General features: G+C 45.8%; 2 protein-coding genes and 1 pseudogene across 2 annotated transcripts; 1 reads left to right on the top strand and 2 right to left on the bottom strand.

The window, feature by feature from the left end:
* Positions 1-31,366: 31,366 nt before the first annotated feature.
* On the bottom strand, positions 31,367-33,640 carry LOC127332886 (putative polyol transporter 1). The gene is given in 3 exon segments (XM_071826046.1): positions 31,367-32,123; positions 32,408-33,312; positions 33,416-33,640. Coding segments are annotated over 3 exon segments (1,566 nt in total). The 5' UTR covers positions 33,561-33,640; the 3' UTR covers positions 31,367-31,607.
* Positions 33,641-42,694: 9,054 nt separating this feature from the next.
* On the bottom strand, positions 42,695-50,225 carry LOC127332885 (uncharacterized). The gene is made up of 3 exons (XM_051359215.2): positions 49,778-50,225; positions 43,809-44,023; positions 42,695-43,418 (listed from the first exon to the last, which is right to left on the bottom strand). Exons 1-3 carry the CDS (start codon positions 50,163-50,165, stop codon positions 42,849-42,851), a joined length of 1,173 nt encoding a protein of 390 aa, XP_051215175.1. The 5' UTR covers positions 50,166-50,225; the 3' UTR covers positions 42,695-42,848.
* Positions 50,226-51,559: 1,334 nt separating this feature from the next.
* LOC127328629 (proline-rich receptor-like protein kinase PERK8) lies at positions 51,560-53,677 on the top strand (annotated as a pseudogene).
* The last annotated feature ends 18,412 nt before the right edge of the window (positions 53,678-72,089 follow it).

Genomic DNA, 72,089 nt, shown 5'->3' with positions numbered 1-72,089 from the left:
CTGAAGTTTTTCAGAGTATTGGGGACAATGATCCCATTGCTTTAGATCATAATGGTTTAGATTTTGATAATTGTCATATCGCTGAAGTTATTAAGTTCTTGCAAAAACTTGCTAGAAGTCCTAATGCTAGTGCTATAAACTTGGCCTTTACAAAACCTATTACAAATGCTCTTATTAAAGCTAGAGAAGAGAAATTAAAACTTGAAACTTCTATTCCTAGGAAGTTGGAAGATGGTTGGGAGCCCATCATTAAAATGAAGGTAAATGATTTTGATTGTAATGCTTTATGTGATCTTGGAGCAAGTATTTCTGTTATGCCTAAGAAACTCTATGATATGCTTGACTTGCCACCATTGAAATATTGTTATTTGGATGTTAATCTTGCTGATAATTCTAAAAAGAAACCCTTGGGGAGGATTTATAATGTTCACATTACGGTTAACAATAACCTTGTCCCCGTTGATTTTGTTGTCTTGGATATTGAATGCAATGCATCTTGTCCTATTATTTTGGGAAGACCTTTCTTCGAACTGTTGGTGCTATTATTGATATGAAGGAAGGGAATATTAAGTATCAATTTCCTCTTAAGAAAGGTATGGAACACTTCCCTAGAAATAGAATGAAGTTACCTTTTGATTCTATTATTAGAAAAAATTATGATGTTGATGCTTCATCTCTTGATAATACTTGATTTACACTTTCTGCGCCTAGCTGAAAGGCGTTAAAGAAAAGCGCTTATGGGAGACAACCCATTATTTTATTTCTGCAATTTTTGTTTTATATTTGTGTCTTGGAAGTTGTTACTACTGTAGAAACATCTCCTTATCTTTACTTTATTGCATTGTTGTGCCAAGTAAAGTCTTTGATAGTAAGGCTGATACTAGATTTGGATTTCTGCGCAGAAATAGATTTCTAGCTGTCATGAATTTGAGTAGATCTCTCTGTACGAAACTCAGACAAATCTGCGAAAAATCATGAGTGATCCACAGATATGTACGCAACTTTCATTTAATTTGAGCTTCTTCATCTGAGCATGTTAAGTGCCTCGTTAAAATTCGTCTTTACAGACTGTTCTGTTTTGACAGATTCTGCCTTTTATTTCACATTGCCTCCTTTACTGTGTTTGAATGGATTTCTTTGCTCCATTAACTTTCAGTAGCCTTGGGTAATGTCCAGAGGTGTTAGGAATGATTGTGTCCTCTCTGAACATGTGAATTTTTGATTATGCACTAACCCTCTAATAAGATTGTTTTGAGTTTGGTGTGGAGGAAGTTTTCAAGGGTCAAGAGAGGAGGATGATATAATATGATCAAGAAGAGTGAAAAGTCTAAGCTTGGGGATGCCCCCGTGGTTCACCCCCGCATATTTCAAGAGGACTCAAGCATCTAAGCTTGGGGATGCCCAAGGCATCCCCTTCTTCATCGACAACTTATCAGGTCACCTCTAGTGAAACTATATTTTTATTCCGTCACATCTTATGTGCTTTACTTGGAGCATCTGTATGTTTTTTATTTTTGTTTTTGTTTGAATAAATTCGGATCCTAGCAATCATTGTGTGGGAGAAAGACACGCTCCGCTTGTTCATATGAACACTGGTGTTCTTAGCTTTACTTTAATGTTCATGGCGAAGGTTGAAAACCGCTTCGTTCATTGCTATTTGGTTGGGAAACAGAAAATGCTTCATGTGGTAATTAGTATATTATCTTGAATAATTTGATAATTGGCAATGATGTCTACGCACGCTTCTATTCCTGTAGACTGTGTTGGGCCTCCAAGAGCAGAGGTTTGTAGAACAGCAGCAAGTTTCCCTTAAGTGAATCACCCAAGGTTTATCGAACTCAGGGAGGTAGAGGTCAAAGATATCCCTCTCAAGCAACCCTGCAATTACGATACAAGAAGTCTCTTGTATCCCCAACACACCTAATACACTTGTCAGATGTATAGGTGCACTAGTTCGGCGAAGAGATAGTGAAATACAAGTAATATGGATGATTATGAGTAGTAATAGCAATCTGAAATAAAGATGGCAGCAAGTAAACATGTAGCAGAACAGTAAGTAAACGGTGATTCAATACTTAGAAACAAGGCCTAGGGATCATACTTTCACTAGTGGACACTCTCAACATTGCAATCATAATTAAATATAAGCACTTCATCATACTACTCTCTTATTGGATAGAGAACTCAAATTCATTGGGCAAGTGTGCAAAAGCACACCTCAAAGGCGTATTCCCAAGTACTATAAACACCCCACACCGTCACCGTGAGCAATTCATAGGAGGTACTAACACACCACAATTCATAAGGGAGTTACACACGGCGCACACACTATCACCATTACACCGAGGTCACAGTAACTCCAAAGTTCACATAATTAAGCACTTGAATAGCATATGACATCTAGATTACAAAGCTCATCATATGGATCTCAATCATGTAAGGCAGCTCATGAGATCATTGTATTGAAGTACATGGGAGAGAGATTAACCACATAGCTACCGGTAGAGCCCTCAGCCTCGGGGGAGAACTACTCCCTCCTCATCATGGGAGACAGCGATGGCGATGAAGATGGCGGTGATGTCGATGGAGATGACTCCGGGGGCAATTCCCCGTCCCGGCAGGGTGCCGGAACAGAGACTTCTGTCCCCCGAATTGGAGTTTCGCGATGGCGGCGGCTCTGGAAGGTTTTCTGGAGTTTCGTCAATCCGTGTCGAAGATTTAGGTCACGAGGAGTCTTATAGGCGAAGAGGCGGATTCGGAGGGGCCACGGGGGACCCACACACTAGGGGGGCGCGCCCCCCCTTGGCCGCGCCGCCCTGTGGGGTGGGACCCCCTGGCTCCCCTCTGGCCCCTCTTCGGTGCTCTGGAAGCTTCCGGGGAAAATAAGATATTGGGCGTTGATTTCGTCCGATTCTGAGAATATTTCCTTTGTAGGATTTCTGAAACCAAAAACAGCAGAAAACAGCAACTGGCTCTTCGGCATCTCGTCAATAGGTTATTTCCGGAAAACGCATAAAAACATTACAAAGTGCGAGCAAAACATGTAGGTATTGTCATAAAACAAGCATGGAACATCAGAAATTATAGATACGTTGTAGACGTATCAGCATCCCCAAGCTTAGTTCCTACTCGCCCTCGAGTAGGTAAACGATAAAAAGAATAATTTCTGTAGCGACATGCTACTTACATAATCTTGATCATACTATTGTAAAGCATATGAGATGAATGAAGTGACTCAAGGCAATGATCTATAGTTGCTAACAAATAGATAACATATAGCAAAACTTTTCATGAATATTACTTTCAAGACAAGCATCAAAAGTCTTGCATAAGAGTTAACTCATAAAGCAATAAATTCAAAGTAAAGGCATTGAAGCACACAAAGGAAGATACAAGTTTCAGCAATTGCTTTCAACTTTCAACATGTATATCTCATGGATAATTGTCAACGCAAAGTAATATGATGAATGCAAATAAGCAAGTATGTAAGAATCAATGCATAGTTGACACAAGTGTTTGCTTCTAAGATGGAAGGAAGTAGGTAAACTGACTCAACATAAAGTAGAAGAAAGGCCCTTCGCAGAGGGAAGCAGGGATTAAATCATGTGCTAGAGCTTTTCAAGTTTTGAAATCATAAAGAGAGCATAAAAGTAAAGTTTTGAGAGGTGTTTGTTGTTGTCAATGAATGGTAGTGGGCACTCTAACCTCCTTGCCAAATAGACTTTCAAAGAGCGGCTCCCATGAAATTTTTATTTTTGGGTGACACTCCTTCCAACCTTTTCTTTCACAAGCCATGGCTAACCGAATCCTCGGGTGCCTTCCAACAATCACATACCATGAAGGAGTGTCTATTTATTTTATTTTTATTTAGAGATGACACTCCTCCCCACCTTTGCTTTCTCAAGCCATGGCTAACCGAATCCTCGGGTGCCTTCCAACATTTCACATACCATGGAGGAGTGTCTATTTGCAAAATTATGAAGGTTAATTAATTTGGGGATGGGAACCCCATTGCCAGCTCTTTTTGCAAAATTATTGGATAAGCGGATGAAGCCACTAGTCCATTGGTGAAAGTTGCCCAACAAGATTGAAAGATAAAACACCACATACTTCCTCATGAGCTATAAAACATTGACTCAAATAAGAGGTAATAACTTTTGAATTGTTTAAAGGTAGCACACGAAGTATTTACTTGGAATGGCAGAAAATACCACATAGTAGGTAGGTATGGTGGACACACATGGCATAGGTTTTGGCTCAAGGTTTTGGATGCACGAGAAGCATTCCCTCTCAGTACAAGGCTTTGGCTAGAAAGGTTGTTTGAAGCAAACACAAGTATGAACCGGTACAGCAAAACTTACATAAGAACATATTGCAAGCATTATAAGACTCTACACTGTCTTCCTTGTTGCTCAAACACTTTTACCAGAAAATATCTAGACCTTAGATATACCAATCATGCAAACCAATTTCAACAAGCTCTACGGTAGTTCTCCACTAATAGGTTTAAACTACATGGTGCATGAGCTTAATCATGATCTACTTGAGAGCTCAAAACAATTGCCAAGTATCAAATTATTCAAGACAATATGAGGCATTTTCTGTTTCCAACCAAATAACAATAAACGAAGCAGTTTCAACCTTCGCCATGAACATTAAAGTAAAGCTAAGAACACCAGTGTTCATATGAACGAGCGGAGCGTGTCTCTCTCCCACACAAGCATGAATTTATTCAAAGAATAACAAAACGAAAATAAAAGCACACAGACGCTCCAAGTAAAGTACATAAGATGTGACAGAATAAAAATATAGTTTCACTAGAGGTGACCTGATAAGTTGTCGATGAAGAAGGGGATGCCTTGGGCATCCCCAAGCTTAGATGCTTGAGTCTTCTTGAAATATGCAGGGATGAACCACGGGGGCATCCCCAAGCTTAGACTTTTCACTCTTCTTGATCATATTGTATCATCCTCCTCTCTTGATCCTTGAAAAACTTCCTCCACACCAAACTCAAAACAATCTCATTAGAGGGTTAGTGCATAATCAAAAATTCACATGTTCAGAGGTGACACAATCATCCAAAGCTACTGAAAGTTAATGGAACAAAGAAATCCATCCAACATAGCAAAAGAGGCAATGCGAAATAAAAGGCAGAATCTGTCAAAACAGAACAGTCCGTAAAGACGAATTTTTCTGGGGCACTAAACTTACTCAGATGAGAAAACTCAAAACTAATGAAAGTTGCGTACATATCTGAGGATCACGCACGTAAATTGGCAGATTTTTCTGAGTTACCTACAGAGAACCCTGCCCAAATTCGTCACAGCAAGAAATCTATTTTTGCACAGTAATCCAAATCTAGTATCAACCTTCTATTAGAGACTTCACTTGGCACAACAACGCAATAAAATAAAGATAAGGAGAGGTTGCTACAGTAGTAACAACTTCCAAGACACAACAAAACAGTAGTAAAATAAAAACATGGGTTATCTCCCAAGAAGTGCTTTCTTTATAGCCATTAAGATGGGCTTAGTAAATTTAATGATGCACTCGCAAGAAATAAGAGTTGAAGCAAAAGAGAGCATCAAAAATCAAATTCAAAACAAATTTAAGCCTAACCCACTTCCTATGAAAAGGAATCTTGTGAATAAACAAATTCATGAAGAACAAAGTGACAAGCATAGGAAGGCAACACAAGCTCAACTTCAAGATTCTCAACATAAAGAGGGGAAACTTAATACTATTAAGATGCATATAACCATGTTTCCCTCTCTCATAATAACTTTCAGTAGCATCATTGATGAAATCAACAATATAACCATCACTTAAAACATTCTTATCATGGTTCATATGCATAAGAGTATCATTAATTTTGGCATAAGAATAGTTCTTCTCATTAATAGTAATTGGAGCAAGATTATTATCAAGAATTTGAACATGGTAAACAAGTTGCATACTAAGGGAATTGTTTTTGGCAATCCAATCATAACTATGAAAAGTTTCATAAGGATAGTTATAACCTATATCATAGCATTCTTTATAATAATCATCAAAGATTGGAGGCATAGTGTCATCATAAGAAATAGAATAGTTATCTTTCACAGTATGTTCATCTGTGACCATACCATCATTGTTACTAGAAGGATATGTATCAAACATATAATGATCAGTAGCAAAAGGATTTTAAAACACCTCATCCCCAAGCTTAGAGCTTTCTATATCATTATGGGAGGAAGCATGGATAGTACTGATACTATGGCAATTATTAACATCATCATTTTCAGAATTAGTTTCCCAGAGATTTTCAATATCAAAAGTAGTGTGCTCTTTCAAATCATGATCACTAATGTAGGTAAAGGGCATAGGAAGATCATTGTACTCAGATTCATTATCATAATAATCATTAGGAGCAACATACTTACGGTTACCTATCGTTATCTCATACACGCGGGGATATGCCGTTACCTCTTTCTCTTTATTCCCCTTCTTCTTCTTTGTTCCCTTCTTCTTCTTCTTCTTCTTCTTCTTCTTCTTCTTCTTCTTCTCTTCCTTCTCCTCGTTCCCTTCTTTAGGAGGAAGAGGCTTGAAGGGAGGCTTATCCGCATAACCTGATTTAATTCTAGAAACAATAGAAGAAACTTGGGAGGATTCCTCCTTTTCATTAATAAGTTCAAAACACACAGCGGTCCTATCATATTTTGGCAAAGTGTCATCTTCTAAAATATTTTGTATGTAAGTATTTGTATGGCAATTATCAATGCAATAAGAAAAACACCCATGCAGGACATCACCAATATCAAGATCACTCATATGTAGCAAAGAGATTTTTCTTGATAACTCTTCACACCACAAAAATAAAGTAAGTTCATGATGCTGATTAGGATTAATTTCATCATCACAATACAAATTTGCAGCACTCATGGGGTTCGAATTATCATTCGAGGAGCATTGAAAATTAAAATGACCCGCTCTATGGCAAAGTTCACAAATAAAAGGATAGAGGGCACAAACTTTTTTACCAAGATCATCTAGAGCCCTAGACCACTTTCTAGTTTTTTCATTCATATGATGGATACAATATTCATCTTCGATTTGATTAATTCCACAGGGTCTATGCAATCCACAAAAATTAACATGCTTATAAGAAATAGCATTTTCAGAAGTTTGGGCATGTTTATTGCAATCATTAATAACAATTTCATTTTTCATGCAAGCATCTTTAAAGGGTTCATGATATTTATCAAAATTCTTCCTAGGCAATTCAAAATGAGAGGCAAAAGCTTTATAAAGATTTGCAACAACTTGAGAGTCAAGACCATAAGTAGCACTCATATTTCGAATTTTATCAGTATCCATAAAAGTTTCAATGCATTCATAATCATAATTTATACCTGACTCTCTACCTTTGTCGGTCTCCCAATCTTCAGTATTCTCCTGAATCTGATAAAGAAGATCCCATCTAGCTTCAACCTCCTTGCTTGTGAAAGATCCCTCCAAACAGGCATCTAGATAGTCCTTGTGATGTCCTGAAAGCCTTGCATAAAATTTATTAATAATAACATTACGGGGGAGCTCATGAATGGGACATTTGAGCATTAGTGACTTCAATCTCCCCCATGCTTGGGGAATACTCTCTCCATCACGAGGATAAAAGTTATAAATGCAATTCCTATCAATATGCACTTCATGAGGAGGATAAAATTTAGAATAAAAGAGAGATACAATTTCCTCCCAACCAAGAGAATGACTATTCTTCAGCAATTTATACCAATGCGCCGCTTTACCAGACAGCGAAATAGAGAATAGTTTCTTCCTCACTTCATCCATAGAGATACCTGCACACTTAAATAACCCGCATAATTCATGCAAAAACAGTAAATGATCTCCAGGATGAACAGTTCCATCTCCTTCATAGCGGTTATCCATAACACGTTCAATAATTTTCATGGGTATCTTGAAAGGAATACTTTCAGTAGGTGGATTTAAAATATCACAAGCATCATTAGAGTTATCGCATATGGGAGATAAAGCATTATCAGAGCAAATTTTCTCCCCTAAAGATGGGAAGCTAAAAAGATCATAAAAACTAGCTTCCCCAAGCTTAGACTTCTCCATAGCATTAGCAGTAATTGCGTTCATACTAATAACATTGCTACTAGCATGCAAATAAGGTTCCATAGGTTTTTTAATTTTCCCATCAAATAATTCATGTCTTAACTCAGGAAATAGATTAAAAAGCTCACTAAATTTTTTGTTGTTTTCCATTATGCCTAACTAGTGAAAATAAAAACAAGAAACAAAAAGATGCAATTGCAGGATCTAAAGGAAATAGCTTCGAGCACTCACACACATGCAACAATGCTAGGAAATACCTTAGTAGTCAGAGGATGTGAATACCTTTTACCTTACCTCCCCGGCAACGGCTCCAGAAAATATGCTTGATGTCTACGCACGCTTCTATTCCTGTAGACAGTGTTGGGCCTCCAAGAGCAGAGGTTTGTAGAACAGCAGCAAGTTTCCCTTAAGTGAATCACCCAAGTTTTATCGAACTCAGGGAGGTAGAGGTCAAAGATATCCCTCTCAAGCAACCCTGCAATTACGATACAAGAAGTCTCTTGTGTCCCCAACACACCTAATACACTTGTCAGATGTATAGGTGCACTAGTTCGGCGAAGATATAGTGAAATACAAGTAATATGGATGATTATGAGTAGTAATAGCAGTCTGAAATAAAGATGGCAGCAAGTAAACATGTAGCAGAACAGTAAGTAAACGGCGATTCAATGCTTAGAAACAAGGCCTAGGGATCATACTTTCACTAGTGGACACTCTCAACATTGCAATCATAATTAAATATAAGCACTTCATCATACTACTCTCTTATTGGATAGAGAACTCAAATTCATTGGGCAAGTGTGCAAAAGCACACCTCAAAGGCGTATTCCCAAGTACTATAAACACCCCACACCGTCACCGTGAGCAATTCATAGGAGGTACTAACACACCACAATTCATAAGGGAGTTACACACGACGCACACACTATCACCATTACACCGAGGTCACAGTAACTCCAAAGTTCACATAATTAAGCACTTGAATAGCATATGACATCTAGATTACGAAGCTCATCATATGGATCTCAATCATGTAAGGCAGCTCATGAGATCATTGTATTGAAGTACATGGGAGAGAGATTAACCACATAGCTACCGGTAGAGCCCTCAGCCTCGGGGGAGAACTACTCCCTCCTCATCATGGGAGACAGCGATGGCGATGAAGATGGCGGTGATGTCGATGGAGATGACTCCGGGGGCAATTCCCCGTCCCGGCAGGGTGCCGGAACAGAGACTTCTGTCCCCCGAATTGGAGTTTCGCGATGGCGGCGGCTCTGGAAGGTTTTCTGGAGTTTCGTCAATTCGTGTCGAAGATTTAGGTCATGAGGAGTCTTATAGGTGAAGAGGCGGAGTCGGAGGGGCCACGGGGGACCCACACACTAGGGGGCGCCCCCTAGCCACGCCGCCCTGTGGGGTGGGGCCCCTGGCTCCCCTCTGGCCCCTCTTCGGTGCTCTGGAAGCTTCGGGGAAAATAAGATATTGGGCGTTGATTTCGTCCGATTCCGAGAATATTTCCTTTGTAGGATTTCTGAAACCAAAAACAGCAGAAAACAACAACTGGCTCTTCAGCATCTCGTCAATAGGTTAGTTCCGGAAAACGCATAAAAACATTACAAAGTGCGAGCAAAACATGTAGGTATTGTCATAAAACAAACATGGAACATCAGAAATTATAGATACGTTGGAGACGTATCAGGCAATTGTTTTGAGCTCTCAAATAGATCATGTTTAAGCTCTTGCATCATGTAGTTTAAACCTATTAGTGGAGAACTACCGTAGAGCTTGTTGAAATTTGGTTTGCATGATTGGTCTCTCTAAAGTCTAGATATTTTCTGGTAAAAGTGTTTGAACAACAAGGAACACAGTGTAGAGTCTTATAATGCTTGCAATATGTTCTTATGTAAGTTTTGTTGTACCGGTTCATACTTGTGTTTGCTTCAAACAACCTTGCTAGCCAAAGCCTTGTACTGAGAGGGAATGCTTCTCGTGCATCCAAAACCTTGAGCCAAAACCTATGCCATTTGTGTCCACCATAACTACCTACTATGTGGTATTTCTCTGCCATTCCAAAGTAAATTGCTTGCGTGCTACCTTTAAAAATTTCATTCCTTGTCTTTGCAATATATAGCTCATGGGAAAGTAGCTTAAAAACTATTGTGGTAAAGAATATGTCGCTTATGTATCTTATTTCTTATAAGTTGCTTGTTGAGCGGTAACCATGTTTCTGGGGACGCCATCAACTGTTACACTTTTGTTGAATATCATGTGAGTTGCTATGCATGTTCGTCTTGTCTGGAGTAAGGGTGATTTGTCATGATTAAATGGTTTGAGTATGCATATTGTTAGAGAAGAACATTGGGCCGCCAACCAAAGCCATGTATCATGGAGGAAGTTTCAGCTTGGACATTAATCCTCAAATCTCTTATGAGAATATTATCTGTTGTAGAATGCTTAAGCATTAAAGAGGAGTCCATCATCTGTTTTCTATGTTGTCCCGGTATGGATGTCCTCAAGTTGAGATTTATCAAAAACGAGAAATCAAATGCGATCTATCTCCTTGGACCTTTGTACAGGTGGCATAGAGGTACCCCTTTGTGACACTTGGTTGAAACATATGTAATGCAATGATAATCCATGGAAATCCGAGCTAATTAGGACAAGGTGCGAGCACTATTGGTATTCGATGCATGAGGCTTGCAACTTATAGGATGTTTTATGCATAACACATATGAATTATTACTACCGTTGACAAAATTGTTTCCATGTTTTCAAAATAAAAAGCTCTAGCACATAAGTAATCCCTGCTTCCCTCTACGAAGGGCCTTTCTTTTACTTTATGTTGAGTCAGTTTACCTACTTCTTTCTATCTTAGAAGCAAACACTTGTGTCAACTGTGTGCATTGATTCCTACAAACATGCTTATTTGCACTCATCATATTACTTTGTGTTGACAATTATCCATGAGATATACATGTTGAAGTTGAAAGCAACTGCTGAAACTTATATCTTCCTTTGTGTTGCTTCAAAACCTTCTATTAAGAATTTATTGCTTTATGAGTTAACTCTTATGCAAGACTTATTGATGCTTGTCTTGAAAGTACTATTCATGAAAAGTCTTTGCTATATGATTCAGTAGTTTAGTCATTATCTTTACCATTGCTTTGAATCACTTCATTCATCTCATATGCTTTACAATAGTATTGATCAAGATTATGATAGTAGCATGTCACTTCAGAAATTATCCTTGTTATCGTTTACCTACTCGAGGGCGAGTAGGAACTAAGCTTGGGGATGCTTGATACGTCTCAAACGTATCTATAATTTCTTATGTTCCATGCTAGTTTTATGACAATACTCACATGTTTTATATACACTTTATATCATTTTAATGCAATTTCCGGCCCTAACCTATTAACAAGATACCGGAGCATCAGTTCCTGTTTTCTGCTATTTTTGGTTTCAAAAATCCTACACAGGAAATATTCTCGGAATTGGACGAAACAAAAGCCCACGGTCTTATTTTCCATGGAGCCTTCCAGAAGTACGAAGAGGAGACCAAGAGGGGCGTCGAGGCGGCCACACCCTAGGGGGGCGCGGCCCCACCCTTGGCCGCGCCGCCCTATGGGGTGGGCCCCTCGAGCGTCCCCCGACTCTGCCCCTTCGCCTATATATTATCTCCGTCGCGAAAACCCTATTACCGAGAGCCACGATACGAGAAAATTTCCAGAGACGCCGCCGCCAATCCCATCTCGGGGGATTCAGGAGATCGCCTCCGGCACCCTGCCGGAGAGGGGAATCATCACCAGAGGACTCTACATTATCACCATGCCCGCCTGCGGACTGATGCGTGAGTAGTTCATCCTTGGACTATGGGTCCATAGCAGTAGCTAGATGGTTGTCTTCTCCTCTTGTGCTATCATGTTTAGATCTTGTGAGCTGCCTATCATGATCAAGATCATCTATTTGTAATGCTACATGTTGTGTTTGTTGGGATCCGATGAACATGGAATACTATGTCAAGTTGATTATTGATCTATCATATATGTGTTGTTTATGATCTTGCATGCTCTCCGTTGCTAGCAGAGGCTCTGGCCAAGTTGATACTTGTAACTCCAAGAGGGAGTATTTATGCTCGATAGTGGGTTCATGCCTCCATTGAATCTGGGACAGTGACAGAAAGTTCTAAGGTTATGGATGTGCTGTTGCCACTAGGGATAAAACAACAATGCTTTGTCTAAGGATATTTGTATTGTTTACATTACGCACAGTACTTAATGCAATTGTCTGTTGTTTGCAACTTAATACTGGAAGGGGTGCGGATGCTAACCCGAAGGTGGACTTTTTAGGCATAGATGCATGCTGGATAGCGGTCTATGTTCTTTGTCGTAATGCCCTAAGTAAATCTCATATTAGTCATCATGATATGTATGTGCATTGCTATGCTCCCTCTATTTGTCAATTGCCCAACTGTAATTTGTTCACCAAACATGCTATTTATCTTATTGGAGAGACACCACTAGTGAACTGTGGACCCCGGTCCATTCTTTTACATCTGAAATACAATCTACTGCAACCATTGTTCTCTGCTGTTCTTTGCAAACAAACATCATTCTCCACACCATATGTTTAATCCTTTGTTTACAGCAAGCCGGTGAGATTGACAACCTCACTGTTAAGTTGGGGCAAAGTATTTTGATTGTTTTGTGCAGGTTCCACGTTGGAGCCGGAATCCCTAGTGTTGCACCGCACTACACTCCTTCACCAACAACCTTCACGTGGCCTTCATCTCCTACTGGTTCGATACCCTTGGTTTCTTACTTAGGGAAAACTTGCTGCTGTACGCATCACACCTTCCTCTTGTGGTTCCCAACGGACGTGTGCTTCATGCGTTATCAGGCGCGTTCGACGCGTCTTGCGACGGCACGTCGACTCATCCGCGTCGATCTGACGGGCTCGCCTCCTTCTGCTCGCCATAGACGCTCTCTTGGCGCCTAGGGTTACGGCCGCTGTAGTTGCTGCACACCGGCGGTACTCCAGGTGACGTGGGCATTACCCTTCGGGTAACCGACATTGCCCTATCCTGTATTGATTAGTTGAAGACCCATGAAGACACCTGGAGGCAAGATGGGCCACCTGGGCGGTGCACCAGAGGAATCCTTGGCGGGCAAGACAAGGAAGCGGCCGAACAAGGAAAGATTAGATCTAAAGCTGTTGTAAACCTAGTCGTACTTGGTTAGACCTCTTGAGACCTGGCCTCCTATATAAAGGCCAGGAGAGGGGCTGCCGAGGGACACAACCAATCATAGCAACCGTAGCCACCAGGAAATCTAGAGCTAGGTCACCATAGCACTTAGCCTTTCGACGAGATCTCAGTCGAACTATTCGGCACCCCATTGTAACCCATTATCATCATAATCAAGAACAGACAGGCAGGACGTAAGGGTTTTACCTCATCGAGGGCCCCGAACCTGGGTAAATCGCTCTCCCCGCTTGTCTGTGAACCGATGTCTCGTGTCAGCTTGCAGGATTCCGCTAACCCTAAGCCCCAAACGGAGGGCATTGCCGAGGAGTACCCTCGACAATTGGTGCCGTCTGTGGGAACCCTGTCAGCACCAGGCAATTCATCGGCAGTACCAGTCATGTCCGCAGCATTCGTACTCGAGTCGCCAACGCCAGCGGAACCAAGGGATCCAATCCGCTGCGGATCTTTCGAATTTGTGCCGCACCGCGAAGCGCCTCACTTGATCCCTGCAGGATCGACTTGCGATATGGATGCTACTTTCGGTGGTTTTCACTTCATCATCGACTCTGGAGGTTTCCTTCGCCTCCCCGGGGCCAGCGTATCCGGTCTAAAGGCCGCAGTCCCAGAAAGCATCCCTCCAGTGGCAACCCTAAGGATTCCATCTAGAAGCATACAAGAGAACCACCAAGGGGGTTTCGACGTCACAGCAGGGCGAAGGAAAAGACGAAGGGACTCGAACCATGGGGAGGAAGGACAGACAGTACCTCACCTTCGGCAGGTCAAGCCAGGATACCACGATACATTATCAATCAAGGGACGCACCCGCTCGCCGTATCTATCGGCTACAGAGCAGCTCGAGGCACCATGTTACCTCCACTCTTATATCGATCCGATGGACGGTCGAGAGAAGTCTAGCCACCTGCTAAGGAACTGTCGACATTTTCTGGAGATTCGGCAGTTCTGCGATGATCTCAGAACCGAGGCCATATCAAGAGTTCATGCAATGGAGAGAAGGGCAAGATCTTACAGTTATGCACCGGAGCCGTACGTACCAGAGCCATACGTACCAGCAGGAGAAGATGAGCTTCGGGACGAGCGTACAGCAGAGGTGTTCCCGGAACCATGCGGGCAAGTCAATATGATCCACAAAACCAGCTTTTCGAAGAGAGAGATCAAGAAATTCTCCCGAGAAGTAAAGTACGCGGAGGTTGCCATGGTCGACACACCCGACTTCATCGACTGGTCAGATCAGAGTATTTCCTTCAGCAGGGCAGATCACCCGAAAGCCGTTCCGAGGCCTGGCCACGCAGCCCTTGTTCTCGAAGCGCAGATCGGAGGATACAATATGAGCAAAGTATTCATGGATGGAGGAAGCGGCCTGAACTTAATGTTCGCCAGCACCATGAGAGCAATGGGTTTAACAGTCGATATGTTAAGAGAATCCGATACAGGATTTCACGGCATTATACCGACTCGACCCGCTTATTCCCTTGGAAGAACGTCATTGGACGTGGTCTTCGGCACGCCTAGCAATTTCAGGAAAGAGAAGATCGAGTTCGAAGTAGTCGACTGGGAGTCTCAGTATCACGCCATCCTCGGCAGGCCCGCGTTTGCCAAATTTATGGCCGTACCCCACTATGCATACTTGAAGCTGAAGATGCCAGGCAACAACGGGACCCCAATAACTGTCCATGGAAGCTTTGCTCGATCGGACAACTGTGACCGGGAGTTCCAGAAGATAGCCTCGAAGTTCGGAGTCAGGGAAGAGCTCAAAGCAATTGACACCGTTACAGATCACACGCAACCACCAGCCGACAATCGAAACGAGAGATCCGATGAGTTTGACGCTGCAAAGGAAATTAAGAAGCTACAGGTGCACCCTACGGACCCGAAGAAAACGGTCAACACGTCGGCTGACCTTACTGGCGCATAGGAAGGCGCGCTCATCGAGTTCCTCCGTGAGCGCTGGGAGATATTTGCATGGGAACCATCCGACATGCCAGGTATCCCCAGGGAACTCGCTGAGCACGCCCTTAATGTTGATCCGACAGCCAAACCAGTGCAGCAGTCAATGCGCCGGTTTTCCGAACCAAAGAGAAGAGCAATTGGCGAAGAAATCAGTCGGCTCCGTAAAGCAGGATTCATTCGGGAGCTCAAGGACGCCAAGTGGGTAGCTAACCCCGTCATGGTACCGAAGAAGGACACCACCGCTCTACGCATGTGCATCGACTACACCAGTCTTAATAAGCACTGCCCAAAAGACCACTTCCCACTACCTCGCATTGATCAGATAGTCGACTCTACAGCTGGATGCGATCGCCTCTCCTTCCTTGACGCATACTCCGGGTATAATCAGATCAAACTGAAGAAAGAAGACCAGGAGCTAACCACGTTCATCACCCCGCACGGCGTTTTCTGTTACAACGTCATGACCTTCGGGTTGAAAAACGCGGGAGCAACGTATCAACGTTGCATGCAGGCTTGCCTTGGGGAGCAGATTGGGAAGAACATCGAGGTTTACATCGACGACATTGTGGTGAAAACGAAGCATGCCGCCACCCTCATCGATGATTTACGGGAAACCTTCGACAACTTGGACAAGTATAAAATTAAGCTGAATCCCAAAAAATGTTTCTTCGGAGTGCCAGGGGGACAAGTGCTTGGGTACTTCATTTCGGCCAGGGGGATTAAAGCTAACCCTTTGAAGATCAAAGCTATTCTCGACATGGAGCCGCCAAAGAATCTGCACCAAGTGCAGCAGTTGGCAGGACGACTGGCAGCGCTTAGCAGGTTCATCGCCAAGCTGGGAGAAAAAGCTTTGCCTTTCTATAACCTGATGAAAAAGTCAGAAAAGTTCGAGTGGACCAAAGAAGCGCAAGAGTCCTTCGACAACCTGAAGAAAATCCTGTCGACGTCCCCAGTCCTCGTCACCCCGCGCGAAAGGGAAAAGCTGCTTATGTACATAGCCGCAACAGCACAAGTCTTTAGCAGTGTTTTGGTTGTGGAACGGGAAGAGGTAGGACATGTCCACGGTGTTCAAAGGCCCGTCTACTACCTCAGTGAAGTACTCACACCCGCAAAACAGAGATATCCTCATCACCAGAAGCTGGCGTATGCAGTTTGGAAGTCGGCTCGTAAGCTGCGTCATTATTTCACGGAGCACCCGATCGTCGTCGTAAGTGAAGCGCCGTTGAAGAACATAATGACTAACCCAGAAGCCACAGGTCGGGTGTCCCAATGGGCCATCGAGATAGCGCCGCACGACTAACTTACGTTAACCGAACGGCGATAAAGTCCCAAATCCTCCCAGATTTTGTGGCAGATTGGATCCAGTCGCAGACGCCAGCAGCACCCGAAATGTCGGGATCATGGACAATGTACTTTGACGGGTCAAAGCGGAGCACAGGCGCGGGAGCAGGAGTGATATTGATATCACCGTAGGGAGATAAGATGAAATACATACTACGTATGGACTTCCCCCTGCCGACGAACAATGAAGCAGAGTATGAAGCGTTGCTGCACGGAATGAGGATGACGAAAGCATGCGGGGCAACCCGCCTAGAAATCTATGGAGATTCAAACTTAGTGGTGCAGCAGTCAATGAACTTATGCGACGCGGTCAGCGACAACATGATCGCTTATCGACAGTTGTACCAAAATATGGAAGCCAAGTTTGAAGGATGCGAGCTCAAACATATCGGCAGAGCCAGCAACGAAGAAGCCGATATTCTGGCAAATATAGGGTCCACGTGCTCCCTCATTCCAGACGGAGTTTTTTACGAAGTCATTACCCAGCGATCGATAAAGGAGAAAGCTTCGGCACCTCCAAAACCATCGACTGCCGAACCAGCGGCGGGCCAGCAGCAAACTGTCGAAGAACCTTCACCTTCACCATCATCAGCAGAGCAAGTCCTCCTCCTTGAGCCACTATGGACCAAACCTTTACTAGCATACCTAACGAAGCAAGAGCTGCCAGAGGATTCGGTGGAAGCAAGGCGGATCGTCAGGCGGTCAAAGGCCTTCACCGTGATAAATGGCGAGCTTTACAAGCGCAGCATCTCGGGTGTCCTCCAAAGGTGTATCGCCATTGACGATGGAAAAGCACTACTGCGCGAGATACATGAAGGAACCTGCGGACACCATGCAGGAAGCAGGGCCCTCGTAGCAAAAGCCTTCAGGGCAGGATTTTACTGGCCAACAGCAGCGTCAGATGCTCGAGACCTAGTCATGAAATGTGACCCCTGCCAGCGCTTTTCCACAAAACCGCACTCCCCCGCAACAGATCTAATGACAATACCTCTAGCCTGGCCCTTTGCTCAGTGGGGACTCGACCAAGTTGGACCACTGCCGAGGTCGTCGCCTGGGGGGCACACGTATTTACTGGTCGCAGTCGACAAGTTCACCAAGTGGATCGAGGCAGTGCCCGTTCGAAACCAAAAGGCCGAAACAGCCGTTCAGTTTTTCAGAGGAATAACTTGTCGGCTCGGTATGCCCCATAGTATCGTCACGGACAACGGATCTAACTTCGATTCCAAAGATTTTCGGAAGTTCTGCGACGACGGAGGAATCAAACTGAGGTTTGCATCAGTTAGCCACCCTCAGACCAATGGGCAGGTAGAAAGGATCAACGGTCTAATAGGGGATGGCCTCAAGAAACGCCTTATAGGCGCGGCTGGAGCCTGGGAAGAGGAGCTACCATCTGTGCTATGGAGCTTGCGCACTACGCCTAACAGGTCAACTTAGTACACCCCGTTTTTCTTGGTGCACGGAGCCGAAGCAGTCCTACCAGCCGACGTTCGGTTCGAAGCTCCTCGGGTGACATCATACACAGAATCCTCTTCAAACATCGCGCTGCAGGACGCTGTGGACCTTCTCGACGAAGCACGAGACATTGCCTTAGCGAGAACGACGGTGTACCAACAGGCGTTGAGGAACTATCACAGCCGACGAATACGCAGCCGAAGCTTCAATGTTGGAGATATGGTGCTTCGGCTGAAGCAAGAAAGACCCCTGAAACTTGAATCACCGTGGGAAGGACCATACATCGTCACTGAAGTGATACCAGGAGGAGCATACCGGCTCAAAAATCCAGCTTCAGGAAAAGACGTTGGGAATCCGTGGAACATCGCACAGTTGCGACGTTTCTACACATAGGAAACAATTGTTTTTACTTATTCGATAGCCTTTAAGGTTACTTTCGCATTATGAATAAAGTTCTAATCAGGTTTTCTACCTTTCTTCTTAATTCAGGCCCTATCACCCGACCATATCGTTTTGGGGCCCTAAAACATCGGCTCTTACTCCCATCGGGAGAGTTGGCCTGAAGAATACGCTTACACAGCGTCATTGATTAAATACTCTCAACGAGAGCTAAGATTAATGACGCACCAAAACAACCAATCCAGGCCTCGAAAAAGCTTCAAGTGCTGCAGTCGATGGTTACATTATCCCAAAATAAGGCTCAAACCGGTGCACCGCGTGACGAAGCCAAGCGTCTAATTCCCTCGACTAAGTCGATGGGTCTCGCTCTTACAAAAATTTACATATCGGCTTCGCAATAACATTGCAAAATTCAACGAAGTCGTCGAGAGAGCAGGTTGAACTGATCACTCAGCCGCCCTCGACAATAAATTAACAATCAAACCAATATAGCGTGTAGCGCACGCAGTAAACTTGTACAAAACAATCTTACGCAGATACAAGGAGGCTATGTTCCTGACTAGGTTCCCTGGTTCCCTTGACCCCTCGTTTCTTTCTCAAGACAAGACTCCATCCGAGAGACAATGGTATATGCGGGGCCTCTAGCAATGTCATAATATTGCCCTAAACTCCTATCAGTGTTTGCTACGGCCCTTAAATCTAAGGATGGGTGACACGCCAATACCGAAGCAAAGGCAAGTTCAGCACTGGCTAGAAGCTCCTTCCGCACCAACTGCCGAATCCTTTTCGGCACTTGAATCGTGTGAACAGAGCAGATAAGGTTTCGGGAGCCTCATCCAGAGGAAACAAAGTACTCCAGACCATCTTGAGATGAGCATGGAACTTATCAAAGTAGTAATGTGCTTTCTCCACACGGTACTCGAACTTCGCCATGACAACGGCCTTCGGACGATGCAGCCACAGATCGTGCTTCGGGTGAGCAGCGTCAGTCATCGCCTCGACCTTCTCACGAATCCTGCTATCTTCCTCGGATTTATCTGAAGATACAACTGGAAAGGAACAAATATCAGTTAAAAAGAGCATCCGAGCTACGCCAGGAGTCAGGAGATAGGGAAAACACTCACAGCCCAAACTTTCGGTGGCAACTTGAAGACCATCGAGAGCATACTGCTCGATAGCAGTTGCTATTTCTCCTTTTTTCTTCACCAACGCTGCCATGGCCCAAATAGAAGCAATGTCTTTATTTAAACGAGACACTTGGTCACATAAGCGGCGAACAAGGTCCGATTCATCGTTAGCCGAAGGATTCGAGAAAATTTCGGCACGAGAAGAAGATGAAGGAATCTGCAGCACAATCTTCGATTCAGAAAGACGTTAACATAAAACTCCCATTGGGAGCGCTGGCATTTATATTACATCCAAAAGGCTGTTTGAAGTTGGCAACAGAGCCGAAATAAATAGGACTAAGTCAAGTAATGATTGGCCTTGTTTACAACTATCGAAGCAACAAAATCAAGGAGGCGCTGACGACGAGCCAGGGGCAGCTTCAGGGGTGGGCTTGGCTTGTGCTTCGTCCACCAACTTCAGCAGTTGATTGGCACAAGTCACTGCCGATCTTTTAAAAGGTTCAAGGTCGACTAAGTGGTTGTCATCATCCACGGGCAATGCCTTAGACAACTTCTCCAAGTCAGACCCCAGCCCATGACCCATTAGCAGCTGGAAAGTAAGAACCGCCCCGAATAATCGAGAACGGCGTTTCAATACCTCCACTGGCTCTGAGGAGTCGACAAGAAAAGCATCCGCCATCTCGCCAAGGGTCTTGTCCTGCTTCACCTTCGGGAAGATCATCGAGTACAACCTCGACAGTGCTCCTTTGGTCTTTTGCAGAAGGCCAAGGACTTGGACGTTTGACTCAGCGGCAAGCGATAAGGCATCGGATGTGGAGTCCTCCCGGAGCTGATAGCGTCGAGTAACGGTTATATTGGCGGCCTCTGAAAGAAAGACAGGTCAGCAGCCTGTAAAGAAATACCAAAAAAAGAGATTATGTGTCGAGAATCTTACCCAATAAGTCTTTGATGGACTCGCGGAGGATGCCTTCCTTCTTGTCGACTGCAATCGCTGCTGCACGCTTGGCCTCTTGTTCATCCTTCATCTGTTGCTTCAGCTTCGACAGCTCCCTCTTCAGCGAGACGTTTTCATTCTTGGCATCGTTGACAAGCCTATTGGCCTCCAGCACCTGATCAGCCGGAGACTTGACGGTCTTCCGAAGCTGGGCGTTCTCAGCCTCCAGTCGGGTAAACTGTTCGGCGAAATCTACCACAACATCGACTGTGGCATAAATCGGCTGCAGCAAGGAAGTCAGGGAGAATCAGTCGATAAGAAGAGAATTCAGCAAAACAAGGCAAAATAAATACTTACGTGATCACGAGAAGCCGATGAAGTAGGAGCATCGCCAGGAGGAATAACCTTCGACACTGGAATCTTCTCCACGGCCGTCCTGGCAGGAGGTGTCGGCTTGGCAGAAGAAGGGTTAGGCTCTTTAGCCGATGATGTTCTCTCGGCAGATAACTTAGCCCTCTTTGCGAGAGGTACGAGGTCATCGTCAGAGCTACTTCAGAAAATAAAATGATTAGTATACAAAAAAGAAACGAAGGCCAAATCACAAAGGAGTAAAGGTGCTCACAGTTCCAAGTCATCCTAAGCAGCGAAGAAGCCTGATGGCCCCTTGTCAACAGGAGAAGGCGGAGGAGTTCCAACGGCATCATTATCTTGGTTGCTGGGACTAGATTCAGCCGTTGTAATGAAATCATCGTCTATCTGCAAGCGACGCTTGCTCCTGGTGAAAGCGGCATCCTCGGTAGTGTCGCCCTCTTGAACATCGCTATCCTCAAGGATCTGCTGGGCGTCCTCAGTCCCTTCAGAATCGTCATCATCATCCTCCGGCTCCACGCCGCTTTCCGGTGTAGGAGGGTAGCATCGAACGACGAAGGGGACCTATCAAAAAGAGTAAGGAAGTTTGTAAAACGCGACAGAGCAAAAGGAAGTGAAAGCAAACGAGGAGCAGTAAAGATTACCTCGGATGGGAGGTGGTCGAGATCGTAAGGAGAACGGGCCAATGTCAAGACGATGGTGTCCTTCATACTGAGACATGTCAGGCGACGAACCTCATCTCGAAGCTCATCTGCCGACAGGTCGGCAGAGTTGATCTCTGACTTGTCGCCTTTGCCAGTATAAAGCCATAGCTGGTGAGGTCGAGACATTAGCGGCTGCACTCGACGTTGCAAGAACACTGAAACTACTTCAGTGCCGCACATCGTCAAGCCTCCCATATTCTTCAAAGCGACAATCTGCTCAAAAAGTTTGTCGGCTGTCGCCCTCTCTTCGGGAGAAAGGGCGTTTCGCCAAGACTTCTTCTTGTGAGCCACCAAGATGTCATCAAAGGAAGGTAGATTCGAACGCCGCCCAGGAACGACGGGATCTCGCAGGTAGAACCACTTGTTGCGCCAACCCTGGACGGATTCCTTCATTGGGTAGTCGAAGTAGTCGACCTCCTTCCTGATGACGAAGCCAACGCCACCGACGACGGGGGGGGGGGGGGGCATTGCTGTCGTTGTGACGCTTCACGTAGAAGATCTTCCTCCAAAGACCCCAGTGAGGTTCAATGGCAAGGAAGGCCTCGCAAACGGTAATGAAAATGTAGAGATGGAGAATAGAATTTGGGGTCAGCTGCCAGAGCTGGATCCCATAGAAGAAAAGGAGGGAGCGAAGGAACTCGTGGGCCGGGAGAGAGAGGCCACGGAACAAGAAGGCAGCAAACATGACAGTGAAGCCCTTCGGGGGCTTTGGGCGAGAGACCGAACCTGGAAGACGAATGTCCTCCTCGGATGCGGAGATGAAGCCAAGAGCACGAAGCTTGTTGATGTCGCGGTTGGAAATGGCAGAGGCACTCCAATCACGGCTATCTTTGGCCGCCTCCGAGGTACTGCCGCTCTTCTTCTTGCCCATGGTGAACGGAACTTCTTATGAAGAGGCAGAGGAGCAGGAAGGCTTGAGAGAGAGGATGAGCAGTAAACGGGGTGAAAGGTAAAAAAGAGAGGAGGCCCCCTATTTATGCCGTAAAGATTTGTGCGAAATCGTGGCCATAACTCCACAGGCGTTGTGGGAGGTGGAGCAGATCTGACTGTACACGTGGCGCTTGAAGAAGGAGTGGAACCAGCGGCCCATTATTCCCACGTTGTGCGAAAATCGAGGAGACGCCTTGATTGCCGTGCGTGCACTGGTCAAGCCCTAAAAACTGCCCGCGCAGAGCTATGGTGGGCCCGTCAGGTCAAGTCCTGTCAATCAACCCACAGCAGTTGCACGTCAACAGTGACGTCATAAAAAAAAGCTTGAGGCACTCAAAGGAATAAAAAACTATCGGATGGTGAACTTTAATCTAAGCACAGATGTGACGCCCCGGAACCGGTACCATGAGGATCCCAACGAACCCGCCGAAATCCGCACGATATCGATCTAGAGACGCCCTCCGACACGACGTGCGAGACGAATCACACACGTGATGCCAGAGGAATTAACACGAGCGGTAACATTACAACAGGATTACAATAGAGCCCACAAGATACATATATTACAACAACGACTCCAGCGAGTCAAGATACAAATATACAATACAAAGATCCAAATCATACAGAAGATCGAATACGTCCGAGTACGGACAAGATACAAATTGGACTAAGAGTCCTGAAGATAACCAGCGGCGTCCATAACCCTGCCCAGGCCAAGACGGAAGGGTAACCTTGCTAACGTCGTCTTCATCGAACATATCTTCATACCTGCCCGGTTATATCCCGTAGAAGCAGCAATAAGTACGGGTTCGTACTTAACAAGACTTCAAGACGTATAAGCATTCGTCAACCAGTCGTCCTTTGTACTTGAGGCACGCAGGGGACTTAGAGGACGCAAGAGGAACGTCATAGGCAATATGGTGGGTTAAGCGGTAGCGCGCAAGCACTAAAAACCTATATAGACACTCTACAACAGTCGTCTAACAGAGAAGGTAAGAGAACGCATAAACTAACAGTTCTATACTCTGCAAACATAACATAGCCGATGTTTTCCCCCTTCGCAAAGAAGTACTGGCGAAGGCACTCACACGGTTGTCAAGTTTTACTCATTTATTATTGAAGTTGTGCTAACTTACTACGCAAGTTATTATGATTGAAACAACAGGTGTAAGTTGTCTATGGTCGAGTCATACAGCTCCAAGTCGTCCATAACCGCGGACACGGCTTATCGATAAGATTGTACCCTGCAGGGGTGCCCAAATGTGCCCACACGCACGATCAACCCACTTACGACAGGTGGATATCACGACACGCACTCTCCTTCACTACAACAATGTCCAGGAAGCCACCTAACTAAGTTAAACCCGAATTAGAGTCCGGCCGACTCTCCGAGACGGACCTAGCTGTTGCGAGAACGGCTAAGAGGATCAGAGCCCACTAGAGGATGACCACTTAACAATGCGGACCGCACCTACGAGCGAGCAAGAGACAACGGGGTTACAAGGCACTCACGGCTTCCCCAAAAGTAACATCATATCATCTGACCACAAAGAAACATGCTTGCACGCCCGAGAAAAACAAAGCATTCAAACTAATTGTGGCCACTGGACAAAGCTGTAGATTCCAGCAGTGGTCGAGGGGAGACCCGGTAAGCATACCCACGTGTGGTTAGAGCGCTCAGTCTCGGAACAGATAACAAGAACTCGGGGTCCTAAGATATTTAGGAAACACAAGTGAGCCGTCACAAAACGAGCAGCTGACCCACCAATGCCTCCGCTAAACAATTATCAACAACCAAAGTAACCATGATTCTTCCCAACATATAACCCGATAAGATAGCAGTAACGGTAACGAGATAAAACAACACTAGCATGCACTACGACTCGCAAGGCAGACCCGATAACCAAACAATAGCTGTAGGAGGTGGTGGTGGCAATATGGGCTGCTTGAGGTAACAAGTGGAAAGGACACGTGACAAGAACGCAACTTAAGGATAGCATGAGAGAGAAGGAAAAATAAAATAGGTGAGCGACTCCTGCAGGGGCAGGAGTATAGGGGAAATGCTTGCCTGTTAAAGCTTGCCGATGAACATCCGGAGAACTTGTCGTATCTCACTGCACCACTTCGTGATCCTATCCGGGAAGAAGCAAAAGCTGGACAAACAACGTATGCAAATTTTACTACTACGGATAAAGAAGATCCAGCATGAGCAAGATGCGGGCATGCATGTCATGGCAGATATGATGCGATGCAACTATCCAATTTAATCGGAGTCGGAACCCCGGACAAATAAATTAGGTTGGAGTTGCATTTCTACCGACAAATTTAAGTGTTGATTAGCATGGCATAACATGGCAGGAGTGCGCTACTTCAATATTAAACGGAGCGGGGAAAACCATAGTCGGTATCTGAAATACTCCGCATATATGTTAGGTGAACATGCACGAACTATCAATGAGCGACATGATGCGAGATGCAAACAGATGAATGGATGGCATAATCATGTTCAGCACATTTTTCTGGTCAAAATTCATATATAACACTTTTAATTTGGAGTTACCAATTAAAAGTTATTAACAAATTAAGTTTTAGTTATTTAAAGTAGATAAACATGTTTTATTTAATTGGGAAAGGACCCGAAAACAATTTATAGAAAGGGGGAAGGACCCCGGGTTTATTTACAAACATACAGGGGGGTTTTCAAGAGTGCCACACGGGCAGGGACTGCGGGTTCAGGGACCTAAAGAAGCAGGGGCCAAAACACAAAAGACGCAGATCTGGATCTGGGGATGATTTTCTCACCGAGCCGGGTCCTAGCCGGTGTCGCTGACGAGAGGGCCCCACGGCCAAGTCGGTCGCTGACGTGGCGAACCTTGTGCGCTGCTGCTGCTGCCCGCTCTGTTCTCTGATGAAACTGAAGCGAAGGAGGAGACCACCTGCGGGCGCGCGACGGAGTGAAAACGACGCCGGCGACCAAAATCTGGCGAGGGTTCAAGGGAAAAGAGGGGAGGCGGTAAAGGGGCTCACCGTGGAGCGCGACGGCGGAGCAGGAGGGCTTGGGAACCCTCGGGTCGACGAGAAGGAGGAAGGAACGGCGAGGTCCGTGGCGGAGGAGTACCGCATCGGGGATGAATTCGACGCTGTGGTGCAGAACGGAACGGTGGAGCGGTGCAGGACGATGCTCGGCGACGCGCTGAGCCATCTGGCGGCAGCTACAGGTCGAGAAGGCACCGGAGACACGCCGGTGACGAGCATCTGCAAGAACGCGGAGGTGGTCACGGACGGGTGGGTTGGAACCAGGGGAAGAGGGTGGCCATCAGGAGGTCCAGGAGGTAGAGGACATCACCTAGAACGTAGAGATGGCCTCAGAAGAGCCGGACGGGGTCCGACGGTGCCGGAGACGACGGATATCGCTGGCGGCCGGATTTGGGTATTGGCGATTTTGCGGACGATTTGAAGGCCTCCTGCTCGATTCCTTGCACCAGTAGCTGCGCGACGGAGAGGCGCGTTGAATGGTGGCGGCGGCGTGGCTTGGGGTGGCCGGAGATGATGGGGCTGCGGCAAGGAGGGCGCGGCGTTGTGGGGTAGAACCCTCTCCGTTCGGTTTCTTGCAGAGAAAGAAGAAAGAGGAGAGGTTGGAGGAGACTTGGGCAAGGAGGAACGAGAGATGCGGTCCAGGAATAAAGCAAGGGAGGAGGGAGAGGACCACGCGGTGGTTGGCGTCGGGAGGACCATGATGGAGCTCACGTTGTCTCTGTGCCAGAAGATGACGAGGAAAAAAAGAGAGAGGGGAGAAAAGAAGAGCGAACGGGTACGGCCAGAGAGGAAAAGAGAGGTGGGCTGGGAGGAGGAGAGGTTGGCCGCGGGCTAGGAGAAGGATATTGGGCCAGAAAGAGAAAGGGGCCCAGAGAGGAGGGAAGAGGTTAGGATTTTATTTTAAAACTTGTTTTCCTTTTAATTTTGAATCTGTTTTGAAAACCAACTTGAATCAAAACCAGAACCAAACAATTTTTATATTAAAATTTAAAACATTTAAAATAATTTTATTTGTTAGATAGTTTTGGTGATAGGGCTTTGTTAAAGGAGAAGACATAGAGGAGGTTTATTAATTAAACCATACGAAGAGGAAGAAACAATATAGTTTTATTTAAAATAATTTTTATTTGATAAAATCTTGTGGATTATATGATTCATGATGCATGATGATGCACAAAAGAAAACAACAAACAATTCTAATAGGGGTGCTACCCGGGGCCGTTACAATAGATTACGAAGCATCTGCGCTTAGACTCGGGGGCTACTCCCATCGGGAGCGCTGATGCGCACCCGATATGTTGAAGAAAAAAGTGATGAAGAAAAAGAGGGTTGTTTAGCTCGAGTCTGCACCCAGTTGCAAGCACATGTGCCCAGACTCGGGGGCTACTCCCATCGGGAGCGCCGGAAGCGCACCCGATAAATTTTTTTGCACTCCAGGATCATGCCCGGGGACTTGATTCTGTGTAGAGTAACGTTGTTTTGCCATCGGTAGTTAACCAACAAAAGTTGGGCACATTACTCATTATCCCTTGCAAGTGGAAAATATATTGGATGACCTATGAAGACCTGCAGAAAACTTCGGCAGAGAAGAATGCTCGAGTAGTACAACTTGAGTCTACGCACGGATTGCAAGCATCCGTACCTAGACTCGGGGGCTACTCCCATCGGGAGCGCTGACGCGCACCGATAAAAAAGACAATGCTGATTCAAGGCGAACAAGGACAATCAAGGAGAAGAACATCAACAGAAAACATGCTTCAGTCTCTACCCGAACAATGTTTGGCTAGACACTCGGGGGCTACTGACGTGGGCATTATCCTTCGGGTAACCGACATTGCCCTATCCTGTATTGATTAGTTGAAGGCCCATGAAGACACCTGGAGGCAAGATGGGCCACCTGGGCGGCGCACCAGAGGAATCCTTGGCGGGAAAGACAAGGAAGCGGCTGAACAAGGAAAGATTAGATCTAAAGCTGTTGTAAACCTAGTCGTACTTGGTTAGACCTCTTGAGACCTGGCCTCCTATATAAAGGCCAGTAGAGGGGCTGCCGAGGGACACAACCAATCATAGCAACCGTAGCTACCAGGAAATCTAGAGCTAGGTCACCATAGCACTTAGCCTTTCGACGAGATCTCAACCGAACTATTCGGCACCCCATTGTAACCCATTATCATCATAATCAAGAACATACAGGCAGGACGTAAGGGTTTTACCTCATCAAGGGCCCCGAACCTGGGTAAATCGCTCTCCCCGCTTGTCTGTGAACCGATGTCTCGTGTCAGCTTGCAGGATTCCGCTAACCCTAAGCCCCAAACGGAGGGCATTGCCGAGGAGTACCCTCGACACCAGGATAACCCTAGTGTGGTCCAGGGGCATCCCATGTCGTGTTGGGCGCTACAGCCATCGACGTGGCATGGCCTGGCCTGGCTTGGCGCCGCCGTGGTCTGGCGCGTGCCTCCGTGGCCGCCATGGCCGCGTCTGCCGTCTGGTTCTCCTGGTTTGTGCTCCTCCGCTTTCTCTCTCTCTTTCTCTACTCCGTCTTCCTCCCCTGGATGCGCTGCATCCATTGCCCTAGTGCACTGGTCTTGCCAGTACACCGGCAGTGGTGTTCCTCCTGTTGTGTTTGTGCTCCTGCTGCTATGCTTGTGCTCCTGGCCACCTATGCCATGTCTAGAGCTGCTGCTAGCCATGCTCTATTGCTGCTGCTCTATCTATGTTGTTTATGTGCTTATGTGTGTGTTGTTCTACCCTAATTGATGTCCTTGCTGTGCTCAAGCTCATGTGTGTGCTCTTACTGCTACTGTGATACTCATGGCCTTGTCATGCTATTACTGCTCCTGTGATGCTCATGCTCTTGTTGTGATGCTCATGGCCTTGCCATGCTGCTCCAGCTGCTGTTGTGCCACTGTATATTCTTGTTTATCTATAATTTATATCTCTGGCTAACTGCCTTGAGAAATCCTTGCATGTGCAAGTGCCAGTGATGTGTGATGTGTGCTATTGTGCCATTCTTGTGTTGCTTGATTTAGTGGTACATCAATTCCTTGATGTGCTTATGGATACAATTATAAAATTGTTTATTCAATTACTGTTAATTTAGTTATGACTTGGTTGTGATAATTTAGTAACTATTATGAGTTACTGATACTCTGGTTGGTTCTAGCAAGCTCTAATGATCAAATGATCATCAATTACTTGATATCTGCTCACTGTGATCCTATCTGTGCTTGCTAAGGGTTATTCTTGTGCTTGTGTAGCACCTCACCATGTACTGGTGATTGCTAATTCTTGATAAAGCATGTGATTATGCTTGCAGTGATCCATTGGATGCTTAGCAAGTGTTTCTGTTGCTGGTTAATTTCTTATTTCATTTATCTGTATTGCTTATCATGAATAAATGGATAAATGAGATGAACTGCTTTCCAGTAATGAATCTTATGATGTATATGCTTGAGCTAGAGGGATGCCAACTACTGTTGGGGACCCTAGCTCTATCTTGAACCCTTCTGGGTGATGATATATGTGTTTGGCTTGCTGCTTGGATGCTTTGTGTGTGGTTGAGTTGGCCTGAGCAGCATCTGGATGCTGTTTTGGTATCTCCCACCTTGTTGGCTTCCTGTGATGGGATAAGTGCTTGCTGGGTGATCCATTTAGATTGCCAGTAGCTTTTGGTGTTGAAAAATAGTGGCAGAAACATTTTTACTGACTTTTTCTAATGGTTTTAAAAGGGCTAGTGTAGTATGGTATGGGATGGTTTCCTTCCTATTTCCATTTGGAAGATGCTATCATTTGAATGGTTGGCATAACCATGGACATAAGTTTGATTCATCTCTGGATGCTTTGCCATTTTCACCAGATTCACTTGGTCTATGACCAAATGATGATCAAACAGGGTTCTCCACCCTTGTGTGTTTGTATGTAGCATGCATGTGCGATATTATGGTCAAAACCATCTGGTTTGTCCATGATTCAATGTATACCTCACTCCAACTCCTAGATGGTATTGGTGTAGAGGATTTTCTTCTGTTGGGTTGGTGCTTGCCTTGCTCCTCCTGGTTGTCCTGTGCTGGTGCTACTCCATTTCTTGCTCAACAGTTATCTGTTCTTGGTGGAATAGATATTGGATGGTTTGGATACTGTGGTGTTCTTGCTGTTCTTACCCTTCTGGTGCTTGTGTCGATGAGCATCTATGGTTTGTGGCTGAAAATCTTTTATATCCCCTGGTGCTTTGCTCCTTGGTCGACAGCCAAGCTATTTGGTTTGGTGACTAGCCAAACTGCTCTGTGCTGGTGGCCATGCAAAGCATCCTTGTGAGCTGTGTGCTTCAAAGGTTGAAACTTGTGCCCTTGGAGTGGATCAGCTCGGCTGATTGATCTTATCCTGCCTATTTCACATTGTTTCTAACCTGACAAGTGGCATTGCCACTTGGCATAATGTGCATCTATATTTCTATTTTGTCTATGCAGGGATCAAAATGAGATGATCAAGAACTACTCCATCAACTTGTTGATCAAGAAGATGGAGATATTTTAGTTTAGCTAGTTCTTTGATATATTGTAATTTTCCTTTTCTTTTTCATTTATCATTTTCTAAAATGAGTTATATAATAATTATTCCATTTGAATATTGTAAAGACAATGTATCATGTGTGTGATGATCAATAAAGCTCAATGTTTCTCTAATGAGCTTATTGTGATATATTCATATTCTTTTCTTATTTATATTATCCAATATAATATTATTATTTGAATTATTAATTGTCTTCACATTTTATGTGTTGTTTGAGTTTGAATTTCACTTCAAACTTATTTCAAATTCAATCACACAACTCAAAGTGTGAAATGCAAATGTTCCCACTCATTTCAAAACCCTAATTCAAAAGAGATCATGTCCAAGTTTGTCGCACTCTCGCAACCCTAAACCTAGCTTGTGTCGAGAGAAAAACGTGTTCCCTCTTAGGTTTTATGCAATTAAGCGCGAAATTTTCCCTAGTTTTGCGATGCAATGCACATCCCTTTTCTAATTCTACCGCGCAAACGTCTCGAATCCTGGGATATTACAATATGTGTCATGAAAGTATTATGAATGAAAATCATGAAACAAACAAAAGGATCAAAATATTAAGTTATTATTTCTCCAAGCAAAACAAAAAGGCAGGTAGATCAGGGAGGATCAGTTGAAGGGCTTGGAGATGAACGAGGGAGGCACGTAGGTGGAAGTTGAGGGGTTTGGGGCTTCGGGCTTGGGAGAAATTTTTCTCGGCAAGTCTAGCACTGAAGCGGCGATGTCTGTGGGTGTCACCATTCCATTCTTGAAGGCATCGAGGCCAGGGAAACCCTAGCACTTGAAGGTGATGTTGATGTTGATGTTGCCTCCCATCTTGAAGGTGATGGCTTGTGTGCTCAACGATACTAAGCCAAGTGGTGTGGTGGTGGGCCGATACCGCTCTCCGTCCAAGTCGTAGGGTGATGGGCGTGGTGGCCACTATCTCGTTTCGTCGGTTTGCCGTCACTCTGCTCCATCGCTCGAGAGTTGTATCATTTTTTTCTTGTTGGATATGCTAGTGCTGTTGGCCCAACAGTTTCATGTACTCCATGAACTCATTTATGGTGGACATTGCTTCATTTATAAAAGGGGTGCAAACTCCTATTTCGAAAAACTTGATTGGGCAAAACTTATTCAAGATGGAACCATCTTGGGCCCCGCCTTACTAATGTGCAGTAAGTGGTGAAGTTTTAGGTAGATTAGATTGCATAAAAAAACTACAACTCTTTATGTTGAGTTCATTTCGTCTCACTTAGATTCTCAAATATGGCGTTTTCTTTAGTAAATGGAATGTCTACTACTACGATTGATCCAAACTTGAAGCAATTCTCTTCACGAACAGTGGCACGTTCTTCAGCTATATCTATGGGCTATGGCATAGTAACAACAGTTTGGTGACCGAGACTTAATAAAATCTCTGAGACATAGCAAATCCGTTTTGCTATCTAGCTCATCTCCACTACTTTCACCTTGTCTTTCGTGGGGGTGCCTTCTGCTTCCACGGCAGTGTCATCCGTCATGCCAAAAAGCTTCCCTATGTCCTCGAGCGGCTGCCCGCGTGTCTCCGGAATGAAGGTGTAGAAGAAAATGAGCCCGAGCACGGTGATGCCGGCGTACAGGAAGAAGCTGCCGCCGATTGTGATGGCCTTGGACAAGGACAGGAAGGACATGGAGACGGTGGCGCTGGTCACGCGGTTGCACGACGCGCCGACCGCGAAGCCCAGCGCGCGCACCCGCAGCGGGAAGACCTCCGAGGTGTACACGCTTGTGATGGGTCCGAGTCCGATGGAGAAGAATGCCACGTAGGCTAAGATGCAGAGGATGCACAAGCCGATGGCCCAAGGGACCTTCGTGTCAGGGTGTTGGCCAACGACGGTGAGGCCCGTCCCGAGGCCGATGAGACAGACGAGCATGCCGGCGGTGCTGGCCAGCAGCAGCGGCCGCCGGCCGGCGCGGTCGAGCTGGAACGTGGCCGAAAATGCGTTCCCGCAGCTGATCTGGGGCGTTGTTGATATCAGCCTCCGTCCGTGCCGCTGTAAGATTCGGGTGCCGGGTCCACGTGCTGCAAGGTTTGACCGGCATTTTCCTCCAATACGCGATGGACGCAGTACGATACGGCGGGGGGCCGTGTACGATATACGGTTGGGGCCCCGCAGACGACGTGTGGTATCGTTCAGAACGTGGGCTTGGCCAGTTCGAATCGAATCCCACTCGCCTCCTCTCTGGGCTGTAGCACACACGCGACAACCGCCGTCTCCGTCTAGATGAAGAGCGTCTTGGTGACCCCGACGGCGCAGGTCATGCCGAGGAGGTGGTTGTCGCCCGTGATGCCCGCGCTCTTGAACACCCGTGGGCTGTAGAGCACGACCGAGTCGGAGCCCGTCGCCTGCTGGAAGAAATGGATGCCGAGCGCCGCGACCAAGATGCGCCGCATGGCTGGGGTCGGCGAGAAAATGAGCTCCTTCCACACCCGCTTCTCTTCGCTGCCGTCCTTCTTGGGCACGGCGACCACGTCGCCGTCAACGTCCTTGGGGATGCCGGCGGCGGCCTTGATTTGGTCAAGGCGCTCCACGGCCTCCTCTGGCGTATCGGAGGTCTTCTCGAGCACGGCCCTGGCTTCCGCGAGGCGGACTTTCATGACGAGCCAGCGGGGCGACTCCGGCATGCCGAACACCATGAGCGCGAGCAGGGCCGACGGGAGCGCGCCGATGCCGAGCATGACGCGCCAGCTGAGGTGGAGCGGCAGGCGCGCGAAGGCGTAGTTGGAGACGTAGCCGAGGAGGATGCCGAAGTTGATGAATACCTCCGTGAAAGACGTGAGCAAGCCGCGGGCCGACGCCGGGGAAACCTCGGCCGTGTACACCGGCGCGACCATGATCGCGTACCCCACGCCGATGCCGGTAACGAAGCGGCCGAACATGAGCATGGCGTAGTTGACCGCGAAGCCCATGAGCAAGGAGCCGGCGAAGAAGGTGGCGGCCGCGATCACGACGGTGTAGCGGCGGCCGATCCAGTCGGATGTCCTGGCGGCGGCGAAGGACCCGACAAGCGCGTACAAGCTGAGGATGCCGATCATGATCTGCACCTTCACGTCCGTGATTCGCAGGTCTTCCTGGATGTACAGCGACGCCCCGCTCATCACCCCAACATCTGGACAGACGGAGCATCATACGTGATCCAATCCAACCCAAAATGCGTAGCGAAATGAGGAAGTTGAGAAATTGATTCGAGAACTGAGAAACATATGTAGTACCATAGCCGAGGACGATGGTGGCCATGGAAGCGAAGGCGGCGCAGGTGCAGGCATACTTGAAATTGCTCTTCTTCCTGGGCTCGACTGCCTCCGGGAGCGCAGCAGAAGCCATCCTCGATCCCTCCATCTTTGCACTCTGCTCCATTTCTTTTTCTGGAGTATACTTTGTCCTCTGCTTTGTTCCAGTACAACACTTCGATGAACCGACAATGAAGTGCTGTGTTGCCTAGTACTCCTATTATAGATGCCGAGAAAAAAAATCTGACCGCACGTGCCATGGGTTAGAATGTCGTTTGCAAACTACTGCGCTATTTTGAAATTGCTTATATGTCTACGTCTACGAAGCAAAAGTAAAATAAGATGCCACGACATACTGATGAGTGCGATGTTTTGGAGCTTCAACTACACATAGCTCGTTTGTTTGAATTTCCAACAAAGATATTTCAGAGTTTTAAAAAACTCTATAAAAATCTCAAAATAGCTAAAGATGTAGGGCATCCATATTGCGCGAACGTGAGGAAATAAGCTCCCGCGCGTGATGAGCCATGCGATCGAGGTAGGCAACGGCGTGCGGTTTTCTGTACTTAGGAAAAAAGTTGCCAGGAAACACACACGATAATTACCCCGGCAACTTACTAAAAACGTTGCACGGAGGGACCTATTTCCTCACGTTCTGCCATTATAAATTTCAAAGATCTATCATTTCATATTGAGATTTTATATGCTTGTAGTATGCATCCTTAGTTTCCAGAAATTTTGAAACATTTTTTTATTTAATATTTTATAAAAATGAGCTACATGTAGCTCGAGCTCTGAAACGTGTTTCTGATAAGGAGTATATATTATGTGTGGTGTACACAATTTTTTTTTTTTGCAAAACTAGTCATGAATTGATTTTAGCATATCAAAAATATGGCAGGTAGCTAGGTATATCATAGAAGAGGCATTTGCATATATTTGTATGTGTTGTGTTTTTCTTGATATTTTCAGAAATATATTAAGAGCATCTCCAATATATGATGTACAACTAGAGAGGTGCCCAAAAAACTAAATTTTGTATCACATGGGGCAAAAAAAGGTCTCCAAAAGATGCCCTAATTTTTTTTTTGGTGATGTAAACTTTTTAGACCAGCCGTAAATTTTGGCCCCTGGTCACGCAAATATACATCACCAAAGCCGCTGCCCTAAAATATCCCCCACCCCTCACGCCCGAGAGGCCACCTGCCAGTTAAAATCTCCCTAGATGTTCTTCTCCCGCAACTCGCAACTGCCTGCAGCCGCCATCCCCACCACCTTCAAATAGGTGTTGTGTAGATTCAACCTGAATCATAGCCCTATCCACGCGTCACCGCTCGAAGAGCTTGACCGACTTTTTCGGCCCTCAGTTGCGGCCCTCTGGCCACTATGATGCCAAGCTGACAACCGATGGCTAGCGTTGGTGGCTCGGGACTTTTGAGGTGCAGGAATTCACGGCGTATGCGTACGATGCGATGCCGTGGAGGTTCGACCTGTAGCGTTCGGAGATGAACTTCCCTGATGTGGAGGGTCGAGCGAGGTGGAGCTCACATCGGAGTTACAGGTGGTCAGAAGCAAGCAAAAGAAGGAGGATCGCCAAGCGCGTCGGCAGCTTCCGGCCCAGGAGGCCGACAAAGAGGCCATGGTGAGGCTGCGAAGGGAGCACCGGGAGATCGTGCAGGCGAAGATGGAGTTCGACCACACGAAGAAGAACAGATCATCGGAGACGTAGGCTGGCCCCTCAATCGTCCACGCCTTGTCGGACTCCACCTCTTCATTGGACTCCGACTTTTGGAATAGCTTCACAGCGACGATGACACCACGGCAAATAAGTAGTATCGAAGTTGTTCTCAATAATCTAGGTAGTGTGATGTCTACGAATGTTTATAGCGTCGGAGTTATCGATGTTTAGGTAAATGTTGAAGTTTAAATCGATGTTCCTAGTGTTGAATCAATGTTTCAAATGTTCAATCGATATGTCAAGTGTTCAATCGATATTTGAAGTGTTCATTGTGTTAAATCAATGTCAAAGTGTTAGATTTTATGTTTGAAATGTCGAATTTGAAGTGTTCCGATGGTTCCTCGCCCTGAAATGCATCATCTTGTAATCAACGTGTACCCTAAAATACATCATCTTGTAAACCAAAAACGAAAGATGGTGCATAAACCTTTTTTGGTGATGTAAAATTTATAGAGCACCTGCTTTGGTGTGCCATGTTTTACATCATCTATCTATTGGAAGATGCTCTAAGTGCTTTAAAAAAAGTTTCAACTAAAGGAGCACGTGGTGCACAGAATCCTCAGTCGATTATGTGGGTCCTATTTTGGACTTTGTCACTCTATCATGTTTCTAGTACGTGGATCCTATTTTGGACTTTGGTCACGGATGACGTGTACCGTGGACCGATAAGCTAGCACCGGCTGATCTGCTGCTTGCTCGTCACCATCCCTCCAGTGCATGAGTGCACGATCAACCCTGTAGCTAGCTAGCATGGAGACGTGTAGTCATGCCCTACCACGCCGCAAGGGACATCCTTGGACGCGACTCGCTGCTTTTTTGTCCGCTCTGGTATGGCCAGGCTACCCCGGATGTCCACCAAAACTTGTCACTACGTTGAAACTCGGACTACAAATCGTGCACGATCGCAGCTTTCTCGGCATATCATCCGGATCACCACGATGTGACTGCCAAACCCTCACACCTTACGTTCCTGGTAGGGTGTCTAGCTCTAGTGTGCTCTACGTACTTGCACATTTTTTCAGTAACGCGCAAATATGTGTAATTTCTATAGTTGGTCCCATCCGTGTATAACTGAACTGATAGGTCTCGTGTCATTTACTCTTCACGCGTACCCGTCAAAAATGAATTCTTCACAGTACACAAAAAAATTCTTCATGCCGTTTGTGGGCCTTTTCCGTTTCTATATGTTTAGGCCCACCTCGGCGGAGGCCCACCCGTGAATCGTCAGGAGGACAAGGCTCATTGCTCAACCCGTAACTGAAAAAAGCCAACATCGGGATCCACTTTAGCTCGGAGGAGCTGATTCTTCCACTTTGAAAAAAAAACGTTTCAAAATGGCTTTTGTTAGAGTATCAACTCTGTATAGTTTGTTACGCAAGTGTAGATAGCAATCTCCTCAACCGATCATGTATATCTCTTGGTTTGGTAGGATTAGATTGTATTCTTGTGTACCAAGGCACCGTACTCGGGCCTATATATATTAACATGAGCTGAACGCCCCAATGTGTGGCGAATTCCCTCAATCTCTCTTGTTTACATGGTATCAGACGACTAGCTCCAAACCGATCTCAAGCCTAAACCCTAGCCCACCCGCCTCCCTCCCCAGCCGCCGCTCTCCGTCGCCTCCATGGGCGACACCAACGCCGCTCCCTCCATGGCCACGACGGGCGCCCTGACCTCGGGCACGGCGGGCTCCCTCGCTCTCGGCACCGCTCCCGCCCTCGCCGACCTGACGGCGCCGTCCTCCTCCAACTTGGCGATGGGCGTGGCCAGCGTCAAGACGCACGTGCCCGTCGTCCTCGACCTCGCCAAGTCCAACTATGCCAAGTGGCGCATGCTGCTCTCCGTCCTCCTCGGCAAGTACGAGCTCACCTCACATGTTGTTGTGCAGACCGCCGCCGCCGATCGCACCCCTGCATGGGCTCGTGAGGACTTCATCGTCCGCTCGTGGCTCTACGGCTCCATCAGCGAGGAGATCCTCGACATCATCATGGCGGAGAACCAGACCGCCTTCGACGCCTACGTGCTCATCCGCAACCTCTTCCTCGACAATCAGATGACCCGCGCCGTCCACCTTGAGGCCGAGTTCCGCGCGCCCGTCCAGGGCGACCTCTCCGTCACCGCCTACTGCCACCGCCTGAAGGCCCTCTCCGACGCTCTTCGCGACGTGGGCCAACCCGTCACCGACCAGACGTTGGTGCTCACCTATCTTCGCGGCCTCAACCCGCGCTTCTCCGACCTCACCACCCTCGTCACCATGCAGACGCCGCTGCCGTCTTTTCTGCAGACCCGCTCCATGCTGCTCCTCCGCGAGACGCAGCTCCACCACGCTGCGCCCGTCACCCAATAGACGGCCCTCTACGGCCAGGGCACCGGCTACGGCCAGGGCACCGGCAGCACTGGCTACGGCCAGGGAAACGGCAACGGCGGCCGCAACCGTGGCCGGCGGGGCAACCGCGGCAACGGCAACAACAACACCAGCGGGGGCCCTCGCCCCCCCGTCGGGCCCTGGGTCTACTTCAACCCTGCCACCGGCGCCATGCAGCCCGTGCAGCCCTCCTGGCGCCCCGCAGCTCCCCCTGGCGGTGGCCAGGGGCTCCTCGGCCCGCGCCCTGCCGCACCACCAGCTACGTCATCGCATCGCCCACAGACGTGGGTGCCGCCGGGCCAGCAGGCCTACACCACCATGATGGCTCCTCTGCACGGCCAGGCTTTCGGCACCAACCAGCCTCCCCCTGGCCCCGTCTACTATGGCGCCCCTGCTCACGCCACCGACGGCGCGCCGACCTGGGACTGCTCCGCCCTCATGGCGGCCCTGAACAACGCCGCCTCCTCGTCATCAGCCCCTGCTGCCGCTGGTGAATGGGTCATGGACTCGGGCGCCACCTCTCACATGGCCTCCAACCCCGGTATACTCTCCTCCCACACCCTACCCACCCAACCCTCCCATGTCACTGTCGGTAACGGTGTCTCCCTGCCTATCTCCCACACCGGCCACACCTCCCTCCCCCTCCCACCCTATTCTTTCTCCCTTAAACAAGTTCTTATTGTCCCACACATTATCAAAAACCTGTTATCTGTTCGTCAATTCACCATAGATAACCTTGTCTCTATTGAATTTGACCCGTTTGGTTTTTCTATCAAGGACCTTCGCACCAGGCGCGTGATAGCTCGATGCAATAGCACCGGCCCACTCTACACCGTCTCCGCCGCCTCACCGCCTTCCAGCCTCGGCCTCGTCGCCTCCACCAGCCATGAGCTTTGGCATCGACGTCTAGGGCATCCGGGTCGTGACACTATGTCACATTTATCTAGCAAATTTTCCCTTCAATGTAATAATGCAACACCTCCTGTGTGCCATGCGTGTCAGCTCGGCAAGCATGTTCGCCTGCCCTTTTCTAGGTCTAAAACTTTTTGCACCATGCCGTTTCAGTTAATTCATTGTGATTTGTGGACTTCTCCCATTCTTAGTGTCTCTGGCATTAAATACTACCTTGTCATTGTTGATGAATATTCTCATTTTATGTGGACGTTTCCCCTCCGCCACAAATCCGACACCGCCACCACTATTCTCAACTTCATCGCCTACGCCCAAACCCAATTCAACCTTCCCGTAGTTGCTATGCAAGCCGACAACGGAACCGAGTTCATCAACTCCACGATCACCACCTTTTTCTCCAGCCACGGCATCCACCTACGCCTCTCCTGCCCCTACACATCCCAGCAAAACGGCAAGGCCGAGCGCGCTCTACGCACACTCAACAACATCACCCAAACCCTCCTCTTCCAAGCCAATATGCCAGCCTCCTACTGGGCTGAAGCTCTCTCCGCTGCCACTCACCTAATCAACCTTCGCCCCTCCCAGTCCATCGACTTCTGTGTCCCTTATGAGCGCCTCTACCGCTCTCCAGCCGACTACAGCACCCTTCGCGTCTTCGGATGCCTCTGTTACCCCAACCTATCTGCCACCGCCCCTCACAAGCTCTCCCCGCGCTCCACAGCTTGTGTTTTCCTCGGTTACCCCTCCTCCCATTGCGGCTATCGCTGCCTCGACATGGCCACCCGTCGTGTCATCACTTCTCGTCACGTCGTGTTTGACGAGTGCACCTTTCCGTTTGCTGCCAGTCTACCTACACCACCGACGTCTCCCTCGGACTCCCTCGACTTCCTTCTCGACCTCGCAGCAACCGACTCCCGTCCACCTGTGCTCCCTCCCGCACCGCGCGCCGCGACCTCACCCGGGGCAGCCCCTCTCGCTGCCCCCAGCTCTCCTGTGACGCGCGACCCTGCCAGGGCAGACCTCCCACCCGCGGCTCCCTCCCCTGCTGCCCCACCTACCCCTGTCGCTCCTACACCAGACCCCTCGACCACAGCAGCACCTGCCGCAACACCACCTCCCCCTCCAGCCGACAATACCCACCCCATGACCACCCGTGCCAAACGTGGTATCCACGTTCCTCCCCGTGAGCGCCTAAACCTCTCCGCCATCGAGTCAGCCATCTCCCCCATTCCCAAAACCTGCCGCACCGCTCTCCATGACCCTCACTGGCGCGCAGCTATGACTGACGAGTTTTACGCCCTCATGCAGAACCGCACATGGACTCTTGTTCCATGCCCGGCTGGTGCTAATGTTGTTTCAAGAAAATGTCTGTTCAAACACAAGTTTGGCTCTGATGGTGGTCTCGCTCGATACAAGGCAAGATGGGTTGTCCGTGGATTCTCGCAGCAGCCCGGCGTCGACTTTGATGAGACTTTCAGTCCCGTCGTCAAGCCGGCCACTATCAGGATCGTCCTCAGCATCGCCACCTCTCGCGCGTGGCCCGTACACCAGCTGGACGTCAAGAATGCCTTCCTCCATGGCAATCTTGACGAGGAGGTCTACTGTGTTCAAACCCCCGGCTTCATCGACCCGGCTCATCCTCACCACGTTTGTCGGCTCCACAAGTCACTCTACGGCCTCAAGCAGGCCCCTCGCGCGTGGTACCAGCTGTTCGCTCACTACGCCCACCGACTCGTCTTCGTCGCCTCGCAGTCGGATGTGTCCCTCTTCGTTCTCCGTCAGGGCACCGAGGTGGCCTATCTCCTGCTGTACGTCGATGACATCATCCTTACTGCATCGACATCGCGGCTCCTCCAGCACATCACCGGGCTCCTCCATCGCGAGTTCTCCATGACGGACCTCGGGGCTCTCTCCTACTTCCTCGGGGTCTCCATCACGCGATCCTCCACCGGCATGCATCTCTCCCAGCGCCAGTATGCCCTCGACCTACTGCAGCGCGCCGGGATGCTCGACTGCAATCCTTCTGTCACTCCTATTGACACTCGTTGCAAGCTCTCCGCTGAAGATGGCCCCCTTCTTCCTGACCCGACGGAGTACCGCAGCTTTGCCAGGGCCCTGCAGTATCTGACGCTCACCCGCCCGGATATTGCTCATGCAGTGCAGCAAGCCTGCCTCTACATGCATGCGCCACGCGAGCCACATCTCCTCCTCGTCAAACGGATCCTTCGCTACATCCGTGGGTCTCTCGACTATGGTCTTCAGCTCCATGCGACGCCCTCCACCACTCTCACTGCCTACTCCGATGCCGATTGGGCAGGTTGCCCCGACACTCGCCGATCTACATCTGGGTACTGCATTTACCTTGGTGACAACCTCGTGTCATGGTCATCTAAGCGGCAAGCCACTGTTTCTCGCTCCAGTGCTGAGGCGGAATACAGGGCTGTCGCTCACGCCGTCGCCGAGTGTTGCTGGACGCGTCAGCTTCTCCAGGAGCTTCATCAACCCCTCCGCGCCGCTACTATTGTCTTCTGTGACAATGTCAGTGCGGTCTACATGGCCTCGAACCCTGTTGAGCACAGCCGTACGAAGCATATCGAGATTGACATCCACTTCGTCCGGGAGAAGGTGTCTCTCGGCCAGATACGGGTTCTTCATGTGCCCTCCTCGCAGCAGTTTGCGGACATTATGACCAAAGGGCTTCCCTCGCAGCTCTTCTTGGACTTTCGGTACAGTTTGTGTGTTCGTTCGCCCGACGCACAAACTGCGGGGGGATGTTAGAGTATCAACTCTGTATAGTTTGTTACGCAAGTGTAGATAGCAATCTCCTCAACCGATCATGTATATCTCTTGGTTTGGTAGGATTAGATTGTATTCTTGTGTACCAAGGCACCGTACTCGGGCCTATATATATTAACATGAGCTGAACGTCCCAATGTGTGGCGAATTCCCTCAATCTCTCTTGTTTACAGCTTTTTTTTTTTTTTGCTAGCCTACGACACTACATATATCTTTTCTTAAAAGAATATTTCAAAACATGTAAAAGACACAAACATTTACATACTTAAAAACAAATTCTTTAGAAATGTATTAAGCATTTTCAAATGTTTTTTTTTGCTAACGTGAGCATATGCTCCTAGCGTCGCATACGTTTTTCTTTGCCGCAACTGTCGACTCTCACTAGCGAGTGCGTCATTTTGGAGTACGGACTACATGGAGCCTGCTTTTCGAATCTTTTTAGAATCAACGTTTTGAAGTTTCAAAAAATCCAGAAACAAAATCTTAGATGTAGATAATGATGATTTCTATCTGTGCCCCAAAAAAATACCAATGCGAAATATTTTGTATTCTAGGCTGTGTAAAAATTACAAATTTTAGATCTAAGGTACTGAACAATAAAGAAAAATAAAAAATCATGAGATTTACCAGTATTTGTAATTTTGTGTTGGCCAGAATTAAACTATATCGTGTTGAGATTTTGCAGGTTTGTAGAATCAAATTTTCTCAACTAAAATGGGTTTCTTTCACTTTTTTTTGCACTGCTCGCCTATAAGGTCAAGATTTCGATAGGTTTTGTACGTTGCCTTAAGGAATCAATGTTGTTTCCATAAGATCCCTTGACATCAATATGTAACCACTGCATACGTGAAGTATGGATAAACATGCCATCTCTACCAAAAAAAAAAAAGTAACGCCCAGTAGATGTCCTCATGCAAACATCAAATAAAACAAGAGTATCTGGTCCGCTTTTCATACTGATTTGTCAAGTCTACTGCATCTCTTTCTTTCTTTTTTCCACGTTACCCACCACAGTAGAATCGATTTCTATTAAAAGGCATAACGGAAGTAACGCTGCATCTCTTTCTTGTGACACATGTTCTACTTACTAACTCCTGGTCAGTTGACAGCTTTGTTAATTCAAAACTGGGCTCATCGAGCCTTCTATTTTTTTTTAAAGCAGAATCTTAATTCAGTCAACGAAATAGTCACAAGAATTGAACCAAAAACATGTAAATACTGAAGTTTGCTATCTTTCCTCTATTTATACCTGGGGGTCTTACATCGAATGTTGCAAATGGTTCCAGTTGTTTGTGAGCCATCTATTAAAGCGTTGTATGTGTTGTTGTCGCCTGTTGGGTTGTTTTTTTCTGAGCTGACTGCCTGCTGGGTGGCTTGTTAGCAGAGAAGTGGTAAGCCATGAGGCAGGAAACAGAAAGGGCTAGAAGCAGCAATAAAGCTAGGGGAGTGAAAAGCTAAGAGGCAACATCAATAAATAAAAGTCTAATTAGAGACCCAGACCAGTCAGTAACAACATATGATTTGTGGTTCAACATACAGTGCATAACAGTAGAGGGCACATACCAGTATTACATCCCTGAACTGTACAGATAAAATCCAATCTAGAAACTTATTACGGACCAAGTTACCTTCACACCTAACTTAACGGCACCCCAATCAAATACATCACTCTGGGAACCACTGAGGGATGGAGTAAATTTCTTAACAAGGGTATCCACACCTTCAGGTTCAGCTGAAATAAACAGCACCTCATCCACACAGACAGCTAGGACACGACGCAACAGTTCGATAACTCGACTACCATCAGAAGAGGTCACCGCACCACAAGCTCTGCTATCATGAAGCAACATCCTATCATGAATTCTTGTGGTGTGAGCTGTGATTTTACCCTTGAAATCTCCCTTGAGAACTTGAAATTCCACAGTAGCCTCCGTTGCTTCTTTAACTAGTGCATATCTCACCTCCACGGTGCTGAGGCTGCTCTCAAGGGTGCAGCACTGAACCTCAGTCGTGGGCACCCGAGGAGCCACTCGGCCATCAATGTCAAGCAATCCTATGCTAAGTTGTTTATCCTTCCCTTGGCCAAGCTTCATCTTAAGATCGACCTCAATATAAATATAGTCCGTTAGGACAAGTCCTCGACTTGGGCCAGTTAAGATCAATGATTGATCCTATGAAAATAATACATAATAGATTAGTGGTGAGCAAGAATACTGCTGCAATGACAGTAAGAAGCAGCTACTGTGATCTGCTAGCTAGGTGAGACATATTGTGTATATCATGTTCTAGACTATAGCCAAATAACCAAACAATATAATCTATTCCTACCAAACATCAATCTTGCCAATTTTTCACACACTGCCAAGTGGCAACACATATGATGTGCACAAGCATCATTTTTTACTTACATTTTATCTCAATAATAATTAGTGCTAATGATTCATCTGAAGTTAAAATGTGTTCCACAGACTATAAAAACACATGCACATGTCTACTAGCAAGCAAACTGAGCACATTGTTGAGCAAACTGCCAATCGGAGGCTTTTGAGAAAATGTTGTACCTCTGAATTAATGAGCTCAGAATCCCTTCTGGTCGGGCGGTAGAAGAGATAAATGCACTTCTTGTCGAGGTTGTCTCTAAGAATAATATTGCCATATACATTAAGCGGGAAGCCTTTGTCTGAGGAAACTATCTTGACCGATAATACATTTATAGAATTAAAATATGCACGATCGTGTATCTGCTTGCCAGTGTTTCTCATGGCAAGTATAGGCGCTGCGGAAACAAAAGCAGAACAACATCATTCATATGATTTTGGGAGAATAAACAGAAAGGATCACAACAAGGTCAAAGAAAAATTAAAATGTCCATGTATAAAAAATTGAAGACGGGCACTACCGCAGGAAAAGCAAAAGCATCAGCATTCAAATTATTTTGGGAGAATGAACGTACAAGGGGAAACAAGGTAAGTGCAAAATTAAAATGCTCTTCTATACAAAGTTCTGTTGAGAGGAGAATTGGTTATTTATCCAAAACTTCACCATCCTTGGATCATCTACCCAAAGTTCACTAAACATTGGCAAAATACTAGCAAGGACTTAAAAGCAAAATAAGAATTACACCACGACCCTAACTAGAGCTGGTCACGAGAGGTGGTCACGAAGCACAAGGATAGGATCTATTAGATGGAAACCCACCAGTTCAGCATACGTGCGCTTTGAGTCAGCGCCGTTCCCGGCGACAGACCAATCACCTCGGCGCCAAGAGACGCCTCGCAGCTTTACCAACACCGTCCAAGCTTCATCAACATTGTCCGACCGCGATCGCTGCCGTTGTCGCCGTCCGCATGTACGTCTCGGCGCTCTGCGCCTTGATCGTACTTCCCGGCTCCATGCGCCTGTATGTCTTTGATTCCATCTTAATTCTGCTATTTCTAATGTTGTTGTACTGCCGGACTAGCGCCTTTGAAAATTCGTTGGTCAGTATAGGGCGAGTCTGACACTTGATTAGTATTCTTCAGCCAGAGATAGTCGATGAACTAATTCATATTGCTTTGGAGCCTCATGGAAGCCATATACTTGCTTGTGATTAGCTTGCTTGTGATTAGCTGTAGCAAACCCATGGAAATTTGCATGCTTGCATATAAATGCAAGCCCACGCGTGCATGCACATTTGCACGTACATAAAGATCTAATTTGGGACTTTGTTTTTTATTAATATATAAATGGATCGTATGTACTAAAACAACAGTTAGTAGAGGTGAGATGCAACAATTTGTTCTTAAAAAAAAAAACTTTTGTGTTGTGTAGGACATGTCAGACACTAACGACAATGTTGGAGATAGTGATGCTAATGCATCGACAACAGGCTTTGGGACTGTGGACTGGTCAAGTCTTGTCATTGAACAAAATGATGCTGTTGGATTTAATTCTGTTCGCTTTTCTTGGTTTGAGGGACGAGGATGAGCAACCAATGCAAGCAACTTCGTTGAATGATACAAGTGTTGATGGCACTAATATTGATGTTGCAGGCAACACGAATTATGAAGATGTTGACACGGAAGGTGCAGCCATCCCAATTGACGATCATGTATCTGAGGAGGAGAACATCGATTATGACATGGATAACCCAAATATGGAGGAAGGCAGCAAGTTCCCTTCCATGGAGATATTTAGAGTGGCAACACCTTCCCTTCCATGGAGTTTGACATAGGGACTCTAAGATCTGAACTGGGTAGGTTTGAGGGTAGTTGTTAAGCTGAAAGATGCAAGTGGAAGATTAAGGCTAAAAAGGTGCAACACGAGGGTGCTATCATGGTACTGAACCAACATCTGACTAATGTTCTTTTTAATTGATCTCTTTATTTATCATATGTTATTACTTGTAGTGATTCTCTTATTATTTACATGTACTTCTAGTTGCAAGTGACTAATGTAGGGCCTGAACACTATTGTCTTACTAGCAGCAGGAAACCATCTAGTATGGCATCTCAGAGTTGGATCGCTGATAGGGCACTGCCTATATTGAGGAAGAAGCCTGAAACGACTGCCGCGGAACTGCAGGAGAAATTGGAATAGAACTTCGGTATCATACTTAATTATTGGACAGTACGGAAGGCGAGAGAAAGAGCAATGACTAACCTCTATGGTACATGGGAAGAAAGCTTTCAATCACTTTATAGCTTGAAGGCTGAGACTGAGCTAAGGTCTCCAGGGAGTGTTGTTGAGATTGACACTAAAGATGTCGATGGAGAAGTACACTTCAGTAGATTGTTTATTGCAATCAAGCCTTGCATTGATGGATTTTTGAGTGGTTGCAGACCATACATAAGCATAGATTCGACACATTTAAATGGCAAGTGGAATGGGAAACTAGCCGTGGCTACAACTTTGGATGGACACAATTGGATGTTTCTAATAGTTGATACGAAAACTACTGAAACTTGGACATGGTTTATGAGTCAGCTGAAGAGGGCAATAGGACCCCCCTCTATTGGCTGTGTGCACAGATGCTTGCAAGGGTTTGGAGAATGCACTCAAGGTTGTTTTCCCCAATGATGAGAAAAGAGAGTGTATTAAGCACCTTTTTTTTCGAAATGGGAGCATCGCCCCAGCCTCTGCATCCAAAGGATGCACACATCTTTTCTTTATTAAATTATTCGCAAAGCCTTACAAGGGAGATACAAAGATCAACTCGAAGCCACCTTTCCAGCGACAACTCGCTATATCTACAAGAGCGATGAAGGGGGTGACCATGAATAGGGCCATTACCCTGACAATACACCAATGCATATCATCTAAAACTGAATGCCTTCCCAAGCCGCTCATTGGCGGGCGGGTGAGAAGCACAACCAGTCAAGCGGACCCTAAGCGCACACCATTACACATGCCACAGAAATCACTACCGCCGTCTTCCTCGCACCCATCTTCAAGAGGGATCACCGCATTGACCTTGCCAGACCTGTCGTCGATGTCACCATGACGCCAAACAGCTCCACCATCTTGCACGCGTCCAGCAGTCCGCGCCCGTCTTCGATACCCTGCAGCTCCACGCCGTCGAGAATCATCGACGTCAACGTGGTAGATGAACACCACTCCACCAAGATCTACCTCCATCCAGCCACTGCTCCAAAAACGATGCCCCAAGAGGTAGAACGACGCAGAGACCCGGATCTAGGGTTTCCCCCCGAGCAGCACGAGTGAGTACCCGCAGACTGCGACAACGATGCATTCAAGAAGGAAGCGACGCTTAACGCCACCATCGCCCGCTAATCGTGGCACGGTTTTCACCGACAGCCGCGAGTCCCCAACTCGGCAAGAGCAAGCGGAGAGGCTAGCAAAGATGATGCCTTCCCAAGGGAACGACGCCAATAGCCGCCGCCATCATCCGCCAAGAACGATGTCAAGGCAAGTTTTCACCGGTGGCCCCTTCACCGCTAGCTTGTCGTCGACTAGATCTTCATCGCCGGAGTAGACGGATCTCGTGATCCGCCACCCCAGCAACCAGCCGACCTCCTCCGGCAAAGAAGGAAGCCACCACCGCCAAACCCGGATCAGATCCTGGGCGCCCTCTTTGACTCGGAGATAGCCAAGAGGAAACCCTGCAACCGCCGAGGTCAGCAGCACCGCCGCCCGCCGAGGCCCAAAGGGCTCGGGGCCAACGACCACCACGAACATCGCCGATGCGTTATCTCCCCAGTCGCCGCCATCTCGGATCGCTGCTGCTTGAAAGGAGTGGAGGGACGCCGCCGCACCCCGATCGGCAGGCTGAGAAGGCCGCCGCCGCCGCGCCGCAGGGGCTTTGCCCGGCGACGCTCCGGGCGACGGCGGCGGAGAGGAGACCGCGCAGAGGAGGGCTAGGGGAGGGAGGAAGGGGCGCGCCGGCGCGGAGCGGCGGCCAGCGCGCGGACGCGAGGGTTAGGGGATGCCTTCTAGAGCACCTAATACAAAATTTTGTTAAGAAATTCTGTGGTAAAGTATATAACCGCATGTGGCCAGCAGCTAGAACATATGAAAGAGAGATATTTGATCACCACATGGGCAAAATATTTGCAGCAAGCGTTAACGTAGCACCATACCTACTGGAGTACCATAATTTGCTATGGATGAGGTGTTTTTTTAGCTCTTGCAAATGAAATGTTCATTAATTAACTCTTGTTGCACACACTTAATTCATCTTGCTTTTTCAGGTGTGGGTTTAATCCAGATAACAAGTGTGACTCCATAACTAATAATCTTGCTGAGACATTTAACTCTTGGATTAGGGATATAAAGGATTTACCTATTGCACAACTAGCTAACAAGTTGAGGGGGGAAATTATGGTGCTTTTTAACAAGAGGACAGCAATGGGAGCAAGGTTGCAAGGTAAAATACTACCAGCTATAATACAAGAGTTGAATGTTCGTTCTAGAGGATTAAGCCATCTTAAGACGGGTGCATCTAGCGAGTGGAGTGCCGAGGTCAAAGATACTACAAAAAATGACCTTCGGCATGCAGTGAAGTGCCTTGCACATGACTGTACTTGTCTAGAATGGCAGCACATAGGCAAACCATGTCAACGTGCATTGGTTGTATTAGCTGCACAAAATATCAAATTGGAAGACTTTGTGCATAGCTACTATTCGGTGGCGAGATTCAGAGAAGCATGGGGAAATAGAACCACTAACAAGCAAGCCTCAGTGGCCTAGTGTTGATCCTGGATTTGTGTTGAAACACCAATATCCAAAAGAGGGAGAGGGAGACCTAGAAAACTGAGGATCAAGGCATGTACAGAAAGTGGTTATCAAGGAAAGAAAAAGCTTCAAATGGGAGGCAAGAACAGATGCAAATGATGTCAAGAGTTAGGACATAGGCAAGCTGGTTGCCCTTTACTTGGTACAAAGAAAAGGTACAACGCTCCAAGTAGGCATTTTGTGACATCTTATCCCACTTTTATAACTAATCTGTACATAGTCCTTCTACACCTATGAGGACGTATCTCCTGGTCAACCATCAATAAGCCCTGGACGTGTTACAAGAAGGTGATATTGAATTGCCAACTCATTTTTTCTGTAGCCTTTGCATTATTTGTGACATCTTCCTACATTTTTTAAGCCAATCCACTCTTTTTGGAGATGGGGGGTCCCAGCTAGCGTCCACAACATATCCAGCAAGGACTCCGACAAAAGCAAAGACACAAATTGCCAAGAAGATTACTCCTAGGAAGAAGAGGAGAATAAATTAAAACTCGTTATTCTTCGATCGTTTTGTGATGTGTGAGCTTGACTATATTTCAAATTTTCTTGTGATGTACACTCGTCGCATCTCTATTTTCTTTTTTGGTGAACTTGTTACTACAGAGTTTTCTATACATATATGCCTATGAATGCTATCCATGGTGAACACCTTCATTTGGTCGGATAAATTTAGTGCACATATTCTTCTTTATTGCAATGTTATCGATCAGCTTTTAAATCAAGCCAAGGATCGGTGGTCTCACTCTTCCTGTTGGTAAGATAGCTAGTCAATCATTAGTTGCTGACAACAGAATGCACGCTGGTACATGAGTTTTGTTAACAGGTGGATGCCATCCCAGAGACTGAACGCTTTGTGAACAGCTTCAGTTAGGGTCCTGCTCAATTCTTATTTTGCTTTCTAGTCCTTGCTGGGTGTTTTGCCAATGTACAGTGAACTTTTGGTAGATGATCCAAGGATGGTGAAGTTTTGGGTAAATAACAAATTCTCCCTTTGTTGAGAATGAGTGGTTCATGTACTCATAGGCTTATCTAACCCTGGAGACTAAGTTAGGCACATTAATTCAAATAAAACAGCTACTTGCGAAAAAATAGATATGAATTACCGTAGTTGATGTATTTGGTAGTTAGTGGATGAGGACTTGGGTTTTTGTTGCGGTGATGAGGACTTTGGTTAAGCAATGGGAGTATCATAGATATCAATTACACGCAGACTTGAAGATCAAACCAGACAAATAAATCGAGTTGCTCATTAAAATCGAATAAAGGGGATGCAGATGGTAATAATTGGACATACATATCTCGTTGAGGTTGAACTTGGAGAAATCCGCGAAGGGGAACCGGATGTACTCCACGCGCTTGGTCTTGGTATTGTACTGGCGGATCGAATTGACGACCTCTTCGTGTTTCTTTCGCCTCCAGACGGCCTCCTCCTTCAGCCGTTTCCTCTCCTCCGCCCGCCGCTTCTCCTCCTCCGCCTCTCGTGCCTTCTCCTCGGCCTCCCGCCGCCGCCTCTCAGCCGCCGCCGCCGCCGTCGCCGCAATCTCCGCGCACACCTCCTCTTTGCTATCATAGAACAAGGGCAGCACGCAGCGCATCTTCTCGTCGTCTTCGTCCTCCTCCGGATCTAAAGAGTTCTCTTGAAACGTCCTCTCCAACGCATCGAGCTCCTTCCTGGTAGCCATGGATGACCTGCCTGCAAGCCCACAGCCGTCGACGGTAACCCTAGTCCTGATTTCTTCGCGTTACAGTAGATTTATAACAACTCAGGAATCGGGATGGTGCCGCTCTGGACCGGGCCTTCTTACCGGTATATCAGAAAGGGCCGTGGCCCGTGGGTTGCCAGGCGTGAAACAGAGACAATCCTCAAAGGAAAAAACAATGCCTGTGTTTGGTTGGCGTCCTGGACACTGCACGCCTGGCCTGAAGCGTTCGTGGAGTCTCCCTGGTAGTGGTAGTAGTAGGCTAGATGTAAACGTCGGATGGATAGGATAATGCTATTTTCATATTCTTTACTGTGTTTTAAAAGTAGGTTTGGATTGTAGCGGATAATGATCCGATACGGATTCAAATGCAGATTGTGATATGGGACGAACTCGGATTGGTAGCGGATATTTATGCAAATATATAAAAATAAAATGAGAAGTACATTTATATTTCTTTTATGTAAAAAATGTGAGCACAAAACATGTAAGAATTGACTATAACCAAACTTGCACACTTGTTCATACAACATAGAAAGTAGCGTCCTAGTAGCATACATAGCCAAGTAGATGTACTAACTACTAGACCAAGATGCGCGCTTCGCCGCGCCGCCTTCATCTTATTTTGCCACGGCGTGGCCAACGTGATTGATTCACCAGTGTTTCTAGATGTGCCACTTCAGCAAGTAATCTGTTGTCCTTTCGTGATGTTTAGTCTTAGCAACATACACAATTCTTAATATTCCCCCTTTCGAAAAAAAAACACAATTCTTAATATGTATAACCATCAAACGTACAATCTTCAAGTAGTCACTTCATTGTATATTGTCACTCACTTACAGGGATGCGGTATATTCTATTTGTATACCAAACAATATATATTGACACTCACTTCCAAGGATGAAACACATTCTACATGTATCTCTACTACTTAAAACGAAGGAACATGTTCCCCCTTCTCCCCCTACTTTCGTCATCCTTTTGTCGTTCGTTTGGTCGTTCGCTTCATCGTTCCGCATGGGCTCAACTGGGCCGAAGCCCAACTACCAGGCCGTGAACTCGTGATGGAACCTGAACCCAGCACCCGAGACCCTCGCCCCTGAGCTCGTCATCCTCCCCTCGTGACAGAAACAGAAGAGTAGGGTTCCTCCCACACATCCTCCGCCGCCGTTGCACCTAGACCTGGCTGCTTCGGCCTCCGGCCTCCGCTCGCCCCTGGCCAGCCGACCGTCACCAAGTTGATCCCCGTCTCACCCCACATCTATCATCCCATGGAGAAGGGCTAGCCCGCGGCCATCCCCTGCACGTCTTTGGCCCATCAAGCGGAGCTCGAGATCGCCGGATGACGCTCCCTCCGCTGCGGCCTAGGACCAGCGATGCGACTCCAGCCCCTCACTGCCGCTCCCTCCGCCGGCCTCCTCAAGCCAGAGACCCCCCTACACCTCATCGGTCTGAATCCAGGTCGCCGGTCGCGATGTACCGCGCATCCTCGTGGGCGTCTTGACCAGGATTCATCCATGCACGGTATCCTGCATCATCTCCCATGCCGCGGCCGTGTGCACCGGTGTATCCCTCGGCACCCAGTCTCCTCGCGGAACTGAGAGGAGCATGTCAAGATATGGGCGGGTGCCAAGGTAGGCAGTCCCAACCTACTGCCATTTCACTAATACTGCATACTGTGGTGGGAGAGTTTTCATAATTCGTGAGATAGTAAGAAAGACAATGGAGAAAATCTGCAACATTTTTCTTCAAAAAAGGGAGAGACATACTTTTGTCTTGTGAAACTTGCACGTACAAGCAAGACTGCTAGACTGATGTCGGTAGCACTCACGCACATACAAGCTAGCTATATTGGTATATTGTCTAGATGTATAGAGCTAGCCTACAAGCACCTTACTATATCGGCCACATTGATGCAGTGAATATATGGTAAGTTAAGCTTCTGTAGCTCTCTGATTTTTTGTTTATACAATGCAGGTTCCATGGTTCAGAGCATGTACCTCTCCTCCACATGCGCCCCAGCTCACCACGAGTGGTCAACAGAAGCTGACGGGGTCGTGTATCACCCGGTAACATCATTCCTCTATTTCTCCTTCTCTTCCCAATGTTTGCTTTTTCCAGGATGTCCCATTGTTTTAAATTAGTATAAGTGTATAACTGGGCCAACCCTTGCGCAGTTAAGTCTGAAAAAATTGATTTATACTATGATTTTGGACACACAATTTTGTCAACCGTGGAAGTGCAAGAGCCGTTTGTTGTGTGACATAGCATTTTACATTTTGATCTTGCTCGGTTTTATAGAGTTAGAGACACCAATTTCGAAAAAGAAATGAGTATTGTGGTTTATTTATTCGTACATGGAGTGTATTCGCTCAACGTTGTTTTGTTTGTTGTTTCATACCTGCAGCTTACTTCCACATTGTACTAGAAAATTTTTGTATCAGCCGGAACTACTTAAGTTGATATATTCTAAAAGACTAAAAGTTCTACTTCAATTTATATTTTTGTTTGGTCTGAGATCTGAATTGTGTTTACCCTTTCAATGGAATATTTGATGTTTTGGTGTAATCAGTAAAGTGCTTGCTACATGAGAATCAATGATTTTGTCTTATGAAATAGACTTGTTGCACGGCCATTCATCTCAGGAAGGGGAAAGAAAATGGGGAACTTACACGAGTGTCAACTCTGAATTTTTGCTGAATATAGGTACTTGTCCCCGGAGCACGCATCGATAGGGAAGCTGATGGAGAAATTAATCGGATGTGTTCTCCTCTGGCACCGTGCCCTTGGAGCTCATCACCGGCCGGAAACCTGTGGACTGGTCCTGTCCCATCGATGATGAGAGCCTGGTGGAGTGGGTAATATGATATAGCAGTAGTGGCACTTTGTTATTTGTATCAGTAATTGTGACAGCATGATGTATCCAAATTCTTAACGCAGTCGAGGCCGCTGCTCACCCGCGCGGTTGATGAACATGACTTTGACGAGGTGGTGGGCCCTTTGCTCGCCGATAACTTTGCCGATGTGGAGATGTTCTGGCACTCGGCTGCAAGGAGACCCAAGATTGGGCAGGTACAGACTAAAACACCATAACAATCTGGCAACCGCAAATTTGCACGGTGCATATCTCACCATGGACCTTCTTCGACCATCTTTCAGGTTCGTAGGATTCTAGAGAGCCCAACCCTGAACGATGTGGACCTGACCAACGATGTGCAAACTGGGATGAACCAGATGTTCAACGTCACGGCGGACTCAGTCAAATTTAGAGGATGGCCTTCAACGGCACGGCATACTCAGTCAAATCTAGAGGATGGCCTTCAACGACCATGATTTCATATGTATTTCATGTTGAAGATTGGTAATGTATCAAATTAGTGCAGAAGCTCACCATGGACCATCCATGCCCGCCTCCTCCAGGTGATTCTCCATTGGATAACAAGTTCCTTCTTGATTTATTTGGCAGCTTCGGTGAACAGGTGTGGTTCATTTGACATCTAATAGAAACTCATTTTCAGCCCATTTGCAATAGAAGCAACGTGTGTGGAGGTTATGGTAGCGAGCCCTGCTGCTCCACATCAGCAATTTATTTCCAATTTCTTTTTTTCTGTTTTCTTTTCCCTGAAAAATCCCTATTCCCATGATAGAAACCCATTTACAACACATTTGCAATAGAAGCAGTCGTGTGTGCTATTATAAATCCTTCCAGCCCAATCAAGTTCTTACTATTCTCTTTCATGTGTAGGTTATATCTAAATTCGTTTAGACTTTATTCTCCAATGGCTCCTATGTTCTTATGATTAAATACATCACCTAATGTTTGCATTTCTTTGCTTGAGTGGAGATGAACTAATATGTGATGCCGGATTATTCCCACTATCTGCTCTGAAACAAAGAAAATCCTGAACAGAGCTTTTGGATCATGGACTTGTAGTATAACATAACTGGTATATGTAAAATCCATTGAACTTTTTTTCTTTAAGATTTGGAGATTCTAACTTAAATCCGTCCAGGTTATAACTCAAATAACCTATATGTTATCGCTGGTTATGGTAGCAAGCCCTGCAGCTGCAAACTTTGTTTATATTTGCAACCGTATAGATTTTCAATGTCCTGCTCTGTTTCTTCATTTTTTTTCCTTCCTATAATACCAATTGTTTGACTGAAGGGCAATCAATAGCTAATATATGTTCTGGCGGAGCTATGTGTAAGTCAGCCCCCCCTCCCCCCGCCCAATTTTTTTTAGCCAGAAATCACTTCATATTTGACAATTTTTGACTGAAATAGCCTAGAATTGGCCCATCCCCCCCCCCATTTGTGGCCCAAGACACCTCTTTAGCCCATTTGCCCCCCCCCCCCCCCCCAGCCATTCGGCCCAAGCTCCGCCACTACTATGAGGTCTTCTAAATTTGTTTTGTTTTATATTATTAATAGTTGTGATTAAATAAACCATTATAGGTAGTTAGTGTTTTTATTCTCTAATTTTTGGGTGCGTGTCATATTCAACAAACATGGCTTGTCATTTTCACCATGTGAAGCGATAATAACCTCAATGTGCACAGAAGGTTTGTTTTCTTTGTTCAAGAAAAACTCATGTTTCTTATTTAATTTATTCCTTACACGATGTCATGCAACCAATCAAGTTAAATCACATGGTATTTTTTTACCTTTCTATGATCTAATCTATTCAGACCCATTTAACAAATGCTTATTCAGAATAATGAGTTAACTTTGTGCACTGATAATCTACGCTTTCCACTACCATACAATTCTTGCCATTCGTAATATCTCTTTGTTGTCAACGGTTTCTATTGTCTGACATCCATTAAATGAAATGCTAACATGTTCGCAGGAAAAAAATTGTTGTCCAATACTTAACTTTCTAGCAAATAATCTCCATTCGATGTAGTAATGTTTCCAGCTAATGAGGAGCCCTGAGATTACGCAGCTGACGGAATCAACAAGGGTGCAACATTCGCCTCTACAACAACTTCTCCCAACAACCGCTTTGTCGTCCTTGCGCTATCATGCTCTGCGGCCCTCTGCTCCTTTGTTGAAGCTGAGCCTGATAGGAACTCAACAGGGATTTTGGATCAACGCGATATGCTATTTTGTGTTGAGTAGATGGAAGCTCCAAAGGATAATCTTGGATGCTCATACAAGCTTATTCTCCTTTGAAGTGCAATGTAATCTTGGATGCTCATACATGCTTATTCTATATAGGAAAGAACAAAGTGTATTGGAAAGACAGGCACTCTGTATTTTTTATTGACTTGCATTTTGTGTTATTGTTTGACATTGTTGTACTTTTTAGGGTCAGTTTAGTATCAACAAAATTATTCTTATTATTAACGTGTTTACACAAAAGTGTTGCTAACTGTTTTAAGCAAAAATGACTAACATGGTTGAAATTTGCTAGACTGCACACTATAGAAATGACGGATGTGTAAAAAGAGATAAAGAACACACATGGTTGGTCATTGGAGGGGTTAAGAGTGATTAGGAGGAAGGATAAAAATATCAAAGTATAGTGTTGGGTCGAATACTACAAATCATCGTATTTATATCATGTAGTAAAAAGAAACCACCTCTCTTTATATTTTGTTTTCCCGTGGCAACGCACGGGCATTTGTGCTAGTATAAAACAAAGGCATACGATGGGTGGAAACAATTCATCATTTGAAGATGCAAATCAGGAAATTGGTAATGAATTAAATACCATCATCCTGAACTATTTTTGTAAAGGAATTTGAACCTATTTTACTTACTGAGCTATGTAACGCATACGACAACCATAATTAGGTGAGGCACAATTTTCCATCACCTTCGGCTTTGAGGAGCTAGCACAGGTCTGGTGACAGGGCGATAAGGAATACACTTTATGAAGAACGAAAAGAACAATATCCGAAGTGACCAACATCCCAGATATCATAGACAATCTTTTGTTCAAGAAAACAACAATTACGGCCTCAATGTACTGTACTATTCATTAGCAGCTCAAAATAATGTAGCATTCATCAAGACAACAAATGTGACTCCATCTCCTAGTGCCATGAAAGAACATTTCTAGAATCAGACAATATTGTCATTGTCAACACCCGGATTTTTAATTCCAGATGCCTATTATGCCATACATCGCAATTCCAGGAAGATTGTTTTTGCGAGACATAACAGTTGATATCACAGAACATTATTTATTACAAACCATAATCGTCTTACAACAAGGGATCTCATGATCCAGTCTTACAACAACAGTTGATCTAAAGATCAAATACAAATCACATAGCGGAAGAAACGTAGTAGTGGTCCATCTATTCCACAGGCAACGCTTGACGTCGGGAGGTAGTCCTAGTTATCATAGACATCCTGCTGTCCATCCTCCTGGTACTGGTGCTCCTCTTCATAGTCTGGCCATTTGAATAGCCAGGGACAAAGCCATGAGTACTTTTAAAGTACTCGCAAACTACCACTAATAGAAGTACTAATAGCTCTAATCATGGTTCTAAGCTTCAAGGTTTATTTGCACAAAGCTAGTTTTATTTCATAAATACTTATTAGTCAAAAACTCCTTAGTTGTCTAAATTTACTCAAGTGGGAACATTAGTGTCATTCCCACAACTCTGTTGTGATCAAGTCAAATTCACCTTTCAAGTCACAAGTTATTTTTAGAAAACATCTGACAACGGAATAGTATGGCCATCCAACCGTCCATGACCGCGGACGCGGCTATTTGAATAGTTTAACACTCTGCAGAGGTTGTACACTTGTGCCACAACTTTTGATTACATCCGTCAGGGATAGCCCTGAATAATCATACTCAGTATGCGGATCATCAACCATTAACCTTGCACTTACATACCCTAGTATAGGCACCTCCCCTATGAGCTTGGCCTCCCAGCGATGACAATCCGTCATCCTGGGAACTGCACGGGGCTTGGGTAGGACATTCACCTCTATTTCACGTCATTTCACTTTTCACGGAGGCAGCCTCGGCATAACCCCTATGACGCTTGTTCAGAGGGAACCCATACTAAAATACATAAATTTCCAGTTAAGCCCTACCCATGATCAGGTATTGTGGGGGTACTCTAAAATTGGAATGGTATCGCATCCGAACCCAACCATCAGTTTTTGTCAAATTCACCTTGTCATTCACAAGTCATATTCACCTTCAAAACTTTCAGTAGAATGACTCATCATTCTAAGGTTTTCAAAGTCATTTGATTCACAAGTTCCCATCTAGAGTAGTCAATTTTAGTTTTAGCACTAGCAACTAGTCATGAGGGGTGCTAACTAAGCTTTAGCTTTCTAGGCTAAGTTTGATGCTCTTGTAGTACTCTACATTTAGACCAAAGTTAACTATAAAAATAAGCCTTGATAAACAAAGTGAAAGATTGCAAGATTAAAACTTGGGCTTGGACAAATCTTTAAACAAAAGAGTATTGCAAGGGTATCTTGCACTTTGCATTAGTAGAGCTTGTATTGGTAATAGCTTGCTCATGGTAATATCTTGTATTAGTAATAGCTTGCATTGGTAGTAGCTTGCATTGGTAATAGCTTGCTCATGGTAATATCTTGTATTAGTAATAGCTTGCTCATGGTAATATCTTGTATTAGTAATACCTTGCCTTGAGTGGTATAGTGATCAAAGTATTCTTCTTCTTCTTCGTAGACGTCTTCTTCCTCGTAGCACTCGGTACTAGCGTCTATAAATGAATACGAGGTACACAATCACCAAACAATACTTAAGTATTCTATTTACCACACAAGATGATCTATTATCATCACAATCATCACCCAACATAATACTAGGGTTTCCATTCATTTCTTTTGAAAAGTAATTTCCTCTCACTGAAAATTACTAAGATTTAATATCCTCAAATAATAAAATATGAGGACATGTAACTAAAGTCATCACCTCACATTAAATTACTTGGGAAAGTGATTTAAATGAGATGCTACACCTCATGGATTTTAAATACTATTTTTGGAAATAATTTAAATCGGCTAGAAATAGCCACATAGCCATTAGTTTACTCTAGCCCATGATCATGGTAAACACTAATGTCATATTTTTACATATTCATGTAGAGTGTTTGAAATGTGAATTTTGAGAGTTGGAATCAACTCAAAATAAATTATGGTTGATTTTTAATAAATGTTTGAAATTCAAAAAGGTACTTCTTGTTATTTTTACTGCAAGAGTTATACAATTCTTCTGAGGTTGAAACCAATTTAGTTGGCTAGATAATTCCATGGGCTTTCCAGAAATATTTAATTCATAAATTTTGGCTCAGTAGATATTTTCTATTGAATTTTGAATTGGGCAGCAGTATTACATTTCAGCTAAAAAGATTAAATTCGAATTTGAATCCGTGGGCTTGGCGGGAAAGCTAAACGGGCCAGGAGAGGAAAATGAAAAGGGCCGGCCCAGCAACGTGTCTCGCACGAGCGGGCGGCCTGACAATGGGTCCCACACGTCAGTGTGTCTTAAAACACCGAATCGGTACGCTAGCTGTGGACCGTAGGATTAGATCGTGATCTAACGGCCGATGCTCGTCGTCGTCGACGGCGAGCTCGAACCCTACTGGCGGTGAACCTAGGGAGTTGGAGGACCACCGGAGGTCCGGCGATGGTCGGCGTTGACGTAGATCGGCGTTGTCGACAACGGCGAGGCTCCTGGTACCGGCGGCAGCTCCTGGGGTGGCTCCAATCGTCGGCTCCTTCTACGACGGCTCCGGTGGTTCTCCGGCAAGCAATTGGGAGGCTACGGGCTAAATTGGGATGGGGCCTTGCTCGAGGAGGATCAGTGAGAGGAGGGGAAGAGAATGGTGTGAAGGAATTGAGCGGGGGAGTGCTCCTTTTATAGCGGACGAGGGGTGTTGCGGGTGGTCACGGTGGCGATCATGGAGGTGGCGTTCTGGGCTGCGAAGGGGCAAGGCGAGGACGCAGCGCTGTTCTCTACGTCATGGCGATCATCACGGTGCTCGTGGCGCAAAAAAATGGTGGTCAGGAGCAGTGGCAATCGTGATGCGTTCTGCGGTACCGTGGCGGTCGTCGGTGACAGGGCACGGGGGAGAGAGAGAGGTTGTCTGGCGCGTTCCTGGTGTCGTGGTGATGCTTAGAGCGGACGCAGGGGTCAAGGCGAGGACGGAGTCGACGGGGCGACGTCGTGCTCTGGCACGCCCGTGCGTCGCGACCATGCCGGTCCTGGCGTCACTGGGTGACCTGGGCGTGTACTGGCCTGGGCAATGCCAGCTTCTCCTTGGCCAACGGCGTGCACGAGTGTGATCAGGAGAGGGAAGTCAACCTCCAGGACAAGGTGAGATCATCTAGAAAAGAAAGGAGAGAGGGGTGGCATGGAAGAGTGGCATGCTCACGGCATGGCCATGTCCTTGGTGATAATCACTTGTGATCATTGATACACATGCATGGCATTGTCCAGGGGATGCAAGAGGAGGCTGAGGTTGACAATGGGAATGATGGTTTAGGCTTAAACCCACTGGTTATAAGAGTGTATGCACATATCTGAAACATGCACACCAAGCGTTTGTTGAAATGGCCGCAAGAGATTTGATTTTTAATTTTGCAAAAATATTTTATGGGTGTGATTCAAATAATGTTTGGCATCTCTGGGTGGTGTTGGTTTGCAAAGTGGAGTTGTTTTGGTGAAAATAAAAAATGAGATGATCTTAGTTCTGTTTCAATGTTGTCACTTTGGTTACTTATTATAAGAATTTGAAAATGAATCAGCAAGGTTGGTCAACACCAATGTGATCACCTTGATGTGTTCTTGGATGATGAGCAAAGAAATGGGAAAGTTTAGTTTAGAAATTGTTTACTACAGAGGCTCAAAGTAGGTACCCTGATATAATTGTCACAAGTGACCATTATCTTATGTGAGTTGATTTTTGGTTTTCTTTTCATTTGTTTTGCTTTTGTTTGACTCAAATGTTATTATTTTGAGTTCATTAAGGTTTTCAAACCCTCTAAACAAAGTAAACATGGCATAGATTAAGATTTGCAAATGTAGCCATAGGCTCATATATGATGCTATTTTTATTTTCTTTTCTTTTGCTTTGTTTCTCTTTGATCCAAATAGGCATGGTTTAGGGTTTAGAAACATTGTTAAACATTTCAAACAAACATCATGGCAAAATCACAACATTCATTCATGAACACTATGCACACCATATAATTCAATTCAAGTTTTTGTTGGCTCCAAATTTTGAATAAGTGAAATTACTTTTCTTCATTGCTTTGAATTTTTGGTTGTTACAAACCTTCCCCCCTTAAACAAAATCTTGTCCCGAGATTTAAGAAAAAATAGGAACCTAAGAGATATTGGGAAATTTAGTCTTAATAAATGGGTGCGATGCTCTGAGTTAACAGGAAAACATACCCTGCATGGCATTGGGTGCTTCCTGGGCTTCTGTTGCACTCATGCGGTAGAAACGACCGTTGCGGTTGTTCGGGTTCCTTCTAGTTGAGACACGGCGCTGTTGCTGGGCAGGTGCAGCGGTATTGTAGGCTGTCTTTGCTAGCTTCTTGGGGCACTCATTGGAGTAATGACCAGTAACTCCACATTCATAACAGGTCACAGTTGACTAGTCCTTTGGGGCAATGGGTACAGCATTGCTTCCAGTCCTTGGGGCAGTGTTGGTGTTGTTGTTGTTACCATTATGGTTGTTGTTGTTGTTGTTGTTGTTGCCTCCGGGCTTCGGGTGTCCTCCATTGTGGTTGGTGAAGTTTGGACGGAACGTCGGAACAGGTGGCTTGTTGGATCTTGGTGCAAATCCTGCAGGTGAGCTGGTGCGGTACTTCTGTGCATTGCTGGGTCCATTCTGGTGCATCATTCGGCGCTTGCGGTTCTCATTGGCTTGGTGGAGCTTTCCTTCCATCTGGATGGCAGAATCAACTAGGGCTTCCAGGTCAGCAAACGGAATATTCACTAGCACTGTCTGCATCTCATCGTGCAGTCCATTCAGGAATCTTTCCTTCTTCTTTTCATTGGTGTTTGTCTCGTCCGGGGCGTACCTAGACAGAGTGAGGAACCTGTCACGGTATTCCACCACGGACATCCTTCCTTGCTTGAGTTCCCTGAACTCATCTCTCATCTTCTTGATCAAACCCGGTGGCACATGGTCTCTGCTGAACTTGAGCTTGAAGTCCTCCCAAGTCATCATCTGTCTGTCATTCATTGCACGGGCACTGTTCCACCAGGCTCTGGCAGGTCCTGACAGATAGTGGGTGGCAAACAATACCTTCTCAGCAGCTTCAACTCCTGCAACTTCCAGATTGTTCTCCATTGATTGGAGCCAGTCATCTGCATCTAAGGGCTCTTCAGTCTTGCTAAACATTGGAGGATTAGTATTCTGGAAGTTCTTCAACTTAGATCCAGGATGATCATGAGGTCCATGGCCTTGGTTGTTCTGGGCTATCTGCTGCAGTACGACAAGGTTGGCTTGCCGCTCAGCTCTTTCGACTTCTCTATCTGCCACCAACATTTGCAGAATCTGCAGCATTGCATCTTGGTTGCTGCTGCGGGTTGAAGGGGCCATCTGAACATTGAGATAGATCATAAGATAAGAGGGAATTTTCTATGATTTGTTGGGTTTAAGTTTGAAAAGTTTAAAACTTGAGTAGTGTTGGGGTGGTAAAAACCAACAACACCATTTCATTCATGCCAAACAACACACATTACAAATTAACACATCAATGGTTTTAAGAACCATTTCCTCATTCTACGATACATAGGGGACAGATACAAACTCACACTAGTGCTCTCTTGCGTAGGTGTAAATTCTACTAAGGTGATCTAGGGATACTACTCTTCCTCCGGAATGGTGGGTTCTTCGTCTTCATGGGTAATGTGCTTGGCGAAAGGCGCGGGCGTTGTCCAACTCCTTGCGGGTCTTGTACAACATGAAGTCCAGGTATGCAACATAGTGGTTCATCTCCGGGTGCGGTGGCATGATTATTGGTCTTCCCCTGGGGTCATGTCTTGGGTAGTAAAAGAAGCGAGTGTTCTTGATCTTGTTCACATTTTGTCCACACAGACGGGCAAGTGCTTCTTGCATGGCTTTGGCTATTCCATCCATCCAAGTGTTCCCCCTCACAGAAAACCATACGGTTTCCCAAATTGGGGCTCCCAGCTTTCCTCTCATATCTGCAGTAACTACCCACTGAGGTTGTTTTCCCGACTGATTATTGAGTGGTATTCCAAAGAACTCGGGATACTGACGTCCTAGATATTCAACTAGTTGCTCCAAATCCTTCTCGAACATTAGGTCTCCTTTGTGGCCAAGCTGATAGAACTCATAGTTGTACTTGATGGCGCGTGAAGCACACGTCCGTTGGGAACCCCAAGAGGAAGGTGTGATGCGTACAACAGCAAGTTTCCCTCAGTAAGAAACCAAGGTTATCAAACCAGTAGGAGATGAAGGCCACGTGAAGGTTGTTGGCGAAGGAGTGTAGTGCGGCGCAACACCAGGGATTCCGGCGCCAACGTGGAACCTGCACAACACAATCACAATACTTTGCCCCAACTTAACAGTGAGGTTGTCAATCTCACCGGCTTGCTGAAAACAAAGGATTAAACGTATGGTGTGTAGAATGATGTTTGTTTGCGATGAACAACAGAGAACAGAGATTGCAGTAGATTGTATTTCAGATGTAAAAGAATGGACCGGGGTCCACAGTTCACTAGTGGTGTCTCTCCAATAAGATAAATAGCATGTTGGGTGAACAAATTACAGTTGGGCAATTGAAAAATAGAGATGCACATACATATATCATGATGACTACTATGAGATTTAATTAGGCATTACGACAAATAACATAGACCGCTATCCAGCATGCATCTATGCCTAAAAAGTCCACCTTCGGGTTAGCATCCGCACCCCTTCCAGTATTAAGTTGCAAACAACAGACAATTGCATTAAGAACTGCGCGTAATGTAATCAACACAAATATCCTTAGACAAAGCATCGATGTTTTATCCCTAGTGGCAATAGCACATCCACAACCTTAGAACTTTCATCCTTTGTCCCGCATTCAATGGAGGCATGAACCCACTATCGAGCATAAATACTCCCTCTTGGAGTCACAAGTATCAACTTGGCCAGAGCCTCTACTAGCAACGGAGAGCATGCAAGAACATAAATAACACATATATGATAGATTGATAATCAACTTAACATAGTATTCAATATTCATTGGATCCCAACAAACGCAACATGTAGCATTACAAATAGACGATCTTGATCATGATAGGCAGCTCACAAGATCTAAACATGATAGCACAAGAGGAGAAGACAACCATCTAGCTACTGCTATGGACCCATAGTCCAAGGATGAACTACTCACGCATCAGTTCGGAGGCGGGCATGGTGATGTAGAGCCCTCCGGTGATGATTCCCCTCTCCGGCAGGGTGCTGGAGGCGATCTCCTGAATCCCCCGAGATGGGATTGGCGGCGGCGTCTCTGGAACTTTTCTCGTATCGTGGCTCTCGGTAATAGGGTTTTCGCGACGGAGAGAATATATAGGCGAAGGGGCAGAGTCGGGAGGCGCTCGAGGGGCCCACTCCATAGGGCGGTGCGCCCAGAGGTGGGGCCGCGCCCCCCTAGGGTGTGGCCGCCTCATCGCCCCTCTTCGTCTCCTCTTCGTACTTCTGGAAGGCTCCGTGCAAAATAAGACCCTGGGCTTTTGTTTCGTCCAATTCCGAGAATATTTCCTGTGTAGGATTTCTGAAACCAAAAACAGCAGAAAACAAGAACTGGCGCTTCGGCATCTTGTTAATAGGTTAGTGCCGGAAAATGCATCAAAATGATGTAAAGTGTATATAAAACATGTGAGTATTGTCATATTACTAGCATGGAACATAAGAAATTATAGATACGTTTGAGACGTATCAGTACTCCATCTGTGCACAATTAGGATGAGTAAGTTAATGAAGTGATTAAGTGTGCAAAATTTTATGTAGAATTACAAGGAAAGGTAGAGCATGGATTTCTCATTTTGAAAAGATCTCAAGGATAAGAGTGAGAATAAGTTTTCATATATATTCACTACCTTTGTTTTGAAACTAAGTTTTTCAGATGTCCATTCTAACTAGGGCCTCCTAAGGTCAAACAATGGCTCTGATACCAACTTGTCAACACCCGGATTTTTAATTTCAGATGCCTATTATGCCATACATCGCAATCCCAGGAAGATTGTTTTTGCGAGACATAACAGTTGATATCACAGAACATTATTTATTACAAACCATAATCGTCCTACAACAAGGGATCACATGATCCAGTCTTACAATAACAGTTGATCTAAAGATCAAATACAAAACACATAGCGGAAGAAACGTAGTAGTGGTCCATCTATTCCACATGCAACGCTTGACGTCGGGAGGTAGTCCTAGTTATCATAGACATCCTGCTGTCCATCCTCCTGGTACTGGTGCTCCTCTTCATAGTATGGCCATTTGAATAGCCAGGGACAAAGCCATGAGTACTTTTAAAGTACTCGCAAACTACCACTAATAGAAGTACTAATAGCTCTAATCATGGTTCTAAGCTTCAAGGTTTATTTGCACAAAGCTAGTTTTATTTCATAAATACTTATTAGTAAAAAACTCCTTAGTTGTCTAAATTTACTCAAGTGGGAACATTATTGTCATTCCCACAACTCTGTTGTGATCAAGTCAAATTCACCTTTCAAGTCACAAGTTATTTTTAGAAAACATCTGACAACGGAACAGTATGGCCATCCAACCGTCCATGACCGCGGACGCAGCTATTCGAATAGTTTAACACTCTGCACAGGTTGTACACTTGTGCCACAACTTTTGATTACATCCATCAGGGATAGCCCTGAATAATCGTACTCAGTATGCGGACCATCAACCATTAACCTTTCACTTACATACCCTAGTATAGGCACCTCCCCTGTGAGCTTGGCCTCCTAGCGATGACAATCCGTCATCCTGGGAACTACACAGGGCTTGGGTAGGACATTCACCTCTATTTCACGTCATTTCACTTTTCACGGAGGCAGCCTCGGCATAACCCCTATGACGCTTGTTCATAGGGAACAATACTAAAATACATAAATTTCTAGTTAAGCCCTACCCATGATCAGGTATTGTGGGGGTACTCTAAAATTGGAATGGTATCGCATCCGAGCCCAACCATCAGTTTTTGTTAAATTCACCTTGTCATTCACAAGTCATATTCACCTTCAAAACTTTCAGTAGAATGACTCATCATTCTAAGGTTTTCAATGTAATTTGATTCACAAGTTCCCATCTAGAGTAGTCAATTTTAGTTTTAGCACTAGCAACTAGTCATGAGGGGTGCTAACTAAGCTTTAGCTTTCTAGGCTAAGTTTGATGCTCTTGTAGTACTCTACATTTAGACCAAAGTTAACTATAAAAATAAGTCTTGATAAACAAAGTGAAAGATTGCAAGATAAAAACTTGGGCTTGGACAAATCTTTAAACAAAATAGTATTGCAAGGGTATCTTGCACTTTGCATTAGTAGAGCTTGTATTGGTAATAGCTTGCTCATGGTAATATCTTGTATTAGTAATAGCTTGCATTGGTAGTAGCTTGCATTGATAATAGCTTGCTCATGGTAATATCTTGTATTAGTAATAGCTTGCTCATGGTAATATCTTGTATTAGTAATAGCTTGCCTTGAGTGGTATAGTGATCAAAGTTTTCTTCTTCTTCGTAGACGTCTTCTTCCTCATAGCACTCGGTACTAGCGTCTATAAATGAATACGAGGTACACAATCACCAAATAATACTTAAGTATTCTATTTACCACACAAGATGATCTATTATCATCACAATCATCACCCAACATAATACTAGGGTTTCCATTCATTTCTTCTGAAAAGTAATTTCCACTCATTGAAAATTACTAAGATTTAATATCCTCAAATAATAAAATATGAGGCCATGTAACTAAAGTCATCACCTCACATTAAATTACTTGGGAAAGTGATTTAAATGAGATGCTACACCTCATAGATTTTAAATACTATTTTTGGAAATAATTTAAATGGGCTAGAAATAGCCACATAGCCATTATTTTACTCTAGCCCATGATCATGGATATTTTTACATATTCATGTAGAGTGTTTGAAATGTGAATTTTAAGAGTTGGAATCAACTCAAAATAAATTATGGTTGATTTTTAATAAATGTTTGAATTTCAAAAAGGTACTGCTTTGTTATTTTTACTACAAGAGTTCTACAATTCTTCTGAGGTTGAAACCAATTTAGTTGGCTAGATAATTCCATGAGCTTTCCAGAAATATTTAATTCATAAATTTTGGCTCAGTAGATATTTTCTATTTAATTTTGAATAGGGCAGCAGTATTACATTTCAGCTAAAAAGATTAAATTCGAATTTGAATCCGTGGGCTTGGCGGGAAAGCTAAACGGGCCAGGAGAGGAAAAAGAAAAGGGCCGGCCCAGCAGCGTGTCTCGCTCGAGCGGGCGGCCTGACAATGGGTCCCACACGTCAGTGTGTCTTAAAACACCGAATCGGTACGCTAGCTGTGGACCGTAGGATTAGATCGTGATCTAACGGCCGATGTTCGTCGTCATCGACGACGAGCTCGAACCCTACTGGCGGCAAACCTAGGGAGTTGGAGGCTCGCCGGAGGTCCGGCGATGGTCGGCGTTGACGCAGATCGACGTTGTCGACAACGGCGAGGCTCCTGGTACCGGCGGCAGCTCCTGGGGTGGCTCCAATCGTCGGCTCCTTCTGCGACGGCTCCGGTGGTTCTCCGGCAAGCAATTGGGAGGCTACGGGCTAAATTGGGACGGGGGCTTGCTCGAGGAGGATCAGTGAGAGGAGGGAAAGAGAATGGTGTGAAGGAATTGAGCGGGAGAGTGCTCCTTTTATAGCGGACGAGGGGTGCTGCGGGTGGTCACGGTGGCGATCATGGAGGTGGCGTTCTGGGCTGCGAAGGGGCAAGGCGAGGATGCAACGATGTTCTATACGTCATGGCGAACATCACGGTGCTCGTGGCACAGAAAATGCTGGTCAGGAGCAGTGGCAATCGTGACGCGTTCTGCGGTACCGTGGCGGTTGTCGGCGACATGGCACGGGGGAGAGAGAGGTTGTCTGGCGCGTTCCTGGTGTCGTGGTGATGCTCAGGGCGGACGCAGGGGTCAAGGCAAGGACGGAGTCGACGGGACGACGTCGTGCTCTGGCACGCCCATGCGTCGCGACCATGCCGGTCCTGGCGTCACTGGGTGACCTGGGCGTGTACTGGCCTGGGCAATGCCAGCTTCTGCTTGGCCAACGGCGTGCACGAGCGTGATCAGGAGAGGGAGGTCAACCTCCAGGACAAGGTGAGATCATCTAGAAAAGAAAGGAGAGAGGGGTGGCATGGAGGAGTGGCATGCTCACGACATGGCCATGTCCTTGGTGATAATCACTTGTGATCATTGATACACATGCATGGCATTGTCCAGGGGATGCAAGAGGAGGCTGAGGTTGACAATGGGATTGATGGTTTAGGCTTAAACCCACTGGTTATAAGAGTGTATGGACATATCTGAAACATGCACACCAAGTGTTCGTTGAAATGGCCGCAAGAGATTTGAATTTGAATTTTGCCAAAATATTGTGATTCAAATAATGTTTGGCATCTCTGGGTGGTGTTGGTTTGCAAAGTGGAGTTGGTTTGGTGAAAATAAAAAATGAGATGATCTTAGTTCTGTTTCAATGTTGTCACTTTGGTTACTTATTATAAGAATTTGAAAATGAATCAGCAAGGTTGGTCAACACCAATGTGATCACCTTGATGTGTTCTTGGATGATGAGCAAAGAAATGGGAAAGTTTAGTTTAGAAATGTTTACTACAGAGGCTCAAAGTAGGTACCCTGATATAATTGTCACAAGTGACCATTATCTTATGTGAGTTGATTTTTGGGTTTCTTTTCATTTGTTTTGCTTTTCTTTGACTCAAATGTTATTATTTTGAGTTTATTAAGGTTTTCAAACCCTCTAAACAAAGTAAACATGGCATAGATTATGATTTGCAAATGTAGTCATAGGCTCATATATGATGCTATTTTTATTTTGGGAAAATTTGCCGCAGGACACCGTTATTTTTTGGCGTTTGCTGAAACACACCGCTCGATTGTGTCTTTGCCAGGTACCATTACAATTATGTGGCACATTTGCCAGAACACACCACCTGGCTAAAAAGGAAAGCTTTGCACTTTGTCTTCAAAACCAGTCATCACAAGAAAAAGTGCAAAACTTTCCGTTTTTAGGCTGGTGGTGTGTTCTGGCAAATGTGTCACAAAATTGTAATGGTACCTGGCAAAGACATAATCGGGCGGTGTGTTTCGGCAAATGCCAGAAAATAACGGTGTCCTATAGCAAATTTTCCCTTTTATTTTATTTTCTTTTGTTTTGTTTCTCTTTAATCCAAATAGGCATGGTTTAGGATTTAGAAACATTGTTAAACATTTCAAACAAACATCATGGCAAAATCACAACATTCATGCATGAACACTATGCACACCATATAATTCAATTCAAGTTTTTGTTGGCTCCAAATTTTGAAATAAGTGAAATTACTTTTCTTCATTGCTTTGAATTTTTGGGTTGTTACAGTCATGAAAAGGGTTCTTCAAAATGCAAGGTGTTTACTTCATGGCGAAAGGAGTGAATATTTGCTCCGCCAGAGTTCATCAGTAAACAGGCAAGTGTCAAGAGGTAATATGAAGGTGCATATGGAAGATGAGTTAGAAATACCATATCCTCCTTGGTTCCGCTGGTTGTCATGGACAACCTCACATTTGACGCGTAGCGTCACTGCTGATGAGCACCCACTCAACTTAAACGTCGACCCACCAGAACTGGGACTGTCATCTCGCATCGAGGCCATTGTGTTTGTCGCCGTCATGGATGTTGTGTCTCACCTCCACCCTTCAGCACTCCGCCGCTAACCAGCCACACCAACTCGGTCACCTACCACAGATCTAGCTTTGCCCATGTAGGTTACATAACCAAAATTTAACCCACCAGTCCAAACAAACGCCCCGTATTTTTAAAAAATGAAGAAAAATGAACCAATATCTCGTCGATTTGGGGAGGCCTGAGTGTGCGCGCAGATAGCCCCGCAATAAGTTGTAGTGTATATGCCTTCAAGGTTCAAAATCCCAAGAAAAGGACGGCAACCTCTAATGAAGACCGGTGTCTAAAAAGTTAACACAAATATATTCATAGCCAGCAACATAAGAGCAAGTACAATAAGATACAATCAGCAGGCTATAAAGATTAAAATATTATAGCTTTGCTGAGTTGGATGAGAGAGAAGAGGAGAGAGAAGAGAAGCAGGCTACAGGATAATAGCCAGCTGCAGCGCGTGCTCCTAGGCACTTTGTGAGATTGCAAGGTGGACCATATGCATATAAAGTAGTTCATATTTGTATCTAACTATTGTATGGGCTGACTACAAGTAGACTATAGATGACGTGGCAAAAACATATAGCCAACTGCTGACTCTTCTATTGTTCTTGCTCTAAGTAAGAGCTCATAACTAAACGTTCAACAGTATTCAGTAAATTGAGCAGGTAATATAAGAGAAAAGCACGTGTAAGCAAATGGCATGGGCAGTAATAAATAGATTTCTTTATCTTACTAACTGAGCAGATACTTCTGTATTAGAAAATCAGGCTAGAGCCCTGTGTTTTATATAAAGTAACCAAGTCTTACAAAGTATATCATGCTACGATCACCAGCTTTACAAAGGATAGCACACATCTGGAACAAACCCTAGAAAACACACAATCCAAGCAGAACAAACACACCCTGAACCAAACTACCACCATCAGAATAAAAAAAAAAAAGGAAGAACAACTTCCAATAAAAGAAACATCACAACTTGCAGACACTCCCACGACAAGGCGACACCAATCTTTCCTTGGCAACGAAAAAACAAAGACTCCCGACAGCTCAAAAAAGGCCACCAACATTGGAACGACCAGGTAGGTGTTCAGTGAAGCGGAGGTAACTTTAAATTTGTAGCTGAGTGAATACATTCAGTGAGTTGCCAATCTCACTTGTTCGATTAAATTCAAGGTTAAGTGCTCCAGGCCAATAACTCCATGTATAGAATATAATTTGTAGTTGCTACATGATCAAACATGTTATTTGCTTGCATAACCTGATGCACAAATCAACAACAGAGCACAAATCTATAGTAGCACGTGTGATTAAGAAAAGATATTGTGGTTCCGAGGAGGGGGCTTACGAATCGAAATTTCCATCAGAAGGAAGCACATACCAATCACGTGACTTGGAAGGGAGAGGGGATGTGGCAGACTTGTTGAGATGGACAGAGGTGGTGGAGGAAGAGGCTGTGACGGGAGTAGCGGGGGACCAGTGCAAAGAGGCCAGAGCCGAACATGCTAAGGAGACCCTGAAGCACAGTTTTGTCGGAGGTGAAGGAGAGCATGAAGGGCGCGGCGGCGGTGTTTCCATCGCTTCGCAACCGCCTCCCATCCTTGGACTGAAATGCAGCTGTTAGTTTTTCACCTGTCGATGCTTACAGTTTAATACTCCTAAAATTTACATGGTAAAAGAGAAGTAAAATGAACACCTGCAAGTATGAAAAGAAATTTAGGCTACACATTTAAAACAGATCAGACTTTTTTTCTTCCTATGATCACATCCTCCATTGGAACATGTTCACATGATCGATAGACATTCTTCATATATTTGAACTCCAGTTCATTCCACTTAAGATGATGGCAGACATATACTTTCGTGACACCAGCTTAGCACCCATCTATATTTCCTTAAGTATGATACAGAAATAGATTTCTTTATTTCCCCATGGGTTTGACAAAAAGGCTTTTACTCTCTGCCAGCAGAAGATCAAAATTCAGAACTTGTGGGTAGAGACTTCAATATGTGCTGGGAGACTATGGACAGAAGTATGCAAGAGTAAATTGTATTTGTTTTTTTGAGAAATCAACGGGGGGTGATTTGCCCACCTGAACTCATGTATTTCATCAAAAAAACAAGTTGAATACAAAGTGCTGACCCCCACCAGGGGGGGATCCGGGGCGGCATACCGCGCCCGAGGGGGAAGGGGGTTTACAAGGGGGGGGGGGGGGGGGGGAAGCTAAGAGATGGACTGACACCAGGCTAGCAAGGGACCCGTGTCGACTTTAGCCGAGGCGCGGACAGTCCAAAGGCGTAGGTGGTCAACGACCATAGCAACTACACGGGTAGTAGAGAAGAGGTCCGCGTCGAAGACCATCTTGTTCCGGGACTTCCAAACGGACCAAAGGAGAGAAAGTACGGCGGTGTTGCGCGCTTTGATGTGCATTTGTGGTAGATCTTTGGAGAGGCCATCAAGGAGAGCTGGTAGGTCAGCGCCGTCCCGGGGCCGCATCGAGGGAGAGACGATGTTCCAAAGGGGTCCGAGGCGAGGACAGCAGACGAATAAGTGTGAAATGTCCTCCACAACCCCTGGGCCGAACAGGCAGTTGGGGGAGGGCACACACCCGAGACGGTGTAGCAGGGCGCGAGTTCTGGTTCGTTGGAGACGGAGGATCCAGAAGAACACTCGCACCTTGAGCGGAGCGAAGCAGTCCCAGTTGACCTCCTGGCCGGGAACGACACATCCCGAGGAGTGTAAGGCTCGGTAGATGTCTCCAGTGCTGAAGTCGGTGGAAGGGCCGAGAGCGATGGTACGGATGTCAGGTGTCATGGTGAGCGAGATTCGCGAGAGGCAGGCGCGCACAAAGTCTAGCTCGCCGGCGGCGGAAATGGTCACGCGGTGGGCGACGGGGATATCAATACCCCCGCGCCCGAGGGTGTCCGCAACCGAGGCAACGGGGCGGAGACAATGCGAGTAGGCTGCG

The sequence above is a fragment of the Lolium perenne genome, chromosome 2 (assembly GCF_019359855.2).
Source record: "Lolium perenne isolate Kyuss_39 chromosome 2, Kyuss_2.0, whole genome shotgun sequence".
Taxonomy (NCBI): Eukaryota; Viridiplantae; Streptophyta; class Magnoliopsida; order Poales; family Poaceae; genus Lolium; species Lolium perenne.
This window is presented reverse-complemented; position numbering and strand designations above follow the sequence as displayed.

What these genes read in the sequence shown, in the direction of transcription:
- LOC127332885 (XM_051359215.2), bottom strand. Translation starts at nt 50,165, where the DNA reads ATGGCTACCAGGAAGGAGCTCGATGCGTTGGAGAGGACGTTTCAAGAG. An exon ending in GTTCAACCTCAACGAGATAT is followed by an intron (nt 44,024 to 49,777) that starts GTATGTCCAATT and finishes TTGTTTCCGCAG; the next exon opens with CGCCTATACTTGCCATGAGA. An exon ending in CTGAGCTCATTAATTCAGAG is followed by an intron (nt 43,419 to 43,808) that starts GTACAACATTTT and finishes TTATTTTCATAG; the next exon opens with GATCAATCATTGATCTTAAC.